Raw genomic sequence first — 50923 nt, 5'->3', positions numbered from 1 at the left:
GCCCTTCCACCTGGAGATCGACGTCCTGTCGTGTGTAGACACCTCGTGTCCAAGTGGCAGCCTGCTCTAGCTGGAGATGCTCTTGTTCCTGCAAGGGGATGGTACTGGGGGTTTTCCTTTCCCAGTCCTCACCAAGTAAAGCAAGCCATTTATCTGGCTAAAAGGCCTCACTCTAAAGAATCTTAAAAGAAATTATGGGTTTTTTACATGCCAGTTCAGGAGGGAACCCCCAGGTGACTCTTCCTCTTGTGAGGACAAGTCCCATCTGGGGAACTGTGGCAAGGAAGGAGGACAGTTAATGTGGCCCCTTCTGAAACAAACTGAAGGTGATTCTTCTGAGTTGAAATCCCCCACTTGCTTCCAGATTGATTCAAGCTAGGTTTTCCCAAGTAAAGTTGCTGTAATCAGGTGGTATTTTTTCAGGTTTTATTTCCTTTTTTTTTCTTTTTGCTTTTTGTTTGTTAAGAGATGATAAGTCGGCCCAAATAAGGGTATGAGAAAGCCTGGTGATTTTCAGGAGGATCCACAGACAGTCAGTGCATGACTTGTTGCCTTTATCTCTGAGATCAGGAGATTCCTTTGCAGTGATGGATTAATCCACTCTTGAGTGAATAATATAACCGAGAACAAGTAGGAGCCAGCGCTCCAAACAGATGATTTGTTTAATACGTGTATGCCTCTCCTCCCCGCCTCCCCCTCCGAAAAGCTTCTTTCTTCACCGTTTCATTCAGCCTGCCTGCTGAAATCTTACAGCAACCTGCCAATGCACCAGCCCCCCGGACCGCAGGAGGGATGCGGATGGGGCTGTACTGATGGCCTCAGGTCCCAGGTGGGCGAGAAGATAAATCGCAGCTCCGCCAAGCCGAGGGGAGGCTCAGGTTGGAGAGGGTTGCTCTGGCCGTGACGTCACCCCTCTGCTCTGGCCGTGATGTCACCTGTCCGCACGTACTCCATACCCTAGTTAGAAGTGTGATGCTGGCACCTGCCATCTCTGGATGCCCCAACACAAGGCAGCGTGCTCCATGTCCAGGAAAAAAGTTGTGTGTAGGGGCTTGAAAATTGGGGTTGGGGGAATGAACTTGTTGGGGGCAAGGAGATGGCAATGGGTGGCTTGGAAGTAGAAATATAATGTTTAGGAAGATGGCTCTTCAGTTGTGCCAGGCTGGCTCTGTGGCCTTTTGGGCTGGTTGGGGTTGTTCTGGAGCCACACACCGAAGATCATCTCCCAGTGACGCGTGTCTAGTCCTCGTTATCGCGCACACAGTCAGATACGAGGCTGGGAAGGGAGTTGCGCAACTTTAGCGATGGTATTCATGTAGCTAAATCTGTTGTCATCCCTATAGATATACTGGAATAACTCTTTGGCAGCTCGTAAGCTGTGTGTCTTGTCGCTTTAACATCTTGGAACACATCAAGGGTAGGTCCTGTTGATAGGCTCAAAGAGGCTGCAAGATGTGATGGTGATAGATGTCTGGGCGGGTCTTCCCTCTCCTCAGGACCCCCGAGTCTGATGCAGCCTTACTGGCAAAAGCTCCGATAGCTCAAGGTCAAGTTGGTGAAACTCATCAGCTCTGGCTTTCCTCGTTTCATGGGAGCTGGTATTCTTGCATTGATCTGATCTACTTGGGGTGTGGGATCGGAAGCGCTAGTGACAGCTTTCAGCTGTGTTTTGGAGAATTTCTGTGCTTGTGGGGCAAAGATAAGATCTTTAAAACAGCATTTCCCCCTTTGGAGAATGGGTTTTGCTGGTGTTGGCTGTATGTAATTTCTGGTAGCTGAAGAGTTTTGCTGTGTAATGTTCCAACTCCATGTAGATTAAATGTATTGCGGAGTCAAACTAAACAATAGCATGTGGTTTTCCTTTGTTCCTCCCCCCGCCCTTCCCCACAATAAGAGCTCACAAAAGTTCCCGAATCATGGCTATGTGTGCATACGCTCAAGCATAGGTTCAGATTTTCATAAAGCTCGCTGAGGGCTGTTACTTCTGAGGAACTATTTCACATTTGCAATAGCTTCAGGAAATCTCTTTGTTTCTCAAGAGCCTTTTCAAAAGGTGCATTTTGGTGTAGCACTCGGATACTTGTTGCCTAAATACTTTGCAGTGACAGTGCATCACAGCTTGATGGAGATTTGAGTCTCCTCTAATAAAATGCAAGCTAAGGAGGAAAACCCCGAGGGTTTTTGGAACAGAAGATGTTTTCTGTTCCTGCCACTAATCTTTGTTGCAGAATGAAATAGGAATGTATACTTTAAATCTTTGTCAGGGTGTAGAAGGAAGCTGGCAACGGATGTAATCAAAAATGTTATTATCAAAACTCTCTAAATATGTTGAAATTTCGGGCTTAATGATGTAATTTTAAATGCAGCTATTCAGACTGAGGCATTTTTTGGGTGCAGGTTGCACTTTCAAATTGCTGTGCGAGTCGGGATCAACCAGAGAGGAGTCCAGGACCAGAGAACAGACGGTGGATACTGAAGTTAGACAGTCCAAGTTGTGTGGCTTGAGTCTCTTCAGCTCTGTGAATCGTCGTAGGAAAAGATCTCAGATGAATTGGGTGGTAGCATTAAATCAAGGTGCGGTTTTCTAGATTACGGGCTTTTGAGCTGAGCACTTAAATGGTCTAGTTTTCAAGTTAGCGTTTTTCCTAGTTAGCGCATTTGCCATTGCTCGTATGTGACCGACATACATGGGAAGTCTGTATATTCAGAGTTTGTCTGAAACAACTCTTACTGGTTACAGTAAAACACAATGAAGCAACACCAGATCCTACGCGCGGTAGCAAAGACCCTGGTCTGCCTACCCGGTACGACAGGAGACCGAAAGTTTCCAGCCTTATTCTTGTGGGCTGGAATAAGGGAACTGCAAGTAACCTTCACCCTTCCGACCCTTCTTCCTCGAGTGGAGAGGCTGCAGGTTGAGGACGTAAAAGAAGCTGAAGTCCTTCTCTGAGCCAAAGGTGTGAAGCTGTTTATTTTCACTCTGGAAATGTATATATTGCAGGAGGCAGATGCTAGCCTGCTTAACCTAAGCATTTGCTACTTATCTGAGGTCTGGCAAGTGTACAAGTGTTGTCCCTTCTAATCCCCCAATATTAAAAAGTCCAGGCACCTTTCTCTGGCTAAGTCTGAGATTGCTTTAAAAAACACACAAAGAGCAGCCAACAAGAAGAGAAACATTCGCTTTCTTTGCCAAGTTTAAGGGAAGACTAATGCCGTGGTTCTGCTTAATCTTGTTTTTCTTGCTATCTGATGGATGCTAACGTGGGATGGAATCAATCCCGGCAGCCGGTTATCTTTGCAGGGCCCCTGCGTGTTGCTGAGCTCGGCATTAAAGTCTTGCGGGGGAGCTGACGTGCTATGAAGTCTCGAACCTTCTTCCTACGTTGTGAAGCCACAGCGGTGGTGTCCCTTCTTCCTCTGGGAAGGTGTCTCACAGAATCTCCGGTCTGCCGTTAGACGTCCGAACAGAAATCCTGTTCGGCAAAGTAGGATATGTCTGCGCGAGTGCAAACAGGGCGCAGTCAGGTTAACCTGGTGGAAAGTTCTCCCTGGTACCCGTGATGAAACGTAACTGCTTTCCTATCAGTGGCTCATGTTTGAACTGGTTCTGCTGGTAGTAGCCGCCGTTACCCTGATTTGCGGGAGGAGATTGAGGGCTCTGACTCATGAACGGCCGCTGTTTGACGTTGCTGCCCCTGACTGCCCATCCGCGCGGGGCTGGGGTCCCTGCCTCGAGCAGGAGCGAGCTGACGGCGCGGCGGCGACTCGGAGCTCAGCTGCAGCCGGTGAAGCAGCGGAGCTGGAGAAGCCGAACCCTCAGGCTACGGTTTCGTGATCGTTGCTGCCTCCTTCCCCTGGATCGACGCTCTCCTTCGGCTCTGCTGGCACGAGGAAGGAGGCGGGAAGCTACAGCCGGTGCTCGGTTGCGCAACACCGCTGAGCAAATCCAACCCAAAGCCCCCCTCTCCTTCCCCCGTGTTCTGCTACCCCTCTCCTCGCGTGGGAGCCAGGTCAGTTTGTTGTAGCAAACCTGGCCTGACCAACATGATTTTCTCCTTTTTTTTTTTTTTTCTTTCCTGCCTAGCTGTTGCATTGAGACAGCGTTTATCTGGGCCCGAGGCTAATTGGATTGTTTTGCTAGAGGAATATTGTCAGTTGTGTCAGGATTCCTTCCCTCTAGGTTAAGAAGCGCAGAAACGTGTTTTTGCCGGAGAGTTCGGACTTCAATTTTGAAACCAGGTCTGATTTGTTGAGTGTGGGGGAAGGGAGGGGAGGAGAGCAGTAAAACCGAATTACCCAGTTAGCTTACTGTAACGCTGAAGGATGAATTGTTTGAAGGCTTGTTTTAATCAGGGGGAAAAAAGGATGGACTCTTTCCTGCTTTCTCCCTCAGCTGTCACTGGTTAGCCGGTTTGCTTTTTAATAAGCATTGTTCTCCTGCCTGTCTGCCCTGGAGAGAGGGTTCAGCGGCAGCGTGTGTTGGCATTGCATGTGACAATGTATGGGCTACTGTAAAAGGAGGGGAAGCAGCAATTTCAAGTGGAGGACAGCACTTTTGTTTAGGAAACGGAGTCAAAGTGGATTGGTTGCTCTGTTTTGTGCATGATTTCAGGCATCCGCAGGCACGGTGAATTCTGAAGGGTGACTAACAACTGTGCTGTAACACACAGGCTTTGCTCTCCGGTTCCAGCGCGCCTCCCATATCCTGCAGCCATGAGTTCACAGGCTCCTAATTGCCGATGATGTAAGACAGCAGTAGATGGGGTTGCTATAAATTCTGGCTGCAGGTGTGGATTTAATAGTTGTGCTTCCCTTTAAGGGATCACGGATAGCATGGATCCCTGCAAGTTGCAACAGACCGAGTTGGACTCGGGGTAAGGCAGCTAAAAGAACCCATTTGCCTGCGTTTTTTAGAGCTGTTGCTTGCTGGAGGCTACCGATGGACGAGGTGTCGGTGTTCACCTGGAATTGCCTCAGAAATGAGCTTGCTGTCCTCTAACAGAGCTCGGCCATGGTTGTTCTTCTTTTCATGAACCTTCTCTCGCGTCAAAACCTTCCAGGTGTGAGAGCGCTGCTGGAAGCAGACCTTCAGGCAGTGTGCGTGGACACAAGCTCCTTTGTCTGAGAGTCTGACAGGTTTTTTCTGATGAGCCTGTGGTTCTAGTCCTTTTTTTAATCGTGCTTGATTCCGGTTATAGGAACTGTAGAAAAGTTATAAACACGGGTGATTGTCCTTGGTGTGCAAAATGCAAACTTTTTGGAGGGGAAAAGACACACCCCGAGGCAGTACTGAAGCTTGCTGTGGCGTGTGCACTTGTAGGTTGGATAATTAGGATGGCGAGTGCCCTAGCTCACTTGAGCAAATGGGCTTGTCTCACTTGGAGTTGGGTTTTGTATATTTTTCTTCACTTTTGCCCACATTCTTGCAGTTCAGGGTTTATTAACGATGCTGGGGTGGTGCTTCATTAGTTGATCTGAGACCTTATGCTTGTAGAGTGCAAAGTTCCCTTTCATGGTCGTCCATTCCTAGCCCCTCCTTTGGGCTAGCGCTCCAAGACTGTACGGTGAGCTGAAACTGCTCCCTCATCCAGGTGAAAACTAAACCTGATTTTTCTTTGGCTGAGTTTTCAGCTGGATCTGCCAGCAGATCTGACTCACTCGGTGGCCGCACGATCGTTGGTGCAGATAGGAGAATGCAAGCCAGGTCCTGAAGGAAGGTGTTACTGCCCTTCTCGGCAGCAGCCTGTCTTTAAATTGGCTTAAACTGGTTGCGAAATCTCATTCTTGGTAAAAATCACTCGGTTGAAAAAGTAAAACAGACGCCTCGCTCTGAGGATCAGGCCAGCCCTGCAGGAAGGGGCAGAGGCAGGGGTGTTTGCAGAAGGACCCTTTGAGACATGGTTGAAGGTGAGCAGAGCTGTCTTTGGCGAACGTAAGGCGGTGCGACAGAATCGGTACAGGTGTGGAGCTAGGTATGGGGAAGAAAATGGGAATGTGAGGCAAAGTGGTGCCTAGCCAGGAGAGCTTGGGGGGCCTTGAGGAGCAAAGGGTGAGAATTTTGTATGTATTTGGTTTACAGTTACTCTGATGGAACTGTTAGACTAATGATACCTTCAGATCCCTTGGAGTCTAAAAGCCCTTATTTAGGCATTTAAGCATAATTGCAGCCCAGCAGAACTGTATATTAGCCTAATGCTCTCTTCTTTTTTTTCTTCCCCCGAGGCTAGAAGAGTCAGAAGCCATACCCACTTCATTAGTGTGGCAGCAGGGGGACTGTCTCGGCTTTTTTTTTCTGAAGTTAATAATAAAATTAATGTAATTGTTATGCCTGTTTGTGGGTAAGGAAGTGTGGCTTCTGTGATGATTTATTTATTTTTTTTCCCCTGATGTCTGTCTTGCTGTGACCGGCGCTGATATGGCAGGATGGAAATCCCAGGTCTCCCCGATCAGAGCACGTACGTGTGTCGATAGCAGACTAGTGACTCTGGAGCGTTTTCAGCTGTGTGCTCCAGAGGCACAGTACACAAACCGTTAAATTTTTTTCCCTCGGCTCACAAATCCATTTCTTCAGTCAATGCCAAAGCATGCGTTCTTCTATCAAGACCATATGTACGCCAAGACTGAGGTTTTAAAGTCAAGGTGTTTTTGAAATATTGGAGTGCAAATTAAGTATCTGAGTAATCTTAACTGTCTTCTAAAAAAAATTTCTCTATCAGCCTCACATATAACTCAAAGGATTAATGGAAAGCTAAACTTTGATCAGAGTCCAACAGCTGATACCAACCATGAGACTTTCCAGGCCTGAAAGCAAAATAGAAAAATCCAATGAACAACTCGGCAAAAGATCTGCTTCTCCATCTTTGAGGCAGGCCAACTTTTTGGTCATGTTTTTAGGCTAATACTTCTACTTTTTTCCCCCCTCAGTTGCTCAATGTCGTCTTTACCACCTTTGTCCTGTGACGCTGGACCTTACCTGTAACAGAGTTTGAGTAAACTACTGATGTTATTGAGGGTGTTTTATAGCTTTGGAAAAAGATACGTGTGCCTTATTGAGGAAGACCATCAGGACTTAAGGTCCCCTATCCTTGCAGGAACTCAGTAACTGTCTCGTTTGCTCAGTACTGTTTGTTTTTCCTGCCATCTGCTGCCCTAAGCAAACATTCAGTCTTCATTTTGACAAATATAGTGTGGCATTACAAATCGCTGCACAATCGATAATATATTTCAGCCCCCCAAATTGCTCTCAGGATTCATCACTGATTCATGGGGGTGGTTTTAGATCGTGTGGAGCAAGCGTGAAGCTTCGTGCACGCTCGTGCAAGGCTGCTTATAAAAATGCATGTTACCTAAAAAGAGTAAAAATATCAGTTGAATCATTAAGTGGGAATACGCGTAGGAAACACGTGGGTGCTGGCTTAGCGCTGATTGATTTGGGTGCTAGGCATGGGTATGGGCAGAAATGCGGAGACGTTAATGAAATTCAAGGTGAGGACTGCAAAGGTTGCACAACCGTAATTTCTCTCCTTTAAGTTGTTACGATAAGGATCTAGAAAGTATACTTTCATTTGTTTAAAATGTAATAAACAAATATGCACGTAACATCAAAGGAGGCTTTTTCTTGTAATTTTTAAATGCCTTTCCATTTGGTTTGTTTCTGTAGATGCCTTTGAGTATGTTTCATTGCATTCTCTGACCCATTTGTATCTTTCACACTTGGTTTCTAGGGTCACTGTCAGCAAACTGTTTTTTGCGGGGTTTTCCCTTTCAGGTTTTTTAGGATAGAGAAAATACCAGGCTTGCAGGACTGGTAGGCAGAGTTCAGTTTGTTTTCTAAAAGCACCCACAAAATCCCTTTGAAGTACGTAATTTTATTACTTACACTCACAAAATCCTGTCTTTCGTGATGCCATAATTCTAATACAAATGCCTAATTTTTTTTTTTTTTTTAAAAAAAAGTCACTTATGTAAATGCCTGGTTCCTTATCTCCATTGCTCGGCTTCCTGTAATTTAGTAACACAGAAACTGCAGTTTCAGAGCTCGAGGTGGAGAAGAGAGTAAACCAGGAACGCTTGAATTTTTTTTTTTTTACATGAGCTGTGATTACAGCAGGACTTTTTTCGGTGCTCGAGCCCTCTCTTCTGAGTGTAATTAGGAACACATTGATTCTTATTGCAGCTGGCAGCTGCTCGCTATTGCCTTTTTCAGCTTATGACCCCCATAGTCCCGCTGACCTTTCCTGGGGTTAGTCGTAGGCCCTTTTCATTGTGATGGGCTAGAAGTGGCTCATGTGGAGTTGATTATTTCCTTGCTTGTCTGGCCTTTTTGGTGCCATAACTCCAAGTCACTTCCATTTTCTTCCCCTGCTTTTGGCTGACCACAGTGAAAGGAAATGCTTTTGCTGGCGACAGGATCGGTTTGCACGCTTGACTGACTCGATTGAGACCCTGAAAAGGGGGGAGGGGGAGGGTAATGAACACTGTAGGTGCTGCATTTGCTTTTTAAAGGTCGATGTTAATGATTGAGTGGTCATTAAGCATTCATAAAAACGAGGCTTCAGCAGGCTTGGTTGCCTTTTAGCGATCCAAACCCGCGTGTTGGCGTTTGCAAATCCCTCCGCCGCATCCTCGGTGTACGGCAGCCGTGTCTTTAGGAGCGGCACATAGGAGTTACGTGGGCGAACGCACCGACGGCGGTTGCTGGGGACCTCCGCGAGGCTTTCCCAGCTACCAAAAGACGCAGGACTAAACCTCGGAGGTCGCTCCGTAAAGCCGGCGGGCAGACTGTCAGTTGCTCCCGGGCTGCTAACCCGCTCCTCCCCGGCACAAAAAGCTAATGAAGTATATATGCCAGCTGTTACACTCATTTTGCCAGACCCCAGGAGGACAGCATGAAGACAGTCAGTGATCAAAGGCTTTGGAGATCACTGAGGAGCCGAGCTGCAGGAATGTCTGATTGCTTTCTCTCGGAATGCCACAGGCTTCAATACCTTTTTTTTTTTTTTAAGGTGTCTTGGTGCGAGATTTAATGATCTAACTTGGCTTGCTCGCACTAAAGGCACAGTGTTTTGGTTAATTCTGGGGGTTTTGTTTGCTCTAAATTTAGGTGCTTTGAAAATCTGCGATTTTTGTCGTACTGACAGAGACAATCTTGGGGAGCGAATTAAAATGAAATTTTTCTTGGTAATTCTGTAATAAATACCTAGGGGAGAAAAAACAACTTGGCGTGCTTTAGGTGTTAAATCACATACAGTATTATAAAGTGAGGTTGGATTAATTGACTTTTGAGTTGCTGCTGTTTAGGAAAAATGAGCAAATCTTTAGTATCCAAAGCTGTTTCACCCCAAGTGAAAACTGTTGTCACGTCTGCAGCTGGTGGGCAGCGCTGCCCCTGAAGCAGCAGCTCTCTGTCGCTTTTTCCTAGGGCTTCTTAGAGAAGGCCGTCGGCTCCTGGAGATGGAGTGGGCAACCTGAATAATTCCCTCTGTTCCCAAGCGTTTCCTTCCTCCTACTTTCCCGCTTTGCCCCGGCGTTTATAGGACCCGGTGCATTTGGCTAGCGAAGAAACCCTTTCCTCCTTTAACTTCAGCGTGCTGAAGCGGCTCGCTGAAGGTCAGATGGGTTTTGGAGGGGAGCGATGGTGCGGGAGTCCGGTAGCAGTTAGATTGACGTGGGGTGGTGGCTGAATAGCTGCTTCGCTGTTGGGAAGGGAGGTCCTGGCGTTGCCCTGCCCGCTGGTCTGAGATGGCAGGAAGGTGATTCAGGGAGCTAAACCAGAGGGAACAAAAACCATCAGAAAAGGAGAAAAAAAGTGGCTATGAGGTAATGCACTTTTGAGTAGTGACTCTGCCCTCAGCTGCAAGGGTGGAGATGAGAAGTTCATGGGCCGGTAAATAAGAGGGCAGGTTCTCAGCTGTGTTTTGAAGGACGCAGGATCCTCTGGGGCTGGGCACCATATGAATGCGTGGCAAGTAGCATTTTGTCATCTTTTAGAGTGTAAAACCATTTCTGGGGGCAAGCACGGGTAGGAGTGAGTTAATTTGGAGGTGATCGGTTAAGTTAGTTACACTGAACGGACCAGACATGTGGAGCCTTACATTGAAGACCGCTGGTTTCTGGAGAAACAGTGACAAGCGTGACGCTTTGGGAGGAGGGGAGAGGGTCGCTGCCCCGGCTGTGCTCTCTTGCTGCGCTGAGTCTGTCCGGATCAGAGATGAGAAGCCCGCCTGGCCCGGTCTGGTGCCTGTGTCTTCCCGTCTCAGCCCAGTAGGATGTTTCGGTAAGTCCATGTGCCGAGGGCTGCTCCCTGGCTTGGGATGGCCCATGTCCATCCTGGTGAGGTCTTCAGGCCTCGACAACCAGGTGATGGTGTGCAAGCTAGCCTGCAGAACCTAGCCGGTGTGTGCCGGGGCTGATGTGACAGCCACAACCCTGCTCTGCGCGGGGAAACCTCTCTGGCGCTCCTAAAGGGACTAATTAAAATGTACCCTTCCCCTCTGTTTGGGGTTAGCTCTGATGATTTATTTTTGCTTGCCTGTAGATGGCATCCCAAAGGTTGTGGGGCTGAAATTGTGAGGTGACGGACGGGCTCGTGCCTGTCCCCACGGCTGTTTGGCGAGGGGTCCCTTTTAAAAAGGGTCTGTGACAAATGAGATGCACAACCAGAATTATGTCGTCTTCAGAAGTACTCCATCTTACTAATTATCTCCAAAAGTACCAGCTACATAGAATCATAGAATCATTAAGGTTGGAAAAGATCTCTAAGATCATCAAGTCCAACCGTTAACATGTTTCTGGATGCCTCTGTGCGTGCAGTGGGCATCCATTGGAATGGTTGGGACGACTCCTCCTCGTGACACAAGTCCGTTATCTTCCTCATTTCCCTTGGTCTGTGAGCAACAAGTTACTTTAGGGCTGAGAAGGAGATCAAGTGCTGGGTGAGAATAACTGGAAGATGACTCTAGATGAAGATGTCTTGGTGGAAGTAGGAAAAATACAGGCCTTTGCCATGCTGTGGCTTTCTGGTATGTGGCCCTGATGGTCTGGAGAAGTTGCCAGTGAAACTGGAAAGGACTTGATTCATGAAGACCATATCCATCTCTACTCAACCTTGAATATTATTCTTATTTAGATGATTAATTCCTGTTACTACCGTTTTATTTTAAAAGGCTTGGAAATACCCCTTTTCTCAGTGACACCTCTTCAATAACTTTGACTGTTTGATCCGCCAGTGATGGAGGTTCATTCTCTCAAGCGAGGAATAGTGAACAGTGGGCAGAGTTGTTCCCAGGTAGCTCATCTTGGAATTTGAGATGCTGAAATGGAGCCACACCTAACCAAAGTGCTCCTCTTTCTCTTCCCAGCAGTTCCCCAATGACTGGTACTTGCTGTCAGAATGGGTTTTTGAAATGATGGCAGAGGCGGAGAGTCCTGTTTTTCCATCCCTAAGGCCTTTTAATGCTCAGATGTGTATTAATATAATATTAAAGAGGCAGGGTTTCTCTGCTGGGTTTCTAAAGACCCCAGAACTATGAGCTGTGGTCTGGCCCTTTTCTCTGTACCTAGCAAGGGGCTTCTGTAGTGACAGCATCTGCAGAAGAAAAAGAAAGAAGCGAATGTTTTTGGGTTGCGTATTGCACGTTGGATCTCATCTTCCCCCTGCGCTCCTATATCTACCAGCGAATAGAGGTTTCTGCGGTCCCTTCAAAAGCGGATGTTAGAGAAACTTTGTTCGGATGCCTGAGTGTTGTTGCTGAACAATGCTACTCCAATTAAAGCGAATATTTTTCTTTTTTTTCCTCCAGTCAAAGAACTTTGGTCTTTGTGGCTTGCTTTGTGTACTCACTGCTTTACAGTTGATCTTACCACTCCGCAAGCCTGCGAAAGCCAAACTGGTAGGTCAAAAGAGGAGTAGCTGTTGACACTGGCAGCTAGGAACATGTAAAGAGAAAGATAAACAGAGGGAAATCAGAGACTGGATAAAGTAGATCTCCAAAGATAAAGTTTAGTTAAAGATAATGAGCTGGCCTTGTTTAAAAAGACAGCTGCAAAATAACCCAGTAGCTCCATGTGCTGGGGTTAAAGTTGACCTAGAATATACGTTTCATTGCTTTTCATAAATAAATAGTCAAGGGAAGATTTGGCAAAAAGCAACATTGCCCCCCACCCCTCTTCAGCAAAGTGTTTGATGTTAACAAGTTCTCTGGGTGTTTACTTTGTCCTCTGCGCTCGCTGGTGGAGCAGCTCTCCTGCCCTTGAACCGAGTGAGAATTCAAATAAACCAAAACGCTTTCTGCTCAGCCGGTCTCTTCTGCCATCTGCATCTTACCGAAACGGCCCCGGCTCTTATTGGGGAACTAGCCTGGCCTGCAGCATTACTGGGTCTTCCGAACAGCTGAGATAAATTTGCCGGATCAGATAAAATGCCCAGAAACGGGAGCAGATACTCGACAGCATTTCTTTCAGCCTTCTCAAGCTGTCATTGTAAGCTTAGAGTGCAATTTGCAGGGAGAAGTATTAGTAAGCAAATAGCTCTATAAAATCTAGAGTGATTCTTTTATTGTTATTGAAGTCTTTTCCTGATGCTTATTTTGCATATATATTTTACAGTGATGTTCCAATGATAAAATACTGTTATTTTTAAATAAACTGTGGGAATAATTTTGCTGTTGATATCTGGATCCGGCTTCTTGGAAAGCAAATGGCTCCGTGAGCGCTCAGTAAACTGGGACTTATTTCTGTCAAGCATGTGTATTGTTGCACTTGTTTCTGCGCACTGCCAGTAAAACTCCTAGTTATTGTATGTGTGTTAGATACGTGTTTATATACACGTCTGATATATGAGATGTTTAAAATATATGTTGAGTGTTATCACCAGTGAAATTGTATGGCCGGGCTGACAAATGAAGTAACTGTGCTAAATGAACTCAAATCTTATTCATCATTATATTATGCAAGGCAAATAGAAAATTTAAGTGAACGACAGCTGCAAATTATTTTTTTTTCTTGGAGAAGAGAGCGGTTGATGGTGACTGGGCGTCAGAAGCTGTTCATGAGACTTACCTCGTGCAAGTTAGGTATCGTGATTTAGTTTGTATTTTGTTGGTTTCACGGTACAGTTTGTATTTTTTGGTGCTGAGAGTGGGATGTTATATTGCAAAATGGCCAGGTGTGATATGGCCAAGGAAGGGACTGTCCTCTTGTGAAGCAGCCGTCTAGATAAAAGCACGCGTAATGGATGCCCCAGAAGTATATATGAGAAAGAAGTATTGGTTTGGGAGTATAAATGAGAACAGGATTAATATTGGTGATTTTTTTTCGGTAGACCTTTGCCACTGCTTGACTGTAAAGCACACTAGAAGGAGCAAGCAGATGACATGCCTCAGTAAGCGGGTTTAGAGCAATTACGAGTGGTAGCTGCATCGCGGCATGTAGATTCATAAAAACTTGTAAAACAAGTGTAGCCTGGTGATAGATGGTCAAATGATTATTGTTTGCAAACAATATTATCTCCAATAGATAAGCTGTTTACTTTGGACTTCAATTCCTCTGGTTGGGAAGTAGTCTAATTTATCAAGGCAGTATGGTTCGGCGCGGATGCTTCATACCCCAGCTGTGGAAAAAATCTTATATTAAGAATAGTACTTGGAAACATAGTTAAGTTCAACTTCTAACTCATTTTTACAGATGGTTTCTATATTGCAAAGAATATTGGCTGTTTCCTGGCTGCGCTTTTTTTAAACCCCAAACACTTTGTTGTAAGAGAGTTAAAAGACTAACTCCTGAAACTTACAGTAGACATCTGTTTGTTTGTTTTGTAGCTGTTTCGGTGCCTCGTCTTAGTCTGGAGCTTCGTGCTTTCAACTTCTGTAATCTGGCGCTATGCATCCAGATCCTGGACGCTTACAGGCACTGCTCTTCATCGCTGCCGCGGGTCTCGTCTCTGCCACGAGTTCAGGTAAGGCCTTCTCGCCCGAGCCGAGGTGACTTGCTCGGAGGTTGAGCCCGTACTTTTGAACGAGCAATGGTTTGGAGTGCGTTTCGAAGTGGCCAACTTTAATCCGTGTTATCGATAATCTGCTTTTGAGGAAGCATGGAGCACTTAAACGCAGTCTTAAGCTGAATATATGACTTCGCTTTTGAAAACTTGGCTCAAAACAAGTGCTAGAATGTGGAAGACTCTCGGTTACGTAGGTTTGTTCTTTGGGATCTCCGTGGACTTAGCTGGATGCCGATTTTGCTGCGTACAGTGCATCTTGTGTTCCCATGGGGTTGGGAGGGGTTTGAGATTTGTAGGGGGAAAGGGGAATCAGATCTTTGAAACGCGAACGCTGATGCGTGGCTGCAGTTGGAACAGCTCTTGCGTTAAAAAAAGAAGAGGGATGGTTTTAATTGACACATCTGCTCTGTGTAGTCAGCTTGTCTTAACGTAACCACACAAAAAAGAAGCTTTTACTACTTTTAGCACTTCATAGCCAATCGTTATAAGCAAATGGGATAAATTTTATTTTTCAAGCAGTCACAGGAGATAAATTCCAGCTGCAGGGTCACTGCTACCAATTTTGACTTTTACACTAAGCACAGAGTGTTGGTGTCATACGCAAGGGCAGGGACGAAGATGAAAGTAACAGTACAATTTCGTAGCTATTGGTGGCTAGCAAACTAAAAAGGTCATTGCTTTTCTCTTATCCCTGGAAATTCAAACTGAACTAATAGGAAAAACAGTTTTCTAATTAAAAGCTAAAAATGGACATCTGGAGTCCTGTGAAATGCTTGGATACCATTTTTATGGATTTCGTCTTTTTTGTTAAGTGAAGCCACACTTTAATTTCCAGTTTTATTTTATGTTTATGCAGATAGTTTATGGTTCTGTTAAAAATGCGCAGTTTCTCATCTGAAACGCATCTATATAAACAGAGCTTGGATGGACTGACTTTAGAAGAAAAGCATGAGCTGAGGGCCCCACCTACGAGAAAACTGTCTCTTACTTGGATGTCATTTAATATCGTCTCTTATTTGGATGTCATTTAATATCATCTTGACCTGTACTATCTGGAATTCCTTAGCTTATTTACAAACTAGAAATTGTTTTCCCCTGCCGCTGTGTCTATTTTTAAATTTTTTTTTTTTTCCTCCCATATTTCTAACCAAATAGGAGTTACCGGTGATAATTGCCTTTTGCTTGCTCCCTTCGTACAAGATCTTTAGCGGAGAATTCCATAGAAAACAAATGGAAATAATTCCCAGTGTTTCATTGGCCAGGATAGGAAAAAATTTCCTCCAACAAGCAGGAATTTTCTTCTGGCAAATAAATGGCTTCTCATAACCAAGTTTTGTGGAACTGAACCTTTTATTTATTAGCAGCTTTTCCTGTTTCTGTTCATCTTTACTCAGTAAAGATAATGGATGCCCAATTCATCATTCTCGTCCTGATGAAGTCCATGTATTTGGAATTAACAAGAGCCTTTGCTGTTCATCCAGCTTTTTTTTATCCTGCTATTTTTAATTAGTTCTGCAGACTCGGAGACGGTTCTGCATAAATACCTGGCAGGCTACTACCATTTCTAAAATTTTACAAGTCACGTCCGGGCCCGCTTCATATGGGACAGATCAGCTACAGCTGCGTGTTCCCGTACTCCATCTCTTCAGGTGATGGCTGCTGTTTCACTCCACATAAATCCAGTGGGATTGCAGTTTTTGCTGGCCCCTTTTGCTGGCCCTAGCAAGCGTGATGCCTTTGCCTTGTGCCCACTTGGGGATGTAGCTCACCCTTCCGGTACACTGAACCTACCTTCGTTTAATCGCTGTTACCCTCTTCAGGGGGTCCGAATCTTGTCTTGAAGTTTTCCCTGGCGTTAGAGAGAGTGGGAATCTGTCGTGAGTTCCTCTTGCAGAGGAAAAGGCAGCACCTGCTTGAGCATCACTAGCGACTTGGAGTTTAGAGACCCTGTGTTTGTCTGTGTTTGATCTGAATAGTCTTTTAGCAATATTTAACCTTCTGATGAAAGAAGTTTGCCAGGTCTGTGAACAGTGGCAGGAGCCTTGGGAGAGCGCGTTACTGTAAAACAGATGACGGTCAGTCTTCTGTGCGTGTCAGTGCCTCATTAACCTTATCGCATGTGTTCATGCAAAATGCTGTTCACTAACTGAACATAATTTATTTTTTTTCCGTTTAGATTTAACTCCCCGTTTTATTTCTGAGCCCTTGTCTACCGTCCAGAAGTCTGGTGGGCCAGTACAACTCCGCTGCTCTGCCGAGCCTTCCACAGCTCGCCTTTCTTGGCTGTTTAATGGGGAACCTCTGGACAGCAAGGTGGGAGAAGTGGAAATCCAGTCAGGATCTTTGACAATCGTCTCCCTCAGCCTGTCAACGTCTGGTAGCTATCAGTGCGTTGCTAACAGCAGCGTGGGCGCCGTTGTGAGCAGGCCTGCAACGGTATCCATGGGCAGTAAGTTAATTTTTCTTTACATTCCTCGCTTCTTGCAAATTATATGGATCTCAACTGGTTTGTATGGTTTCGTTTTCCTTGACTTTTAGAAAATGTCTGGTTTCAAGGTGTGGGGTTTTTTTTTCCCTCAGCCAATACTTAGTATATAATCGATTATACACTTTTCACCAATTTTTTTTTCCCTATGTCATCTGAGACCTGTCAGGTGGTGAAGCCCTGGAACGGATTCCCCAGAGAGTTTGTGGATCCCCATCCTTGGAGGCTTTTAAAGACTCAGCTAGACAAAACCACACCTGATCGATTTAGTGTTGGTGATAGCCTCATTTCGAGCTGAAGGACATGAGTCCTTTCCAGCAAATACAAATATTATTCAATGAAATAACACTCATTTCAGCGAATTGACCTGGAAGTACAAAGTTCCCAACAGCTTTTCTTCAAAAAGGATCTTGAAAGAGCAACTGAGCTGCCATGCCGTTGCAGAAGCGTGCCTCAGAGTTGAGGAGAAATGAGTGGGGATTGTTGCCTGGGAAATAAGTGGGAGCTGGAAATTTTCCTTTTCACTTGTAGCATTTTATTTGGTCAAAACTATCTAGATGTTCTTCAGGTGGGGACAGTCTTCTGTCCTTTCAGGGACAATTTCCCTTCTTTCAGTTGCACTGGTTCTTCTAATCAGTCTTTGCGTTGGTGCTTGATCTGTAAATTATTTGGTCTTAAAGGACTGTAGAAGAAGGGCAATGTTTTCCACATGGAAAGGACGATGTGGTGCTGAGAATGGGAATATAATATTCCTCCGTGAGCGTGATTTGTCTGCTTGGGATCGTGGGGGTGTCTGAATCAGGCCTTTGTCAAGCAGGATTTGAGTGATTTCTCTGTAAGGGTACCTCATCTATGGAGCATGTCCAAAATCCCCCTGGGAGGAAAATTTCTTAAAAGTGAGAGAAGTAAGTGTTTTGGTAAAGTACTGACCCATAGCAAGACCCTCTCAAGAGAGCTATAAGGGTGGCTACATAGAAAAACTTCACAACCTAGAAGATGCTTTGAACGTGAAGGGAGTAGAAGAGTAGCTTTCACACTTTTTCTCCTCCTTTTGAGATTTTAGTAGCAAATTAGAAGGTGCTGTTAGCTGTTGAGGCTTTCTGCTTGCCTCATTGCTCATGGCAATGAGTGGGAGGCGCTGCTGTGCTCAGTGTTGTGTTAATTATAATCACAGAAAGACAACTTAATGTTTCTTATGGACAGGCTTCCTGCTGTTACTGTAAATTGTCTTCTGTATCGCCTTCAGAGCCCATGATTAGCACTGCAGTCTTCTCTTACCAATGTCATCTCTGCTTGCTTTTGTTGAGGAAACGCAGGAACTATTTTTTCTTTCCTCACTATTCCCATGTAAAAGCTGGCCCTTTCCGTAGTAAGGAGGCATATGTACGCAGGAGGGTTTATGCTGTTATGGACTCCAGAAGAGACCATGCCTCTTGATGTGAATGTCCAAATGCTGCACCAGAGACAATAATCAGCTTGAAACCAGCTATATTTAAGCACAAATACTGAGCTTACTGCCCTTCCCCTTTCCCAAGCCTTGGCTGCTCTTAACCTTTTACCAATTCTCTTCTAGGTTTAGCTAATTTTGATACATCAGTGAAACCTGCTGTTGCAGCAGAGGAAGGAGGTACGGCTTTCATTGGATGCAAGGTGCCAGAGAGTAACCCTAAAGCACAGGTTCGCTTTCAAGTGCGGGGAAAATGGCTGGAACAATCAACAGGTGAGATGTCTTATGCCACTGGTCAGTAATATAAATATCCAACAACAGCTTGCCTGGATTTTTTTTCTTAGAACTTAAAGAAAAAATCTCCAGAAACTTGCAGAACTTCCTGTGCAAATCACTTCAGATAAACCTACCTTGGTAAACTAATATCCTTTGCATGGCAGCATGATTTCTTTGTGATCCTACATTTAGAATAGATTGATGTATCTGACAAGTTATTTAAAAACCAAACAAACAAAAAAAAGGAAGCCTTTATTTGAAATTAAGTTAAATGTAATCTTTTTTCCTTCCCGGCTCATTTAGATAACTACCTAATTCTTCCATCTGGAAACCTGCAGATTTTGAATGTATCTTTAGAAGACAAAGGATCCTATAAATGTGCAGTGTACAACCCAGTTACTGACGATCTCAGAGTAGAACTCACTGGACGTAAGCTCATAGTCACACGTGAGTATTCAGTTCAGCTTTCCAGAATTAATAGATCTCAAACCAAATAAATAATATCACTAAGATTTTAGCATGGGCATATCAGCCTAAATATCCACTGGTCTCAAATACCATGTTATGTAAAATCTGTCCTGCGTTATTTCCCCGTACTGTGGAGGAGCAGCGCAGCTGCTTCTCAAATCCCAGGAGGACAGAGCACGTACCCCTTGAAAAGGGGATACTGTTAATACTCCAGTTGCCAAACCAATTTCAGAGCAGGACTTCTGGAAGACAGCATTACAGCATCGTGCTTAGTCACGAGTATAAGTAGCCGTGTTTGAAAGACATGGCAAACCTCAGGACTGGAGGAGGGAATGTGGGAGAGTGCGGTTTAAAAGACTGGTTAGTGATAAGCCTCGTCTCCTTTCCTCCAGGCTCTTCCTCAGGTGGCTTCCACATACTTCACCCCCTGGCACCCCAGAGCCTGGCGGTGCCCCGGCACAGCTCTTTGACGCTAGAATGTGTTGTCAGTGGGTTGCCTCCAGCCTCCGTCCGCTGGGTTAAAGACGGCCGGGACGCGCTGAGAAAAGGCAGGTGGAAACTGCTGCACTCCCATCTGGTGACGGACAGGCTTGAGGCATCGGACTCTGGAAATTACTCCTGCGTGGTGGGAAGTGAATTTGGAGTAGTGAAATACGTTAACTATTCTCTTACTGTACTTGGTAAGAAATAAAGAAATTTTCACATTTGGGCAATGAACGTTTTCGTTGTATACTTGCTGGTTTTGGCATCTGATTAGAAGTAGCCTGACATTCTTTCTCAACCTAAGCATATTAAAATAAGATATGTTCATAATGACCATATCTCATCATCTCTCCCAAGTTAAAACCATAACTATTTATCTCTTCAAATCCTTCGCAGTCTGAAACAATTAAACAATAAAGGATAACAAACTCGGAGGGAAGAACTGGCCTATTTATTTTTCTGCAGAGTGCCAAGTGTGTATGGGATACAGTGTCAATAATGTGCCAGAGATCAGATGTTTCTCTTTTGAGGTTGTATATAAGCAAAAAGCTGGTGAGGAGAGGTGATATGTTTGGGTGAGGACAAAAACAAAAGCGAAAGAAATATATTTGGCCTCTTTTGTGTGGCTGCAAGTCGTTCCTAATCTCCCCTTTCCTTTGTAGCAGATTTTCCTGTTGTTTGAGGGTTTTGCCTCCATGACTGTTTTTGTTTGGTTTTGGAAATGTATACATTAGAGTAACTCAGAGAGGAGGTTGTTGACACACAGTACCTTTTGTTACGGGGATGTCACTACAGAATTATTCTGGAAATACAGGTGTTTTATTTACAGTATTAATGCAAACATGTGACTGTTTGGAATAGAAGGGAGAGACCATTAAAATAGGCAAGTGTGTGGGAAAAACAGCTTTAGGCTGTGTAGAACTAGAAGTATGTGGTGCTTGCTTAGCCTTTGTATGTGATAAGTTTGCGTAACGTGTCGCAGTATTTTTTTCAGGACTTAGGCTAAGATCAACATACGGTGGTTTCTGTAAAATTATTTCCCTTTATAGAACCTGCCTCGATCTCCAAGGGACTGCAAGATGAAAGCGTGGCTGCTGGAGTGACTGTGCATTTCTGGTGCGATGTCCGCGGAAGCCCTGTGCCGACCCTCACCTGGCTCCACAACGCAGCTCCCCTCCGTCTCTCTCCGCGACATCTGCCGACGGGAAACAGTCTGCGGATCCGCGGCATCACCCAAGAGGACTCCGGCTTGTACCAGTGTATAGCAAACAATGGGGTTGGATTTGTGCAGTCCACTGGGAGACTTCGTGTCCAGCCGGGTAGGAGCGCTTGCAGCCCTCAAGAACTCAAATTAAGCACTTGCGCTTCAAGCTTTATTCTGTTTTTTTCCCCTAGATTATGTATTGATTTGCTTCTGACCACTGTTTATAGCAAATCTTATAAAGAAGGTGCTTTCAGTTGAATTTTAAGAGATGTAGGTATTTCTGGGGTAGCATGGTTACTTGATACTTAAAACCTAGATTACCAGCTGCAATTAAATCAGCTTATGATTGAATTTGACACAATTTATTCTTAAGTAGAATCAGGGTCCTGTTGTGCTGGATGAACTGGTCGTCTTAGCAGTATTGGCCGATGAGTAATATGCCTGTTCCGTATCCTCAGGTTTACAAAACGATCACCAGATTTGCGGTTAATGCACACTTCCCCTGTATCAGATTAGCAGCTAATTAGTCTTTTTGATCACTCCTCAGTCTAAGATACTTTCTAATACCTAGAGAACTTGACTTCTGCTAGTACAAGGACATTGGCAAGACCGCTGCTGTTCCTGTTCTCCCTGTGTCATGTGTAGTTGAAGCTTTTGACCTTCTCTGTACCTATTAAGATTGACGTGAGCTGTGCAGAGGCTGCTCTGTGACCTGCGTATTTTGTGACCTGCTTGTCTGTGGAGTGGATTAAGCCAGTCTTGCCTGCACTGCGTTCCTCACTGACAGTCAAGTCTCCGTTATTTAGAAAACTTGAAGTGTGGTTTGAGTGTCATTTTCTATCAGCCTTCTCTAAGCACAAGTCTAAGCTGATCTCTTTAGTCTGGAAGGAAGTCTGGAGAGGCTGTCTAGAGACGAAATAACTGTTAAAATAGTTAAAAAGAAGCATGTGTGACTTTTTTAATTGTATTGACTCATTTTGGCATTAGGCGTCATATTCCTTAGCCAAATTCATTCTTTGGGTTTTTTTTTTCCCCCCAGGCAAAGGCTCTAGGCCAGTTATAGTCTCTCCACCAGCAAGCGTCACTGTGATAGGTGGTGGGGATGTTACGCTGTCTTGCAATGCCACTGGCCTACCCGTTCCCGTGGTCCGTTGGTACAACAGCAGAGGACTTATTGACAGCCATCCTTCCCAGGTGCTTCATTCAAAACCGCAGAAACCTCCTCAAGCGACGCCGGGCAGCGCCGTTGCGGAGCCCACCTACTTCTCCGTGTCTCAAGCGGGCTCGAGCTCCTTGCACATTAGGAACGTGACTCCTGAGCGTGCCGGGGAGTACACGTGCGAAGCCATCAACGAGCACGGCTCCGTGGTGTCAAAAGCCTTCCTTACAGTTGGTAAGCTTGAAGCACAACATTGCACAGTCAGCTCCCTGATTTAGGTGAGAAATGCCTCAAAATGAGAAATTAACGGCAGGTAGGTAGCGTGGGTATCCTGGGGAAACAAAGCAGAGGAGTGGACCAGTTCCTTCGTGGACCAGTTCCTTCCTTCCACCTTAGGCAGAGGAGAAACAGCTGTGTCTATTGCATGGACTTAGCATTCTTATATGTGATGAAAACTATCCAAGGGTGGGGTTTTTTATTTCTTGAAATTGCTACTAGGAAAAGACAGTTCTTATACTAAAGGCAAGATGGGAAAGAGATTTCCGTTCTTCACACTGGAATATTACGTGATATTAATAACAGGTTTAAGCTCCCCCAGTTCCCTTTGCTGGAGCTAAGATACAGATTTTTAGCTACGTGAAGTGACTTCAGTTTCTCAGCTCTTTAAGAATCTTGCCTTCGTAAATTTAGCTGAACGTCAGTGGGGTTTAAGGTCAGTGGAATTTAATATGTGGCCCTATAATTAAAGTTCTTTGTTACCACCGATTAGAGTTTAAAACTCATGTAAATAATTTGAAAAGATACTTAAAGGTTCACTTAGAGGAAGAAAGAAAGAAGAAACCTCAAGAAAGCGATCCCATCATGTAGTTCTATAAATAAGTTATTGTTGGACCTTGCTGAGTGGAAACACAAAACTAAATATCATCCCAGAATTCAGTCTGTGTCAAGTAGAAAAATCCCACTGCTTTGCCTCAGAGTTTTATGGCAGTAAGTTCAATTTTAATGTTTTGTTTATTAACTTTTATCGGTTTCTAATATGTTGTACTAGCTGCTGATTATGGTGCAGAGGGTGGTTAAGGCATTTGGTTTTGATATAAAAGTCCTTAAGTAGTTTCTGGGAGCTGTTAGGGTTTTAGAACAATTCCCAACTGTGCCAAAAGACATGCTCAAACATTTAGATGTTTTAATTAAGAATTCATGCCAGGTAACACTTCCGAAGCACCTGAATGACTTAAGCTGTGATTCCAGTGCATTTCTTTAGTAGTAGGATCAACTTAAGCAGCTCTCAGCCTCAGCAGCTTGTTCCTGGAATTTGCCTAGTGCAAGCACACAGTAAGAGAGCTTATTTAGCTGAAAAATTTTTTTTTTTTTCCTTTCTGCTGGATCTATTCCATGAAGTGATTCATTGCATGGTCTTAAAAGCGGGCAGGGCAACTTAAGCCACCATCAAAGTGAGAAACCACCAAAATGTAAAATAATAGCCTTAGGATCCTATCCCCATGGCGCTTATTTTAAGTCTTTTTTAGACAGTTGTGGTGTTTGCATGCATGGCAGTAGCTTCCCAGAGCTACTAAACACAGGGTTAATTCTCCAAGATAACTTCATCTAATGGAAATGAAGGGGAAAAAGACACTCCAGAAGTCTGAGTAGCAGGCAGGTTAGTATAAAAGACAAGAACGAGTAGCACTTATGGTGGGTAGGTAGGTGATACAGTGGCGAGCAGGCTGAAGCTGTCTTTTGTAGAAGCCGGGCACCTCTGAGAAGCCTTGGGGTGATTTGAAAAACTTGCCAGGCGTGGGTGACTTCACTGATCTGCTGTGTTCAGATTTTCGGAGTGCTTTCCCAGCCTGTGCTACGGTACTTGGAGAGCTCGTAAGGAGGGAGGATCCTCTCTTTTTTTAAGAAGCAGGGAAGCAACGCCTGGGAATGCGATCTGTTTGCACAGCGGAGACTAAATACAAAGGTTGCTCTGCTGCCATGCAAACCCAGGGCATGCCAGCAGGTTGAAATCTGCTTGTGTGTTTGCACTCCTGTTTCAAGAAGGGTGTAGAAGGACTAGAAAAGGTGCTGTGAAATGCAGCAGTTGGGTTTGTAGGGGTGTGGAATAGTTTCTGCAGGAGGAGAGGCTGAAAAGGTGAGGGCTTCAGAATGAGACAGATGAAGGGAAGACAGAGTAGTGAGCTGTAAAGTACTGGGTATTATGGAGAATGCGAGTAAAAGCTATGAATACATTCTTGTAACACCTGAATCTGGGACATTCGGTCCTTCTCTGCTTGCTGTCAGAGGCAGGATTTTGGGCACGTACAGCCTTTGGTCTGACCCAGCTCGGTGCTGCTCATGTTTCACAATGCAGCTGGGAAGCTGAGGAAGAAGAGTAAGGCTCAGTGGCTAAGGGGAAAGGGATGGCACTAAAAGCAACAGCCGAAAAAAGTTGCATAATGACACAGCAGCAAAGAGAAGTCTGATGTACTGGTTTATATGGGTAGCAATTATGCCAGGAACTTAGCAAAAAATTGCTTAGATCCGAATTGCTTAATGGAAATTGTTACCCGGGGGTTGTTTTCCAAAGCAAAAATACCAACTACTTGCCAGTTGTTGACGACTCCCCTCTCACAGCAATCAACACAGCGATGACTGCAGGTCTCCTGTCACCAGCCTAAACCACAACTAATTCTCCACGCGCAAGAGTCCGTTTCCCCCATGCCAGCAGGCGTCAAACCATACTGTGCCCACCCACAAATTCTCCGGGTCCACCACAATGCCGTGGGCTTCTGCCTCCTCGAGCGGATACGGCATTTGTTTCCAATATTCATGCGCGGCGGTGCATCCCTTTCCCACTGCTTCGTTGACAGTAGTAGATACCCTTTCGCTTGGAGATTGTTCTGGGGGTGTCTGACATTTTAAGCAAACTCCATCTGGCTTTGGGGATGTCCTCCCCGCGTTGTTCCCTTCTTCCCGTCTCCGAATTTTGTGGCATTGCTAAATAAATAGGAAGAAACAAACAAGGAATGCTTGCTGAGAGCATGTCTTCAATTTGAAAAGAGAACTTTCCTTCCCAGCTTTTTAAAAAGTGGCCAAAAATAGCAGCCACACTTGCTGCTGGTATTTTAATGGAGGTTTGGAGGAATCTGAGTCAGCCAGGCTAACAGTGCCTAGGCTTTACATTACCAAGGAATTTGTTTGTTTTGTAAACCAAGTTCCCTTCATTCCCTTCCCCTTCCAGACCCCGGCATGTAACATAAACCTACACAAATCTGAAAGGAGGGACAGGGCTAAGAACATCTGGCAGTCCGGCGCTGCAGCATGCAACCTTGAGGAGCTGCACTGGTTCCCAAACGTTCTCGTTTTAAGCACTGACGTTTACTTGTCCTGCATAATCTCAGATGTCCAACCTGCCACCCCTTTCCTGCCTGGAATGCTGACAAGCCCTGCATCAGCCAAACAGTGCTTTTTTTTCTTTTTGTCTTGCAGCCTCTTTCGAACTACTGATACTCTATATGTATTTTTTTTCATACCAGGCAAAGTAAATAGGATGGAGGAGGCTGGAGCAGGATTTCTAGAAATGCGCTGGTATTAAATTGCGTGTTAGATCTGCCTGTAAACTGAGTTTATTCTCAGCATAAATTTTCAATAGAAGTAGTTGAGTTGTGCAACTTTCAAAGCTGATAGAAATTACAGCTAAAACCTCAGAAACTGAGGTAGGAGAATGTCCTCTTGTGTGCACGCCAATTCAGGCCATGAAAAGTTCCTTGTACAACTGTGATTAATTTAAAATTACTCCATTTGTGTCACAAGAGTAGCTATATATATTTTTTTCTTTTAACATGCATTGCCACTACTTAATTTATCGGAGATGCTAGTCAAACTGTGCCTGCAGATGTTGTGTTTCAGATTTTCTCCCTTTGCTACTGTGAGAAGAAAAAAAAAAAACCACAAATAAAAAACGAACAAACAAAAAAACCCTGTAAAACCACCAAACAGCAAACCAAAAAACACTCTTCTGCCCTGAGTAAAGAGCCGGCATGCAAGGGCGCAGCTTGGCACCGGGCTCAGGTCTGCGTGGGCATCTCTTGAACTGGGTTTTTGCAGCAGGGCTTGTTTGGAAAGGACGCTCTTAAATGATTTAGTGTCCCCTCTGTGCGGGGCAAATGTACGTCATCTTGAAGATGTAACCAGACTCCTCCCTTTACCGTTCCTTTAGAAACTGGCACGAAAGCAGAAGAAATGGCTCCTGTGGAGATTGCCCAGAGCGATGAAAGTGACGGTGATTTTGGTGCAGAAATGGTGTTTTCAAGCTCGCCTCCAACAAAATTGCGTTTGGATGCAGCTGCAACGGAAAAAGCCTCGAATGCCGCCGCTCCCCCCGAAGCCCCCATCATCCTCAGCCCCCCGCAGACGCTGAAGCCAGACGTGTACAACCTGGTGTGGCGTTCGGGGAGGGATGGGGGCTTGCCCATCAATGCCTATTTTGTGAAATACCGCAAGGTAACGTTTCTCCGTAGAGTTGAGGCAGCGCACCGCGGCAGATGGATTTCATTGTTTTAGGTTTCTCAAGGAACCAATAACTGTTGGAGTGCTGGCGTTAACAGGAATGTGGTGTCAGGCCGGAGAGAATATAGAATATAGTTGAACCACAATGTTACCGTGGCCACACAGGCAGCTCATTTTAGGGATGGCTGAAGTTCGTCACAAGTACGCTGCTCTATCTAGTTTTAAGTGAGAGATATTCAGCAGAGCCTGGGCTTTTAATTCCTTTACAGTATCGTTATGGTCTATGGGGAATGGGGCTCAAGGGCATGTTGCACACAACTTCAGTGATGTTAAAAAAGCATTTGTGTGAGCAAGCTTGAGTCTGGTGGGTATGCTTGAGATCAGAAGGGAAGCTGAGTATTAGCCTAATATGTCAAAGAGTTTGCTACTCTGCGTCCCAAAGAGACACTATTAAACTGAAGTTACCAAACACAAAGGTGAACTAAAATTTCCTAAGCAGATACCTATCATGTCCTTAAAAATGGTGTGTCAACAGTGAGCTCTTTTGATTAAAATCAGAACCAAGCAATGCCTGTGCCCGTTCTTCCAAGCAAACAGTTTTCTGCGTGGCAAAGCTGTTTGGTTTATTTTTCATAAGCTTTTTAATCCTCTACATCCTGATCTTGTCTTAGCCTGGAGGGAATGCTTAGATTTTTGACCTGTTAGTTCCTGAAAACCTAGTGCCAAAGTCTGTTGATACAATTTCTCATCCAAAGGTGGTTGGTTCACATAAGCACTGAAAGCTTTGAATCCTACTTTGACCTTTTTGATGCTTACCCTTCACTCATAACAATCCTTTCCACATTGAATGTGCTCACTCATGTGTTTCTCGCTAGGGAGTTTACCATGGTTTTTTAGGACGGTGTTCTCTTTGTATCATTAAATTATTTTATTGATTTCCCTCTTTTAAAGAGGGGGGGGAAAAAAAGTTGGGGGAATAAAAGCCTTAGAAGAGTGGTTGCTTCAGAAGAAAATACTTGAACAAAGTCCTCTGGCATAGCCTTTGATAATCCACGGCATTTAAATCTGCCTTCCATGTTTATTAAAGTCTTATATTGTTTAGTAGCTTATTTTTGGTAGAATCTTTGTCTTTTCCTTTGGGATTTGGGGTAATGTTTTCCTGCAAAGGTCAAGCATTAAGGGACTACCCTGAATCGCTTTCCTTTCTTAAATGGAGCTGGTGATGTCACTGTTAAATTAAAAAGTGTTTTTTAAAAAAAAAAAAAAGATGCATTAATAAAAACCAAATCTTTGGTATCCCTGCTGACTTTTTTTCCAGCCTCGAAAAGTAACTTTTTGTTGCCCATTTTAGCCAATAAATATTTTAAAATGCTTAAGTACAGGAAAAGCTGGGATAGTTCAGGGAACATATCTTTCTCATTAGGGTGTTGGGTCCAGCCCTTTACTGTCACACACACTGCCAGCTAAAGGCTGATTGAAGTCTTTAAAATCATTTGGTCTCTTGCTAGTTTTAGCCACAAGTGAAAATGACCATTTTTTTCCGAAAACAAGTGCGCGCGTGTGTATGGAGAGGGAAGATAAGTCAAGTTTATCGAAGGAGCACCATGAAGGTAGTTGCAAAAGCGCTGCTTTGTGGCAGAAGCACTTGGAGACAAACCGTAGGTAGATACAGGAAAACATAAGGAGTTTTGGCAAGTGACAGAGGTCCTTTGGATGCTTGTGCGTGGAGGCGATGCAATTCACTGCTGATGCTGAGCTTTCCCTCCCTGTCCTGTGCAGCTGGACGACAGCATCAGTGCAGTGGGAAGCTGGCACACGGTGCGTGTCCCTGGCAGTGAGAACGAGCTGCGGCTTACCGAGCTGGAGCCTTCCAGCCTGTATGAAGTTTTAATGGTGGCGAGGAGTGCTGCTGGCGAAGGCCAGCCTGCTATGCTGACATTTCGCACCAGCAAAGGTAGGTGCAGCACAATGTGCCCTGTGTCCTAGGCTTTCGAGAGGACATTTATTTAAATTACATCAACTGTATGTTGTCTGCTAAGCTGTATATGAAATGCTCTGCAATTTAATTGCTAAAGAACAGCCTCTAATAACTAAAATAGCTGTGGGGCAAACTTTCCTGAGCGTTACCAGGGCTGTTGGTAAGTAAAAGCTATTAAAAGCTCGATAATATTATTTTTGGGTTGATTATTAAGATTTATACTGTAAGGTTCCTCTTGCTTAAAGGAGCTAAGTCAGGGAGCAGCCCTGTCTTATTAGTCAGCCTTAGTCCTTGTCCAGGTTTTTCAGAGTATCACAAAAGAAACTCTCTGCACCATCAAGTTTTCATGTATCAACAAAACTGCTTCTGGTTTGCTTTGCAGACACTTCAGTGAAAATATCTCAGCTGACCAGAAGCCAGCTGTTTTGATAGTTGCGTGCAGATAGCGACAAGCAAAAGAGCATTTCTAATCAAAGTAATTTTTTTTCTTTGAAGCTTGGACACTGGTGGCTGTACTCTTAAGAATACAAACAATCAGATATTTTTCGTACTAATGTACAAGAACCAGATAGCTTAAAATCTTAAGAATGTCATGTACTCATGAAATCTGTGCATTCATGATGCATACATACTGCCATAGGCCAAAAGTCCACTCAGCCCAGTGTCCTGGGTCCAGCTGTGGCCAAACCCAGCTTCCATAGCATTTTTATTGAACCTCTTTCTCTAGATACGGATTTCGGTGTGCAATTTTCACCACCTGTTTTGATTTCGTGATGGGAGAGGGCTTTGAAACCCGGGCAGGAGCCGGCGGCATCACGGCAAAGTGCAGTACTGCAGACATTAGTACCGCAGATGAATGATCACTCACCCGCAGCACGAGTTGTTGGGCTGATAGGGGAAGTCTCTTCTCTTGCTCCCCTGAAGAAACTCCCTAATTGCTATCCTGACTGTTTAGCTCATGATTTGGAGCCAGGGCTTTAGTCCCCTGCGCTGTAGTGAGTGATCTTGTGGAGTGAGCATGTTGTGAGAGGCAACGAACAGCATTTTCTTACCTGATCCCTGAGCTGATGTACTGTATATCGGATGTTTCGTAGAAAGAACATCATCCTCGAAAAACACTCAGGCTCCGTCTCCACCAGTAGGCATTCCTAAACATCCCATCATTCACGAAGGCACAAATAATTTCGGTGTTGTCCTTCCAGACCTGTCTCGACACAGCGGAGGTAAGCGTATGGATGATTTGTAATCCACGTGCTAAAAGTTGTGTTGCAAACAGATGCATCTAAGTTGACTTGTGTTTATTACTGCTCTAGGTGCTTGTACTATCTCCTTTATTTCCTATTTATTCCCTAGGCCTCTTTGATACATATATTTTTCCTCTCTTGTGGAATTCTGTGAGTGAGGTCAGATATCTGCCACATTTTCTGTTCTTCTGTGTGTTTCCAGAGTAAAAGATCGTAGTTCGTGCTTTTGGGATTAACTGAAAGATTACCTTATTCCAGTCAGTGAGTTAGCATTTTAAGTACCTGCCTTGATACCTCAGGTTTCCACAGCAGTGTTAAGTCACCAAGTAGTAGCGCATTTCTTACAGACTTCGGCATCTGTGGTGGGGTATTTGAAGCTATGAGTTTAGCAAGCGCATGCCCTAATCTAGTGAACATATAATATTTTCAAGGATGCTGTTACCTGCGTGTGTGGTTCTCAAAAAATGAGATAGGTCTTTCATGTGTAACCCACGTTCTTGCTGCTGATTTTTAGACCTGCAGTTTCTTTTTGCGAAATGCTCTGTTTTTCTCTTCTCTTCCACTGTGAAAGATCCAGAGGAAGAAGGGAAATGGGAGATGCCCATGTCAGAGTTTTAAGTTCTCTTTTATCTGTTCTGAATGTTTTCCTGTGGCTTCCCAGGGGTAGGCTTATTTCTGATAGGAAGAAGATACAACCGCTTCCCAACATTGTGATTTTTAGACTGGTTTCCAGTGAAAACAGAAGGTTTATAGTCCTTTTTGTCATCACCCCAGCCTTTGAACTCATTGACCTGATTCAGGCAAATTTACTCAGGGACTGAGACCTCAAAGGTGATTTGGTGACTGACGTTTCGGTAAAACCAAAGGGGAGTGGAGAGGTTTATTAATAATGCAGGTGAGGAGCGTTGCACGCTTGTGACGGTGCTAAATATCAGAGGAGCCACGCAAGGGGACACTTTACGTGTGCCTAGCTGCAAATGCTCAGCCTGCTTCGTGTCTCCAAAGCTGCTGACTTGCCGTTCCTTGCTCAGTTCCTCCTCTCATCAGTGACTGGCTCCGTTTTAATGAATACAAGCTAGTTTAGTAAAGCCTTAACAGCTCTCATCGGTCGTCAGAATGGTTATCACCAGATTTACTAACACCACCTCTTTCCGTTCTCTCTGTTCCCCTGCTGTCTGTAACGTCAAGTGAGTTCAGTAAGTATATCATCATTGCATGCTTTGTTTGCTCTTTGTTCTCATTTCTCTGGCAATACAGCACTCTAGTGTGGATGGGTTGAAGTCTCATTGGGTCTGGGGGAATTTTGGGGTTTTGAAAATGATAACCAAATTTTTCCTGTTCCCTTAGAATGTGTTTCTGTTTCTATGTAGAAATGGGTTGGGGTAGTGCAACACCATATCCTTTTTGATTGTTGTATTGATAAAGTAATTGATTCCTATGTTTTCTATTCTTCAAGCACCTTTTCCAGAAGAGTAAGGGGAGTAGTTATTACAGGAGGATTTAAGATTCTCCTCGTTAATACATGAAGTCTAATTTAATCATCAGCAACTAGTTTAATTGGTTGCCACAGAAAATGAAGTTTCAGCTGACTGTAATCCTCTTGTAACTCAAGTTCTCCTTTCAGTTCCAGAAGCTCCCGACCGACCCACGATCTCCACAGCATCAGAATCATCCGTCTACGTCACGTGGATACCACGAGCAAACGGTGGCTCCCCCATTACTGCCTTTAAAGTGGAGTATAAACGCTTGGGTCGAAACAGTGACTGGCTGATTGCAGCTGATAACATTTCTCCTTCCAAGCTGTCTGTGGAAGTTCGTAACTTGGAGCCAGGTATTAAAAACGATCTTTCCTTCACCTCAGCTGTTGTTGCTGGTGTCTTTGCTTAGATGACTGTGCTTCTGCTGAGAGAATACTGCAACTCTTTGGTTGTTTCATTTTAAGTTCTGCTTGGATTATGCTGTTTCTGGGTTTTTTTGGTTTGTTGTTTTTTTTTTTTTTTGTGGAATATGAGCTCGTTACATGACTTCAAGTTGATTTCTGGCTTTCCAAGTGGAAAAAAAAAACCCCACCATAATTTAATACTTGTTCTTGTGGAGAGGAGGGTTGTGTATTATTGCTATTTTTAACTTAATTGTCCTTCTAGTAAGCACTCAGAATGCAAAAAGAGAAATGTGCATTAATGGCAAAACGTCTGTCCTGATTTCTGGTTTCTCCCAGTGTCCAGCTCTGAAAGCTCAGGGGAAGAGTGCAAGAGTAGGGGGAACAGATGAGGTCAGGTATCCTTTGAAGCTTCTTCTCGGTGCCCACCGGCTTGCAGTTCAGGGACTTCCTGAGCTGATGGAGGCAACTCTGTCTCTGTGTGTAAAAGCCTTTGGATTTTTCTGGAGTGAATTTCCCTAATGACTTTTAGAAGCTGTTTATATTTCTGATGTCCACATTAGTCTGTGGCAATGAGTCCTATGTTTTTTCTAATTGGGTGTTGTGCAAAAAGTACTTCCTAATCTGTTTAGTCTCTCCTTGAATCCTGTTTCTAGTGCTTGTTTTGCTACAACGTTTCTTTCTTTCACTTTTTCCCTTAAAAGGAGAAATGTATAGGTTCCGTGTGATTGCTGTGAACAATTATGGGGAGAGCCCACGCAGTGCAGCATCTCGCCCTTACCAAGTAGCCGGATTTACCAGCCGGTTTTCCAACCGCCCTATCACAGGACCTCACATTGCTTATACCGAAGCCATCAGTGACACTCAGATCATGTTAAAATGGACGGTAGGTATAATTGTCTCCTGTTCTTCTCACCTTTGCAGGCCAATTTTTACTGCTTTGGCTCTTGAAAGTCAAGGATTAAGAGCTGATTGCAGTGTAGTGAGTGGTGGTTCCCCCCCCCGAGACTCAGAGGTGATCCTCTTCCTAGAAGAGGGCTAAGATGCTTCATGCTTGTATGGTAGAATTGGGTAACTTACTGGGCCGAATGCTTCTCGAGCCCTCTACCCCCCATTTCCAAACCCTTTTTCCTCCTCCGAGACAGCCCTGTCGGTTGTTTGCTCCCTTTTGCGCTGTCTCCCAGCCTCCCTCCACCTCGCCCTCCCCTTCCAGCTCCCTGGGGATGCCACGCACCACCTCCTCGGGTTACGCCAGATGTGAGCCCGACTGCCAGCCCCAGTGACAGGCTGCAGCTGCCCCAGTCCACCTGCTTTGGCACAGACATATCAAGAGGCACCAGTGGGCTTAACTCTGTCCAAATCCCTGTTCGTGCCATGAGCTGCGAGCGAGTTGGCTTCGTTTCCTGCAATTCCTGTTGCTTTTGTCAATCCGGGCTGCGATGGCTTGAAGCGGGTGCTGTGTTTGAAACCCGCCGTCTTCCCTCGCATCCAGTAGAGGTTTCATGTTAGAGAAACGTTTTCCTTTCCCCTGTTACCTCGTCTTTTGTAAACAAGTACTTTAAAGTCCTTAGTGAAACCCACAGAAATTCTTTGCTCTTGTTTTGAAATCTAACCCCCTGGTATACTTTGGAGGATTTAACGTGTAGAGTTCCCAGTGTTAGTTTGCTCTGCTAGCTCAGCCTTAAGAGATGTTAAGGATAATAAACTTAAAATAACCTCTAGTTCCTCAGGAGGCTGCATAACTTAACGTAAAATATTCTTGAGCTGAATTTTGGAGTGACCTTAACTCTTTCTGAAGTAAAAATGGTCTTAACTTTTCCATTTCCATTAATCACGCAAATTTTCAGGCCGTTCGTGGTCAAACCCTAATTGACGGTTTGGAAAGTGATGTGGGAGGAAAGCGTCAGCCCCAGCTCAGTCTCTTGTCCCTGTGCTGCCCTCCTTTTTTCATCTGGTGGCAGAGCGCTCTCCTGCAGCCCTGTGAGAACCCCTGGCGTTGGGCTCATCTTAGCTGTGTCTGCACATCCACAGCAATTGATAATCCTCTTTTCTGTTGTAGCTTCTGTGCAAACCTCCCCCTACACCTTGCTTGCACAACCTTATTAAAAGAATACATGTTTCAAGGTGATAAGATATCCAGTGATGACAGCACAGCAGGACTCAATTAAAATTTTTCTTCTCTAACGCAGTCTTTTAAAATTCTCTTTTAGTATATTACATCAAGCAACAACAACACGCCCATCCAAGGATTTTATATCTATTATCGGCCTACGGACAGCGACAACGATAGTGACTACAAGAGAGATATCGTGGAAGGTACGGCGCAGTATACGCAAGCTTAATAACACTACTCGATGGGGAAGAACATTGTGTAGCCATGTTGGCTGTGTTTATATGAAATCTAAACTGCTTTTCCCAAACTAAGTCTTTACAATATATTTCACAGAAGTAGCTATCTCAACTACATAACATCAAGTTCTGCCCACACATGAACTTGTTTCTGAAGCCTCTTCTACATAGAAACTTAAGAACTAAATACTGGTTTTAAGTTTGTCTTGTTATACTGCTGCAAATCCTTAATGTAGGTCTATTTAAACTGGTTTAGCTTAAAGTACTTGAGTAAAGAGAAAGCAGGGTAAATGAGATTTAACCCAGGGTCTGTGTTACAGACTGTACTAATAACTAGCTGGCTTTTAAAATTGTTTACCCCAGCACGGATTTTCTAAGCTAGGTGGTACCTTGTGTGTAATTGCCCTTCTCTCCTTTTACCTTGTTTAATTGCTTATCCTGCTATAAGGAAGTTACTTTTAGCCTCAAGTGCTGTAGTACGCTGCAAATGCAGGTATGTTTGTGCTTCACTTTGCCTTTTAATCAGGTTATATTTTTTTCCCTGTGCATATTAGATCATCATTTTCCTGGAAGAAGTTATTAGATAATGTCTATATTAGTCCAGAAGTGGAAAACCCTTTTAAAAATATTTTACTTAATGTCCTTATTGCTTGGGCTGAGTAAACGTAGTGATCTCATTCTGTCCCAATGACGTTAATTATTTTTCCCCCTCGTTTATTTCAGTTACAAGAGGAATGGGCCTTTATTTTGAAAATTTTCCCCTGCTAGACAATGCTCCGCATAGTACTTTGATGCGTGACATAAGCTTTTGCACACTATAAAGCTATTAAAGATCGAGGGTTTCGGCTCAGAGGATTGCTTTAAAGAAGCTTATGCAGTCTGCACCTTCATCTGCAAATGTATTTTAGCCTTTGCTAGACAGAACTTATGTGTTTATAAATCTTATACACTAAGCAGTTAGTTGTTTAAGTGGGCTCCACTGTGCTGTGAAATTAGCTTGTTTCTGATTTTTTTCCGAGAGAGTGTGTGTGTATTGAACTCTTTGTGGCAGTCTGAAACCATTAGCAGCTGCTCTGCTCTGCCAAAGCCTGGAACAGAAACTCATTTGGTGGAAATATTTAAACTTAAACTTTTCTTTACTGTGCTCCCCTAAATTAGCTTTTCAGGGGGGAAAAAGAAAGAGAACTATTTTCAATTAAAGTGTGATGGGAAGCATTTGATATGAAATATGTAGAGAAACATGTGACTTAAGGTATTTTTGCCATAAATCACTTGTTCTTCACTTTTTCCCCTCTGTTACCTTTGAATTAATCTGTTTTTTGACAGGGAATTTTATCTTGAAATGACTGCATGAGTTGTGGAAAAAGTGTTGTGATGCCTGTATTAGCTAAGTACTTGCCGTAGGCTTTCCTTACCGTTTCCTGTTAAGTCTTGTCTTTCGAGACATTCAAAACTCTGCAGAAAGCTTTTTTTTTTTCCTTATAAATGCCCCTACAGGCAAAATCAGATTTTATTTGAAGAAAAAAAACAAGCAAAAAGCTTGACTCAGATGGCTCCTCAGTATCTTTCAGCAGCTTTCAGCAAAAGCAAGGCAAAATCAGCCCTGTCCTGCATTGATGATCTGAATTTCTCTGTTTCTGAGGGTCCTAGAGATTGAATTTTAAATGTAAATGCAGTCTGATGTCAGTTGTTTAAATGTTTTTCCTTGCTAATGGTGCACGAAGAGGACAGTTAAAGTGCCTGTACTGATTCCAGTTCCACTAATGGTTTGAAGCGGAAACCTAAAACCTGGTGTAGTAATTACCGAAAGGAATGCTTGGGGGTGGGGGCGACGGGAAAACCAAGTATGGATCTTGGAAAAACGTGCGATTTAGGGAAAGGCCGGTTCCAGCTTCAGCCAGGGCTTGTCTGCCCTCACTTGGGACGCCCGGAATGCAAGGGATGGAGCTCAGACCATGCGGTGCATCCCCGAACCGAGATGGGGTCCTCCTGCGTACCCCCTGCCCTTTTTCGGCCGGGCAGGGATATCTGCACCTGGGCTTGGGTCCCGGAGAAGTTCGAGCAGAGTCATGGTGACAGCCCCCGCCAGCCGCGCAGGCTTTATTTTTTTTATTAATGCTTAAATCAGTAGGTGGTATGACAGCTTCTTAGAAACAGTGGAAACAGTTCAAGGTGGTATTTTCCAAGAGGGATTAAGAGCGCTCAAACAGTTAATTAAACTCCCAAAAAAAAAAAAAAGGGTCGCTGTTTATTAAAATTTGTCACAAGCCCGTGAAAGTAAAAACTGAGAGTGATTTATATTGAAGTGCTCAGTACTTCAGGAGGGTGTCTAAATGAAATGCTGGCCGGGAGCCAGAGATGACAAAACCGTCCTATTAGAGAAGATCGCTTGGCTTGGGATCCGTCTCTGCAGGGGCAGGCAGCGTGAGAGACAGCCTCGCTGTCTAATTTTGTTTCCTAGTATGTTTAATAAAATGCACGTTCAATTATTTGCGGTTTCGGCTAAGTTGAGCAACACAGATGTATCCTTCCTGCGAAAAACGGGCAGCTTCAGTCGGTACCTCGCATCTCTAGGGATCCTGCGGGATTGCAAACTGGGAGAGGGTCTTATCACAGTGAAGTTTTTCCCCTGTCCCAAGTTTAATCTGTGTTCTGTGCCAGTTTTTCCTTGTTATTTGCCCTGCGTATTGTAAATAGCTAACATAACCCATCCTAAACCCATCCCTTCAGCAGTTTCGTATTTAAGATGAACAGAACTTGTGTTGATTTTAACTGTACAGATGCTGGAAACTTGGATGTCTGTTTTTTGAGTTTAGCAACTTCTGGTTTTTGTAGAGAAAGATTTTGTTTGTTTTTGTTTTTTTTTTTTTTTAAAATCAACTGAAAAAGTACTGGAAGAAACCCGCCTTGATTCATCAAAAGGTTCTTCTAAGAATCTCTTTCGCAAGACAGTGCGAGTCTTACGATTTCAGATAAGTCTGTAAATGGTTAACAAAGACTTTTGTGCTAACAGGAAAAGCTGCAATACCCCTGCATTTTATAGAGAAAGACGCTGCGACATACTCGTACCTGATTCTGGCTCATGTGAGTAAAAGAAATGCAGTTGATTTATTTTTTTTCTCCCCTCATAGGTACGAAGCAATGGCACTTGATAAATCACCTGCAGCCAGAAACATCTTACGACATTAAAATGCAGTGCTATAACGAAGGTGGTGAAAGCGAGTACAGCAACGTGATGATCTGCGAAACCAAAGGTGAGCACCGAAATAGCGCGTCTGCTCGCCTGCGAGACCGTGTGAAGGTGGCGTTTTGTGGCATGAAATATCCGCTGTGTGTTGAATTTTTTTGCAGTGCAAAAGTCAGCTGCGATGAAGGCCGTAATTTTCTGGAATGTTTTGGAGGATTGTTTTGTCTTTCGAAGCTGGGATTGTTTTGAACATATGGAAACCGATACGTTGCACTCCCGAGAAAGGCTCTTAGCAAAGCTCTGCAGATTTGCCTGGCCTAAGAGATAGTATTGTTGTTCTGGGTTGGTTGTTTTTTCTTTTTTTGCTGTGCTGATAGCCTCTCCTTAGGAGACAACCGTGCTCTTGAAGATGACAGAATTGATTTGTACGTCTGTTTTATGTCTTTGGGGCTCTGTGACACGTTGTATAAGTGCAGACCACAGCAATTGATGGTTATGTTGGCTGCCTCCATCACTAATCCTGCATGCCTCTGGCACAAAGTTTGTACTGTTCTCTGGAAGTGTCAGATATGGCAGTCACATTTATTTTGCAAAGAATTCCTGTCTCCTTTAATCTCTAAAACCAAGTAAGGCTGTAAAGGGAAAATGCAGACAGTAAACTTCAAATGCAGTGCTATGAAAAAATGTTTTTTTTTTAAAAAAAAAAAAAAAAAAGAAAAAAGAAAAAAAGCCCTCTAGAAGCGGAAGCATCAAAATTTAGCTAAGTTAGTAGCGAAGCCTTTGAAAGAAGGGCTAGGAGCTGCAGGGCTTCAAGGCTGCACGCACGGTTGGTCTTCCTCTTGCAAGGAATATAACTTTCTTCTCTAATTTTAAAATTGGCAAGATGTAATCTGTCGTTCATACTGACTCTTCCTTAAAATGCATCTCCTCCAGGCTTATGGGGGTGATCCAGTTTATCTACCAATCTACATGGACGTGTTGCGTCTCTCTGACCAGCTTCACTCCTAAGCCAGGCACCTCTTAGGTTTTTAGTGTCAAATGAAATGAATCTGAGCTGTGGTGTGCTGAAAACAAATGTAAATTTAATTCCTGGGTTAAACCAGCATCTTGTTTTCAGTGATTTTCTGTTCAGCTCTTAGTATCTTCAATAGTATGGTTTTGAAAACGGGGTTAGCAGGGTTCACATCAGATAAAAGTAGGTCATCTGGCAGTGGTTAGGCGATAGAAATGCATGTTGTGGTTTTTCCTGACCTCAGAAGTAGAAAATTTGCGCTCTTTCAAGTTGGGAGTTAGTGCCGTTCTAGCTATGCGTATGTCGAGTTGCTCGTTAAAGTTTTGAGTGACCTCAATGAGAGGGTTAGCAAGCTGGATAATAATGATTTTCCAAAGCAAATAGTTATTACCCAATAGTAGTTGGCCTTCTCGTTATAGGTTTTAATATTGACTTGGCAGCTTTCTTCTTGAGGCATTAGGATTCTAACTCGGCAGTAATTACTTTGATTTCATAATGAAAAAACACATTTATCAAAACGCATTTAGTGGACGTACCTGTACTAGTCTCTTATTTCATCCAGTGAAACGCACGCCGGGAGCATCCGAATATCCAGTGAAGGACCTGAGTACGCCACCAAATCCCCCCGACCGGGTTGGGGGAAGCGGAGCTGGACCTTCGAACGGCCCTGTTCGGAGCAGTGACATGCTGTACTTGATCGTGGGCTGCGTCCTTGGGGTGATGGTCCTTATTCTCATCGTTTTCATTGCCATGTGCCTGTGGAAGAACCGTCAGCAAAACGCCATGCAGAGTGAGTTATTTTTGGTTTCCTTTCATGATGAAAATATTATCAGAGTAAAATTACTGAAGTTCATATTACATTTTGTGAATGGGAAGCAGTTTCCTGTTATAAGCCAACTGGCATTTATTTAGAGACTTGTGCTTTCTAGGTGTTCCTTAGGTGAAGATGTGTGTTTTTTAAGAGCAGCGATGTCTCCATTTCTTTGCGCTGGTGCTCGCTGCCCTGCTGCTTTGCTGCACAGTTGTGTTGCAGTTTCACCCAAAGAATGGTTTGTGAAATTCCTGGGCAAAGTTTCTTAAAGTTAACTTCTTAAAGTTATGTTTGACTTTAAGCACCTGGATAGGTTTCTGCTGATTGTAGTGGCAGACCTTGTGTGTAATCCTAAGAACTTGTTAAAATGTGGAGACTTAAACCCTGGATCTCTCCCTCTCTTGTGTATATCTGGAAAGAAAAAGAACCTGCAGCACTTGGAGGATAAGTCCCTTGCTACCTCTCAGTCCCGTCACAGTAAAATGGAGTTCAAGTTCCAAGTCTTTTAGAGAGGTGTTAATAAGGAAAACCTGCCACTTTGCAAGTAGGAGCCTGGAGCAGACGCATTGGCGCTTAAGCACACTTTGCAAGGTGCTCTGTACCCACCAAGTGATTCTGTGCTAGCAGAATCTCTTTGGTGATCTTTTCTGTTCCTAATGCATAAATCAGCCTTGCTCTTTCCACAGCCGGTGGTTATTTTTCAATGTCCTTACTCTCTGACAGAGGGAAATGAAACAAAACTTCTTGCAAGATAAGATAGTGTCTTCAACTGCGGCCCAGAGATATTTTTCTGGAAGTAGTGCGTAGCAGATAGCAGAGGGCCTATCGATTATACAAATGCTCTTCATAGTGGCTGACGTCAGCTTTCAGACCAACGTTCCTGGTCTGTTCTCCAGGATGCGGCTGTTTTCCATTTCTACATTTGTATCCTAAGCACTTAAACATGGCAGTTAATTTACAAAAGCTGTAGAAAGAGAAAATAAGTTTCTTTTTTTTCTTAGGGATGCTCGTTTAAGTTCTCATTTGGCCATAAATATGCTTTCGGTAATAATGTCTTTTGCAGAATATGACCCTCCTGGCTATCTCTATCAAGGGGCGGATATCAACGGGCAAATGATTGAGTACACGACCTTACCCGGCACAAGCCGAGTCAACGGCAGCATCCACGGCAACTTCATCAGCAACGGCGGCCTCAGCAACGGCTGTCCGCACGTCCATCATAAAGTTGCTAATGGAGTTAATGGGATCATGAATGGAGGAGCTGGACTGTACCCAGGGCACACCAACTCCCTGTCCAGGACGCACATGGACTATGAACATCCCCACCATCTTGTGAACGTAAGCTCTTACACTGGGTGGAAGGCTCAGCCTAGACCTTGGGATTTATTCAGAGGTTGTAGAAGCAGACTTAATTCAGGTGGGGCAAATACTCATCCATTGATAACAGCCAGTTCCACTAAATCACTTATCCCAGAGGAAGCAACTGGGCTGATATTTCTGATACAAACATCATGGTTTTCATTTGAGAATATCAGATGACAGCAAGAATTCCACTTACTCTGGGAAATCTGCCTCTACCCTCCTCCTAACAGCATGTAAGCTCTGAGAATGCTTCAGTACTGGGCTGAGATACTTTACTTGTACATATGGTATTTCTCAATCTTCAAGTTAAATAGATTTAATTATAGCTGCTTATTCTGCAGCTTTATGGATCACCCGTTTTTCCCCCACCTGTTTCAGATCTGTAACTCTAAGCAATGCTATTAATTATGGCAAAGCACGAATGTAGCAGGAGGTTCCATAAAATAAAATGCCCCATACATCTTGAAATGCAGCAACGTAATAACGCTGTCTTTTTTTTTTTTTAGTCCCTTGTTTGTGACTGTTGAGACAGGCTCATTTCTTGTTTTGAAATTTAAAATAAAATTAAAAACTAATTTAAGTCTCTGATCCAGCCTTTGTATGCTGTGGAAAAATACTTCATTTGCTGAAATGCGTCCCGTTTCCAAGAGAGAATAATGATTTCATTATTGTCTATGGAAACAGATGGCTTGCATTCAAACTTGCTAAACTTACTCAAAACTGTGAACATTGCCCAGGAAAACTGAAAGAAAAAGTTCAAAAGTCTGAATAACCCATGCTGTTTCTGGGGAAAAAAAATGGGGCTATTGTTTGTGTTAGTAATTGAACACAAGCACTTCATTTTATTGAACAACAAATTAGCACTTGCACAGTAGTTGCCACTTCAGTTAACTCCAGCTTTGAGTCCAGACCAGTTGGTTCTTCACCTGATTCTCTCTTTGGTCTGCTCGGGTAGCAAGAAATGCCGCTTTTTGGTTGCTTTCAAGAGCAACCGAGGCCCAAACCTGTCCAACCTCCCAGGGGGTGAAACTCTCCAAAAAGCTCCAACTGTACAAGCCCTCAGGAAGGGAAGATTTTGCAGTGCTCAAAAGCTCACCCGTGAGAAAGCTTGGGGGCTTGCATTGGTGTTTTGTCCCTCCTGTTTGGTTTTTTTTTTTTCTTCCCCTCTTTGGAAGGAAGTAAGTATGCATGTGGTAACACAGGTCTCGGTGCTTGGAGCTCCTCTGTGCCGCAAGGTGGGACACGCAATGCCGCTGTCGCGTTGCGAATAGTTGACTGGGGTGGGTTTTTTTCCGCCCCCCCCTCCATGTTGTAGAAAGTTTGAGTCACGCAATCTCTTCCCACGTAGAAGGACTGGGACTGGCACGCGGGTGAGGCAGCACAGAGGAACAGGATGTTCTCATCCTCGTTAGGACTCTCTTTATTGTTTCATTGATTGGGCTAAATGAGGAAGAGAGAAACTGGCCAGGATGGCAATCAAGACTAATTAGGCATTTCCTCAGTGCTCCCTATTGGACTGAGCGGCCTCAAGAACTTAAGGATAAGCCCTGTTTTTGCAGAAACAGGGATTGTTAGAAGTTACCTACCACTTGAAATCTCAAAAATCAGGTGAGCTTTCCCAAACTGGCTCCCCTCCTGAAATGTGGCGCGGTAGCCCGGCTCCGCAGTGCCGTTTTCAAGCGTCTCCCGCATCAGTGTCCGCCTAGTCTTTAACAATGAGGTATGTGTTAATCTGGGCATTTTTACTTGCTTGTAATGGCCCCTTCAGCCAAAACTAACAACACAAAATCCCTCTCACCCAGAGTCATTGCTGGCTAAGGAATTACCCCATCTGTAAAAATATTAAATGTTTCAAAAATCAGTGTAGCGAAGTGAACTGATCTAATCGGAGTAATTACAGGAAAGTGGGATGGGTTTATGTTGTGACATCAGCCCTGCAAATTTAATACTCTGTCTCCCCAAACGGGCACAGTTTGCTAACGAACAGCAATTTGCTTTCATGTCTGTCATCAGTGTTAAAAATAAACATATTTACAGTGTGTTTATTAAATTAAACCTGAGCGCATTAAGCTGAAAACAGACCAGGGAAATTACCACATACTTGTCTAAGCTGCAGTTATTTACTTTTCTCTGACACACATGCTGGCAAGAACCCTCCACTTGACTTTGTATAATAGCTCAGTGTTGCCATGCCACGTTACGGGGCACGGATCTGAAGATTGATAAGGTGATTAGAGTTTGAAAACAAAGTGAAAGGGCTTGGGGCGCTAGCCTGAGCTGAACTACCTTCTCGGTGACTGTCTCTTGTATTTTCGAATAGCCATTGATTTTTTTATTATTTTTTTTTTAATCCTTCCTGCTGCAGGGCGGTGGGATGTACACAGCAGTGCCGCAGGCTGACCCCTCGGAGTGCATCAATTGCCGAAATTGTCGGAACAATAACAGGTGATGTAAAACTCGCACGAAGGCAGGACCTTCAGGAACTAAAGCCCTCACTCTCTGCGCTGTGTTAAAGCTGGGGCAAATGAAAGCGGAGAGCTTGAGTCCCGGCTGAGGGTACGGAGGAGCTCGATGTCAGTGTGTGACTCAAGGAAAGCAGTTGGTGATTATCTGTGGGATGGAATAAAACAAGTTATTAAACCCAGAGAGCTCATTTTACTCAACATATTGATCTGATGCTCTCTAGGAAGGGAGGCAGGTTGGGCACTGGATATTTTTTTTTTTTTAAACCTTATTTCCTGTGTTTTCTTCAGTTTCGAGATAACAAAATCATTCCATATGGAGTTTGTCAAATAGGATTTAATTGGTCTTCTGTATTTTACATTTCCTGCCATTCTCTTAAGAACACCAACGAACTAGAGTCGCAGCTTTGCTTTCGCAACGCTATTCTTTGTAAAACATGGGATTTGAGGTTCTTCAGGCCTTCAGGAGTAGTTGGCCAGCCGTTGTCAGTGTGGGATACATTTTTTGCGTGAGAAAAAGGATTCTTGTATAGAATAAGGGAAAAATCTGTCTTCTACGTTGTAGCTGGGAGTCTGGATTTTTATTAGGTTTTTCACTTTTGAAAGTTTTAAAGAATATCCTTCAAGGCTTCTGACTAAATCTCTGGTTATTTTAATGACTAAAAATAGGACTGAAAGTCAGACGTGCTGGACTGCTCTGACTGGTAAATTCTGGATTTTTTCAATCATGCTCTGAATTTTCTGTCTTATTAAAATCGTCAGCTGCCTTTAGGTGTACATCTGGAGCAGTTGAGTTCAAATTAAGCTGTTGTTGAAGGCAGAAAACATGTTCTTTATTTTCATGAGTTTACTTTTTAAAATATAACTTATAATAGGCTTTAAATTCTTCCTCCTTCCATAAATATACACGGTAGCGTGACGCAGACGGGCTGCTACTCGCAGGTAGAGCTGGGCACACTTTGTCCGGACCAGTGTCATGGCTGGTCTCTGGGGACAGCGAGCTACCGTTTCGCTACAAGCCAATTGTCTGTTTTCAGGGCAGGCTGTGTAACAGCAGTCATCAAGATGTGTACGACGGGCCGTAATTTGGAACATGCTGTATGTGTTATGCCGTAATTAAGAGCTTGCTTTCCAGTTTTAAGCATATTTAAATTTTTAATGGCTCTTTTTTGCTTAAGAAAGCAGGGAGAATGGGTTCCCTCCCCTGCAACTGTACTGTTCCTCCCAGATGGGTCATCAGCAGGGTCTGAACTTTGAATTTTCACATCCCTGTTCTATATTTGACTGCTTGATAGAGAAACAAGTTGTCCTTCACAGCTGCCTACCCCAGAGGGGACCATTAACCTCTGTTTGGCAGGAGAGCTGCGCAGCCGGGACCGCTCCGTTCCCTTCCTGGTGCTGGGGGAATGGAAGGAGGACATGGGAGAGGGGAACGGGGAGGACCAGAAACGTGCCTGAATATTACACCAGGGGCATGGCCGGGGCGAGGAGGAGGAGGAGAAAGGCCTGGCAGGTTAGCCCGGTCAAGTCGGTAGGTTTTGGCAAGTGGGAATTCGGGGCTGGAGTCTTTTCCCCCATCTTTGTTCAACCTCGTAGCTGCTTTACGCAGTAAGGGCTGTCCCCTCCGTCTGGCCTCCTGTTTGTGCAGAGAGGACCCGTGCCTTGTCCCACTCTCGAATTATTGCACCGTCTGTACGAAAACCAGGCAATTCCCTCTGCAAAACACCCACGTGGTAACAGAGGAAGGTAGGTTCAAGTGGAAACATCTCCAGCAGGGCGATGGTCTCTAATTCGTGAGCATTTCAGGTGCACGTGGCCTTGCTCGTATGCTTGGCGCTGCTAATTAGTAAATGAGCCTATTTCCACTGAATGCCTGGGAGTTGGTGCTGATTTGGGTTGAATTTAGCAGTCGTTTGAATTGTGACCATGTGCAAATGAATCCTAAAGGTTTAGCATATTTAATAGCTGGCTACCATGGCTGTTTTCAGCAACAGCCATCTCGGAGCAGGTTTTATTATTACGGTGGTGAAATCCCTCGGTCTTCTGTTTAAATTAGCACTTTATGCTCTCGTAACTGCTCGTGGAGGCTTGCCAGAGAAGTTGCTGAAACGTGGATACCCGCTTTGTTATTGTGGACAAAGCTGGTAAGACGAGTGTGGTTTACGCTTGTTACGTTAGGATTGAGAACTGATTTTTTTCTTCTCTGGTGCTTTTGCACTAAAACTTTCTAGATACCTGACGGCTGCAGAGGAATTTACGTTTTTGCAGATCTGTCTTTGCAAATTCACTTCATTCTGATCAGAAATCTGAAATACACATTTCAGATAAACCGGTATCGGTCTGTTTTTCCAGCTCTTTAGATCTAAATTATGCTGGTGTGGGCTTTTAAGTCAGATTATAGTTTGGTAGGATTTTAGCACCAAGAATTGACAGTGAATGTGTTTTCTGCAGCAGGGATTTTACATCACTATTCACACACACTCTGCTCTGGATATACCAATGGCTAGTTTCCATCAAAATGTGGTTATTTAAGCTTAAAAAGCTGAACTGCTGTCTTGAAACATCATTCAAGCCCGTACAGTAATATAAAGAACTACACCGACTTCTGTGTCTTTAAAAAGAAAGCCCCATAAACATGCAAACCCAAACATTTTGAATGGGTTTCTCTAAGAATATTTTTTTAAAAATAATAAGTGAGTGCAGTCAAAACCTCTGTGGAAAGAAATGCAAACTAATAAATGGATTTGTTTGAAGACCAGATGTGTTTCATGTGGATTCTTCAGTGGCTTCTGTGGTATTTTGGTACTTGGAAGAATGATTTTGGAGGCAGTTATGGGAGCGGAAGGACAAAATAGGAGAGTGAAGGTCGGTGCTGCTCCGTCCTCGCCGCATTCGGGAGGGGAGTGGGTTCCCGGGGCGATCCTGCAGCCGCTGGAGGAATCCCCCCTCGTCGCATGTTTTGGCTTTGCGAGTGAAACATCTGCCGGAGGGGAAACTTGCTCCGGTTCCTCCTCTAGAAAGTTTATTCATGTTATTTGTGGAGGTTTTGTTGCTCTTTCAGTTCTGGCAATATTGATGGTGGTTTTCAGGTGGAAAGTGTAAACTGAGGCTCCAAGTGAGTTTGTTGGGCAAGTCCCTGGAGCGTGATGGTTTTTATGCATTGCCGTGACCTTCTTAATGGGATAAAAGTGGTTTCTGGGACCTGGGCAGGACCTTAGTGTGACTGCCAAGCTTAATGTCTCCTGGTTTTAAATCCGTCTGAGTTTAGTCCTTTGGTGCTGAGGGCTCAGCTGCTATCAAAGTAGGCTCTGATGGTTGATACCCTGTCACTGATGATGTCAAAGTCCATCTTCCCCCCTCTTTCAGCAACATAATGATCAGCTCTGCTGGATTTTGGGCCAGAATCACTCTAAAGAAACACGCTGTGCTAGCAGATAAGCTAGCACCTGAACAGCCAGATCCCAACTATCAATTTTTATATTTCAAAATGCCAGCGCTTAGGTAGCATCCCAGTAATAACCGGCTACCTATAGCAAGATGCATTAGGCTTGTCACCATGAGCAGAACAGGCGACGGATATATTTAAATTTGGCAGGAAAAAAAAAAAAAATTAATGCTCTGAGTCGTATCCATATCAGCATATAAAAAACTTGAAGCCTGTTTAGCCTTCGTGGGAGCGTTTCAGAGTAGTGCTGGCTCGCGGTGGGTTTGAACGCTTTCCATCCTTGTTTCGATGCTTTTCTTTTATCTGCGGATCCATCTCTGTTCTGCGCCGCAAAACACAGAGCGTTTTGGGGGGTAGTTTCCCAAAGTTTATGGCAACCGTACAAGTGAACCTTTTACTTTTGCGGTAATTATGGTTTTGTATAAAACCACACCGAAGTGTGATTTTTGGGCTTGCTTATGTAGGAATTGCTTGTATAAATGTTCACTGAGGCCACGTTGTTCATGGGGCTCCAGTCACTATAGGCATTTTCCCTGCTTCCTGCAATGGTGTGCACGTCTCTTAAGGTCCAGCTCCTTTTTGTTTAAAGGTTAATATAGCTTGGCTGTAACAACTGATTTGGCAGTTTAACTTCAATTTCACAGCCTTATGCACGTATTACAGGGCCACAATCTGAGTTACGCAGCAGAGGCAGGGTTTATATTTATAATATTGCATATATTTTTCTAATTTGCGTTCACTCCGATAACGCTTAGTATTTATTTTCCAAGGTACTTAAGTTTGCTGTTTAGATTTCAAACTTGAGATCTTTTTCTTGGCAGTGAAAACCTGTTTTATGGGGCTGCCTTGATGGAGAAATGGACTCGCAAGTCAGGTCACTGGGTCACAATCGATGGGGGAAGTAACCGAGCGCATGTTTTGAAAGTTTTCAGCTGTCTGTTGGGAGAAAAAAACCCCGCTCGATCCTTTTCTTAATGTCAGGATTGATCCAAAAATATATTTAAAACTGATTTGGCAAGCTCTCTGACTGTTGTTACAGTGAACGACACGCGGTAAAGTACTTAAAAACTGCAGTTTCTCAAGATAAATGGTGGAAAGAAGAAGCTCTGAGTAACTCCGCTTTGGCTTATGTCCCGTCTGCAGGTGTTTCACCAAAACCAACGGCACTTTCAGCAGCAACGCGTTACCCGTCGTGCCCATCGTAGCACCTTATCAGCAGGACGGTTTGGAGATGAAACCTCTGAATCACCACGTCATGGTGGCCATGTGCTTGGCCTCCACCGTCCCGGAGTGCAGCGCCCGGCTGGAGGAGGACGGCAAGGAGAAAGCGGAGCAGCCCTCCGCCCAGCATCCTTGCTGTCGAGAAGGCATGAACCGGCTCTCCGTGGATTACACGGACGGTAAGGCATTCCGGAGAGGGATAGCACCTGGCTTTGAAGCCAGGAATATTCTGTAGGGCAGCTGTAGGGTGCTTAATTTATTGCAGAGAAGCTAGTAATTAAGCCCAACGAAAGACCTGGCTTTCTGAGAAAGGTTAAGCGTTCCGCCTTTCCCATTGTGGAAAGTAGGAGCGGCGATGCTCAGGTGCCTGTGGCTGTCGTGCTCTTCGTGATTGATGCCTCTAAATGGAGCTCATCAAGCAGGCGCGCTCCGGATAACGAGGCTGCGGCTGCACCTACAGCGTGCCCGCCGTCTCCCGAAACTGCTGAAACGCTGCCTAATGGAGTTTTCCCCTAATGAGCAGGCATCCGTGACGGCCTAGAGCCATCCCGTAGGCACGAACAGGCACAGAAATGTAGGTGGGAATTGGGCTGACCTAATCAGCGTGACCTATTCGATATTAGTGCCGGATAGAGCCGATGCTCTGAGCTGTTGCCTAATGTTTTGTGCCTGGTACGGTGGGAATGAGCCTGAGCTCAAAGAGCATCACTCACTTTTACTAATCTGAATTTTTTTGGGCTTGTGGATCCATTGAGCTGAAAGAGGAGATGATCTACTTAAAAAAAACAAAATAAACCAAAAAAACCCCCAAAGAAACCAACCAACCCGCCCTGCTCTTGCTTTGCAGGCGACAACTGCGTGCACTCGGAAACATCCAACCACATTTTGAGCTGGAGTCCCCTTATTCTGCAGCCTGTTTCGAAGGACTGTAAGGAAAAACCAGGATGGAGTTCATCCGGAGTCACCTTAAACGGTTCTGCGGACCTTCGGCAGCTCCAGCTGCAGGAAACCTGAGGAAGTGACCGTTGTCCCCACTTAACGCCAGTAACTGCACAGCAGAGTCGCTGAAAGGGAGTGATGGAGGGATGTTAATTATAACAGAGAGAGTCACTATTTATTTTTTTGTAGTAGTGTCATATGAATGTATCTTGTTTTTAAAAATGGTTGCCTTTTTATATTATTTATGCCTTGAAATCCCTTTTTTTTTTCCCCCCACGCACCGCGAAACTAGCCTGGTTATGTGTATAAAAAAGAATTGTAATAATATAAAGAACAACGATGGGAAATATGGAGTGTGTTTTCCATGGTGTATTACCAGCGCGAGAAGCACTTCCGAGGAGTCCGATACAGGGATTTAGGGAGGCGGGTCTGATGCTTATGACCGACGGCTGCTGCCTCCCTGGCAGCTCGGCGTCGCAGTGCTCGGAACCCTCCTTTGCGTGAAAGCCTCCCGACCTCTTTCGCTTTCTCTGGGAAGAACCCGGTGGGTAAATGAGAAAATAAATAAGAAAAATGAACCTGCGTCCGTACAGAGAAGCAGAGCTCAGTTTGGTGACTGTTTGTGTCTTTAGGTGTTTGATAACCCTTATGTTTGCAGAAGCGCCGACGAAAATCCAGCCTGTCTCGCCTTCCCGCAGAAAACAAAATCCAGCTCAACTGCACTTTTCTGCCCTTTTAACTCCTTGGTGCGAGGGAATGCTAATGGCTTGAATAGCCTCTGAAATGAAACAAGTCGTGTTGAAGCAGCTCCCACCGGCCCTGCGCGCGGCGGTGAGAAACCTGCCTGCCCCTCGGAAACAGCGTGATGTAGGTGTTGCAATGTTAACTGCAGGGTTTGGGTATTTTTTTTTTTTTTCCCCTTTCCAAATTTAATCAGAGTAAATAAAACAAAACCGGTGCTTGTAAAGCACTCCCTCCCCCCCCAAAAATCAAGAGCGCATAACCCCAGAAATGAGGCGCATAAATTACAATTACGGCCGCCCCGGGGCGACACATGTGCAGCCGCCTTTTCACGGAGCGAGTATTTTTCTAGCCAACGCCGGCCGCGGGGCTGGGAAGGGAGGAAGCGATGCCGGCCTGGCTGGAGCTGCTGCAAACCCCTCGGGGAGCGAAGGCGCTACAGGTGCAGCGAGCCGCTTTGCGAGCGATGGGGTTTCGGGGAGCGATTTCGGTTCGAGGTTGCAATCTGCTTTGGTAGCAGCATCTCTGTGGGCTATTTTAAGTGTTGGGGTAGGGTTTTTTTTTCTTTTTATTGTATTGTTTATAAATATATTAATTTTTTTGCTGTTGTTTTTAGGGTTGTGCGTCCTCCCAGCCTGAGCTGCCTAAGTGAACCTCCCTGCAAACCCCGTGCCGGCACCTCGCACCGCGAAACCCGTGGGCTTCGACTGCCACCTACCCTGGAGCCGCTGCAAAGCCCCGCTCCTCCCTCTTCGTTTATCTCCTCCTCTCCTAAACCCGGCTTTCTCCATCTGCTCCTTGCAAGTGTGGCTTTACCCTTGCTGGATTTTTCCTTCGCAAGACCTGCTGGAAGGCTTTCCCTGGCTCCCCATGGAGATCGGCAGGCGAGTGGTTTGGTTTTACCTTTTGGCTGCTTTGTTTTCCCCAAACGCTGCGATTCAACCACATTTTTTTAAACGACCTCGCTAAAATCGGACCCTGCACATACTCCCCTTTATCATGGTTGTGTTGTATAAAGATGCTATGTTTTCCTAAGAAGCTGTAGTGTTCCTTTGGAAATTATATATATTTTGAAATGATGCAGTTTTTGCAGGGTTTGGGGGTTGGGTTTTTATTTTTTGGGGTGGTTTGTTAAAGAGAGCGATGCTGCTTTATGGCAGGGGTGGGGATTGATACTCCACAGGCACTGAAGCGGGGTTGGTTCTCATCACTCGATGCTTCCCAACAGGTTATTAACCAAATACAGGAGAAAACTGCCAGAAACGCTTGCACCGACGTGGGGAAAAACCATCACTCATCGCTATTTTTAACATCCTGCGGTTTGGCCTGAAAAGGGGGAGTTTGGGGTGAAGACGAGGACCCCTTCCCCACCCCACCAAAGCGTTGTGGCTGTCTTCGCACCGCATAAAACTCAGCGTGATCCCAAAACAGCACCCACGACCGCAGCCGGCGCAAGCCCTGGGGCTGAGAGCGGAGCTTCGGCCCTTGGGGGTTTTTTTTTCCCATCGGTGAGAAAATATTTATTTTAGCCTAAATATTTATTTTAGCCCCAGAAGGAACTGAAGTCTCAAGGCTGATCCGGAGGGGTTTTCGCTGGGAGTCGCCCAGCTCATCCCTGCGCTCGGGCTGTGCTGCTTTTTATAGCCATGGGTAAAAACCGGCGTGAGCTTTTTGGCAAAGCCTCTCGCCTTTCTTACTGCCTGGGCTGTATCACGATTTCACCGGTTCTCCATACATTTTGGGGGTTAGAAAAGCTTTCCCTTCCCTTCCCCAAGCCAGCTGCACCCCGGGAAAAATCATACATTTCCCCCAACGCCTTTTTAAATATCGTAAAGAGGCAAAACCCCTTTGCCACCAAATTTTTGTGCCGGGTCTGAATCATGGATATTTTTCCAGCTGCTGAGTTTTGACTTCAGCAGCATCGCAGGAGCCGAGGCCTGGGAGACGCCTCCAGCCTTCCCGGCTTTATTAATGCGAAGGGACGAGCGGGATGTGGCACAGGCGGACACTGCCGTCCCGTGGCCCGAGACAAGGGGAGGAAAGGGAGATAAAGAGGGAAAGCCGGAGTGGTCACGGTGTCGCCGTCACGGTGATGGTGACGTTAACAGGCAGGTCGTCGGTGGCGTCCGGCGGTGCTGAGAGCGGCTCTGGAAGGGTTGGGAGAGGCCCTGGTGACACCGGGCGGGTGCTGGGTCACCGGGGCGCGTGGCTCAGCCCTCAACTCGCCCCATGGGTGCCGTTACCTGCCGCTGTGCGGTGGGCAGCCAGCTCTGCCGTTGCTGCT

The 50923-nt window shown here is 44.7% G+C and overlaps 1 protein-coding gene across 1 annotated transcript; it reads left to right on the top strand.

The window, feature by feature from the left end:
• The first annotated feature begins 13878 nt into the window (after positions 1–13878).
• On the top strand, positions 13879–47973 carry CDON (cell adhesion associated, oncogene regulated). The gene is made up of 19 exons (XM_009573867.1): positions 13879–13954; positions 16173–16445; positions 18055–18201; positions 18508–18651; positions 19065–19352; positions 20205–20474; positions 21399–21748; positions 25695–26003; positions 27789–27963; positions 29082–29210; positions 30856–31062; positions 31815–31996; positions 33321–33426; positions 36591–36713; positions 38221–38448; positions 39533–39807; positions 42197–42276; positions 46882–47138; positions 47807–47973. Exons 1-19 carry the CDS (start codon positions 13879–13881, stop codon positions 47971–47973), a joined length of 3786 nt encoding a protein of 1261 aa, XP_009572162.1.
• The last annotated feature ends 2950 nt before the right edge of the window (positions 47974–50923 follow it).

The sequence above is a fragment of the Fulmarus glacialis genome, unplaced genomic scaffold (assembly GCF_000690835.1).
Source record: "Fulmarus glacialis isolate BGI_N327 unplaced genomic scaffold, ASM69083v1 scaffold17493, whole genome shotgun sequence".
NCBI classification, from domain to species: domain Eukaryota; kingdom Metazoa; phylum Chordata; class Aves; order Procellariiformes; family Procellariidae; genus Fulmarus; species Fulmarus glacialis.
Note: the sequence above shows the minus strand (reverse complement) of the source record. Positions and strands in the feature narration are given on the sequence as shown.

Coding starts and splice junctions, on each gene's coding strand:
- CDON (XM_009573867.1), top strand. CDS start 13,879: ATGCATCCAGATCCTGGACGCTTACAGGCACTGCTCTTCATCGCTGCC. Junction 26,004..27,788: donor ATTTTGTGAAATACCGCAAG/GTAACGTTTCTC, acceptor TGTCCTGTGCAG/CTGGACGACAGCATCAGTGC. Junction 47,139..47,806: donor CTCCGTGGATTACACGGACG/GTAAGGCATTCC, acceptor CTTGCTTTGCAG/GCGACAACTGCGTGCACTCG.